The following is a 69,320-nucleotide window of genomic DNA, read 5'->3' as shown; positions in this document are numbered from 1 at the left end:
GGATTATGTCATTTTTGCTTACCCCAATCTCCAGTGGACTTCTATAATAATGGCTGACATATTAGCTTTGTATGTACAGTCAGGTCCATAAATATTGGGACATCGACACAATTCTAATCTTTTTGGCTCTATACACCACCACAATGGAGTTGAAATGAAACGAACAAGATGTGCTTTAACTGCAGACTTTCAGCTTTAATTTGAGGTATTTACATCCAAATCAGGTGAGCGGTGTAGGAATTACAACAGTTTGTATATGTGCCTCCCACTTTTAAGGGACCAAAAGTAATGGGACAATTGGCTGCTCAGCTGTTCCATGGCCAGGTGTGTGTTATTCACTCATTATCCCATTTACAAGGAGCAGATAAAAGGTCCAGAGTTCATTTCAAGTGTGCTATTTGCATTTGGAATCTGTTGCTGTCAACTCTCAATATGAGATCCAAAGAGCTGTCACTATCAGTGAAGCAAGCCATCATTAGGCTGAAAAATCTAAAGAAACCCATCAGAGAGATAGCAGAAGCATTAAGTGTGGCCAAATCAACTGTTTGGAACATTCTTAAAAAGAAAGAACGCACCGGTGAGCTCAGCAACACCAAAAGACCCGGAAGACCACAGAAAACAACTGTGGTGGATGACCGAAGAATACTTTCCCTGGTGAAGAAAAACACCCTTCACAACAGTTGGTCAGATCAAGAACACTCTCCAGGAGGTAGGTGTATGTGTGTCAAAGTCAACAATCAAGAGAAGACTTCACCAGAGTGAATACAGAGGGTTCACTACAAGATGTAAACCATTGGTGAGCCTCAAAAACAGGAAGGCCAGATTAGAGTTTGCCAAACAACATCTAAAAAAGCCTTCACATTTCTGGAACAACATCCTATGGACAGATGAGACAAAGATCAACTTGTACCAGAGTGACGGGAAGAGAAGAGTATGGAGAAGGAAAGGAACTGCTCATGATCCAAAGCATACCACCTCATCAGTGAAGTATGGTGGTGGTAGTGTCATGGCGTGGGCATGTATGGCTGCCAATGGAACTGGTTCTCTTGTATTTATTGATGATGTGACTGCTGACAAAAGCAGCAGGATGAATTCTGAAGTGTTTCGGGCAATATTATCTGCTCATATTCAGCCAAATGCTTCAGAACTCATTGGACGGCGCTTCACAGTGCAGATGGACAATGACCCGAAGCATACTGCGAAAGCAACCAAAGAGTTTTTTAAGGGAAAGAAGTGGAATGTTATGCAATGGCCAAGTCAATCACCTGACCTGAATCCGATTGAGCATGCATTTCACTTGCTGAAGACAAAACTGAAGGGAAAATGCCCCAAGAACAAGCAGGAACTGAAGACAGTTGCAGTAGAGGCCTGGCAGAGCATCACCAGGGATGAAACCCAGCGTCTGGTGATGTCTATGCCTTCCAGACTTCAGGCTGGAATTGATTGCAAAGGATTTGCAACCAAGTATTAAAAAAGTGAAAGTTTGATTTATGATTGTTAATCTGTCCCATTACTTTTGGTCCCTTAAAAGTGGGAGGCACATATACAAACTGTTGTAATTCCTACACCGTTCACCTGATTTGGATGTAAATACCCTCAAATTAAAGCTGAAAGTCTGCAGTTAAAGCACATCTTGTTCATTTCATTTCAACTCCATTGTGGTGGTGTATAGAGCCAAAAAGATTAGAATTGTGTCGATGTCCCAATATTTATGGACCTGACTGTATGTATATGATGCATATAAAGGTTTAATAAAATAAAAAAGGAACATCTCATAGAAATTTAAGCATTCATTTATTTCTAATTGCCAATTAATGGTGGTAACTTGGTGTAATTAGACATAAAAAAGAGACCATGGACTGATATTTATCCTTTTTCTCATCAGTGATTTTGTCGCAGTTTTGTGGGTGTATCTCCAAATTAAAAGCCTTTTACTTCCTTTTGCGAATAGATGTTGCCACTGGGGAGTTGCTATGCTCATTTAAAGTTTTTTTTCTCCTTTACATCAGCCTTGTGCTCGACTCCAAAAGGTTTAACTTGTTTTGCACTGGATGAATGTTTCCTGCTTCCTGTTGTAAAGCAACCTTCCTACTTGTCCTACAGCAATCCAAATTGGCACACAATGTAAAAGATTGAAATTCATGCAGTAATTATTTATTTCATGCCCGAATGTTGCACCACACAGTAAGAGAGAGCAGAGCTGTGAGGAGAGACACTAATCTGACTTGGACAGACCTCACAAGCTTTTATTGGTGTAATCATAGCTCACATGATACACTTTTGTACAAGCTATGATTTTTCTTTTGATTTGTTGTGCCAACAATTTAAATCCACAAGCACTCACCCTGACACCTGAGGCAAATATAGCATATAATAAACCTACCTGACAGAGCCTGCTAGCAGAGCCATCGCAGGTGTTAACACGTCTGCTGTACTGTGTTAAATGCAGCACGCAGCCTGTCGATGTTGTGGTGTGGAGTCACAGTGTAATGAAAAGAGAAAGTGATGGGATGTCACAACAGTGTCTCTTAGATTCCTGTGGATAATGTCACACATTTCCATGGATAACTTTCATATACAAAATGTATTTTGTATAGAGTATTAGGGATGGGGGAAAAAATCAATACAGCGTAGTATCGCGATATTTTCTGTGGCAGTACTGCATCGATACACAGACACCAAGTATCAATCTATTATTATATATGTGTTGGTCAGTTTGTCTGCTCGACAATCCCATTTTGCAGCAATACAATTGAAGTGAGATGAAAAAACAGAGAAATGTATCTTTTTAGATAAAACAGATGTTGACAAAGTTTCCTTTTGGGGACATAATTTGAAATTGGAAAAGAGGAAAATTTGGAAAAAAGGTAATAAATTGCAATATATCGCAGAATATTGCAATATGTTTAAAATTGCAATAATATTGTATTGTGACATAAGTATCGTGATGATATCATATTGTGAGGCCTCTGGTGATTCCAACCCCTATATAATATTTATAATAGTTGATATAATATTCTTCACTGTTCCACAAAGGGAATTCAGTTCTGTTTCTGGAGAATTATACTATATTCTTCCTGCTTCCCAGAGACAAATCATTTGATTCCATTTTCATGTCTGTAAATACAAACTCTTGAGTTTAGCCGAGCTCGGCTCAAATAGTGGATATCTTTGAAAGCAAACTTCTACAAAAACTGATATTCAAGCTTCAATGTATTCATCTTTAAAATAATGGAAATGATGTTGAACACAGAACATAATAAATAAATATCCATAAAATAAAAATATCGATTAAAAACAAAAGTTTAAGGTCTTAGCCTGCAGCTGTGTTCAATAAGACAATACTGTCTGTCGGTCTGTCTGGCTGACCAAGAAATTCCTGTAAATCTCCTGTAAACCCTGTCTGACTGAATTCTGTATGTACTGTACTTACTGCTAAGCCAATGAGCATTATGTATCAAACCCTCAGTATTAGGCAAGGTGTGTTTTCCACTTTAAAGAGGATCTGCTCCTATATTAGGTCACTCTGTTCAACATGTGCCTTGAAACTGTGAAGGAAAAATGGGGAGTATCCACACATTGGATTAAAGACATTTTCTTTTGTCTTGGTAAGTAGGAAAATAATTGCCAAGAACGTAAGAGTATTCCTTTAAAGCACTGTGTGAAAAATAAGTGTTTTCTGTGCTTGTTGACACCCTCAGGTTGTGTGCCCATGAGGTCGTCCATGCTGGTCCTGTTCCTCCTCTTCAGTGCCCAGGCTGTGGCCGCCATCGGAGGAGCAGCACAGCAGCAGTGTCCAGGCAACAACTCCAACTCCATCCCCACGGTGGACCCCAAACTCTTCACCAAGCGCCGCTACCACTCACCCAGGGTGCTCTTCAGTGCTCAGCCACCTGATGCAGAGCTGGCAGAGTCACAGGGTGTCGGCAAAAGGGCCCGCAGGCGTGCTGGGCAGCCTCAGCACCGTGGAGTTTACTCGGTGTGTGAGAGCATCAGCGTCTGGGTGGGCAACAAGACCAAAGCCACGGACATCTCAGGCAACGAGGTGACAGTGCTGCCAGACGTGAATATCAACAATGTCAACAAGAAGCAGTACTTCTTTGAGACGACTTGTCACAGCGCCCGCTCAGGCAGCTCTGGCTGTTTGGGAATTGATGCCAGACACTGGAACTCCTACTGCACCAACTCACACACTTTTGTACGAGCGCTGACTTCGTTTAAGAAACTGGTGGCGTGGAGGCTCATACGCATCAACGTGGCCTGTGTGTGTGTGCTTAGCCGCAAGTCATGGCGGCAGTGAAGACACACACACACACACACACACACACACACACACACACACACACACACATACATACAGTACAAACACAGACATACTCATTACCAAAGTTTTTTCACCCTCTGCACAAAGTAAATTATTGGTCAATTATTATATGTCAAAGTTTCAGGACTGCATGTACTATATATACACCAGACCTGGGTCAAATAGTATCTGTTTGTAGCTGTTGTTTTTACCTGTTTAGGAGTACCAAACATTAAGCTGTTGTTGCTGTGTCACCTAGCAACTGACTGTCGTAGCTGCGGTTTATGACAGGTTCAGCTTGCAGAGGTCTAAAACACACATGAACCGTATTTATCAAACTTCTAAGAATTACTCTTAAAGGGGAACTCGATTTAACACATCAATCTGTTTCCACATACTACTACATATGTGGAAAAAGTTGTATAAAGCCTTTTATGGTTCCAGAGGAAGCTAATAAATTGCCTCAAGTGAGGTCACTTGAGTCAGTTGGGGCTGAAGACTACAAGTTTGAAGAATATGGGGCTGTGCTGTACAAAGAAGTGAGCTTACCAGATCTCTGTAGCTAGCTCCTCATCTCTGCTTGAGCTTAGCGGCTCAAGGATGCATCAGTGTTACATTGTGGGTAATGTAGGCACTAGGTTTTGAAAGGAAAGAAGAATGCATGGAATAAAAAAGACGATATAGCTCTGCATCGATTTTGATTCTATTTTTAAAAAACAAAACTGTCCATCTTGGATCTGACAAGAATTTAAGAAAGCTCTAAAAGTTCATTTAGGGGAATTAAATTTCTTCACTGAGTGTGAATAAGATACATTTATTTAGCGACTTACTCCAGTTTACAGATAAGTCGTAAAGATAAGAGTAAAGTTTAGAAGCGATTGTGTGAAAGCCTATCTCCAGTACCATGTGAAATAAATTGTTTACAAATTAAACGAAAAGAAAATCAAACTGGAGCAGGAAAGACCATCTGATGCTGGTATATATAATGAGAAGAATTTAGTTGCACACTGAAGATGCATGCATGATCCCAACTAAATTAAAGCCAGCTTTATAATTCTTGTTTGCAAAAAATCTAAACAAACTCTTGTTACATCCTATCAAATGTTCTATCCTGTTCTGAATTATATATGTGGCTTTAGAAATAAAAACAAATTTCACCATGAAGACAAATGAAATTTTGTACAATCATAAAACACGCCTCAAAATGTGTGCACTCACCTTTATTTCTGTGCTGCAGTTCTTTTTCTGATTAAATTTGGGGCAGACTAGATGCAGGAAAGGCTTATTGCTGCCCTCCACAGGTCACTTGTAGAACTATTTTTTTCTGTTGAGTTTTATGGAGGTTGTCATGCATATAAGAAGCCTTACAGCCAATTACTGGATTGTAAAAGTTTCACAGTGCAAACTATTTACAGTGAATACCCAAACCCCAGAGTTGATGCAAATCCTTCCCTCAGCATAGTATCTAGATCTTCTCCAAATCCTTTCCTACTTCCCTTGCATTTAAACAGTACAATTTATATCATGCCAATAAATGGCAGATCCTTTCTTGTCCATGCAGATATCCTGAGCAGCTTCAGCATGACAATCCCTTTTCTGCTCTGATCTAATCCACTTTCACTTCCTTAATTCTCTTTTGACACTGTGCATGGTGATTTCTATCACAGTGCAGGCCCTTTGCTTGTCTTTTATGCACTCCTTCACATAGCAATTGTCCTTCCCACATCTCCCACATCTTGTGACTCCTCTACATAATGCAGCAACATGTCCATATTCCTAACAGCAGTTAATTATACGAGACGTACCAGTGTTTGTACCTGTTGTGGAAGTCCCAGATACGTTGGAAAACCAAATGCCATCATGTCTGGGTTTATAGCATCATCTGGAGTCGCACACAGCTTGGTGTCTGGAAGCAAGTCACACTGCTGTAATCTCCAAATACACAAACCGTTAGGGCTCTAGCTCTCTGACTCTTTGTTACACACTCAATGATAACCATCCCACTTCTTGTAATCCTGACTGATCGTACATCTCCGAGTTTCCCCCTACAAACTTTCCCGTCTGACATCATCATCCCAACAAGATATGTCTCCTCTTTTCTCCTTGACTGTCTGGAATCGCTAAAATAAATACTCCATTTTCTTTTTATTTTCAAATCCTCCCGTCCTCATTTCCAATTACACTCTCCGATTTCTGCTCTGACGCCATTTCCGCCATCGCCCCGCCTTCTGGGAAAGTCCAATCCATTATCTCCCCTCTAGCAGCAAGGTGCTAGCTATCGCAGTGCTAGAAAGATAAACCTCTCCTGGCTAGCAAGTCCTTTCCGTTGAGATAAATGTATTCTGTTTGGTGAATGCTTATCCTTATTGTTGTTGTCTGTGGTGCTAAAAAAGATGTTCCCTTTATGAACCAGAGATGAATTCCAGGAGTCCACTCAGAACAAAGTGGACCAATTATTAATAATAATTCAATAATTGTCAATCACTGTTCCGACAGCTAGCTTCGGAGGTAAACAATGTGCATGGGAGAAGTTAGCCTGTGGTTTTTTTTGCTAGAAAGGGTCTAGTTTAACCCAACCATGATCTTATCCTAAACTTAACCCAGTAGTTTGTTGCCTAAACAAGATTCCTGGCAGAAAATGCATTCTGCCCTAAAGTCTAACTTCTACCATGTGCGTAAAGCACTCAATCATTTCATCATATCAGTCTAGTTCCATATGACCTTTAACCTCCTTTCAACCTCTGCAGCAGACGTTATTCAAACCTCAGATACGATGACCTCTAGTGGCAGTTAGGTGACCACTATGAGACACAGGAACTGGGTTTAAGCCACAGACCGTATAAAAGAAGTTTCAACTAAACCACAGGCGCATTTCAAACTTGTGAAGACACAGCAGTGGTGTTTAAGAAACTACATGATTTTGAACAGCAGCTAAGTTAGTGACAGAGTTTTAGCACCACAACTCAATCATGTTGATTATAGTATTCTTCTGCCACCCATTATATATTCCTATAGCGCACCCCACTCACTACAAGTAGACTGACGCAACCCACACATTTTGGAAATACAATTTGACCCAGGTCTGACATAAGCAAACCTTTTGTTGAAATGTTGTTGTTGATTGTTATTTATTAAACACGTATACATGCACTGTGTGTTTTATGAAGTTGATTGTATAGACGGTAAGCCTGTTGTTCTTCAGAGTCTAAGGACTGAGTGACTCCTTGAACCTCCCACGAAAAATAAATGTTTTTTTGTGTTTTTTGGCCTAGATGGAAAAATGAAGAGAAAACCCATATGGCTTCATTTTACTGGAAGTCATTTGGTGTTTTGGCTTTGCTTTGTGTTTTTCTCCTGCTCTTTATTCTACAGGAGATATGAAACAAAAGGAAAAAGACATGAACATAAATAAGACTTCATGTGATTCATCAGCTAACTCTAGCTGATAATACCATGGCTTGCCATTTTCTTTGTTTTGACAGTGACATTTCAGTGTTGTCAGCTCACAACAAATTCTAATTGAGGAATACCGTCAGTATAGTGATTTTTTTTTTAGGCTCAAAGCCCAATTTTTGTATCATCACAGCTGACATTTAAGATGTCTGATGTGAGCTCAGAGAGCTTTGAGGTAAAATGGAAACAGAAACAAAGAGGCTGCTGAGGTTTCAGAAAAACTAGACTTTTAAGAGAAGTATCCTAATTTGAGCTGTAAGCCTATACCTGCCAACTGTTAATTCTATTTCAGAGACAACTTGTTTAGTTTACTATTGACTTATTTACTTCAAAATCAAAAGCACAGCTCAAAAAAAATAAATATAATATATATATATATATATATATACAACACTGCCCTCTAGAGGTCAGAGGGTGGAACATGTCTTCAAATAAAAGTTAGCATTGGATCAGATATTAACAAGATATATTTAATATTCGGTCAGACAGGTTAAGGCGTTAAGCTAGTTAGTTATAAGCTACATTTACAAACTAAAAGCAGCACTGAGGCTTCATCAATTTAATAAAACGTGCAAAAACATGAAGTTGTTGCTCTTACAACATTTACTTTTTACCAAAAATTCTCTATTACTAAACCGTCTAACGTTGGACCATCTCTGTTTTACCATTACAAACCGTGCTTTACGAGATAAACGTAACATATGTAGGCCTAAGGACAGTAAAAGCAAACCGGTTGGCAAAAGGGTTGTCTAGCAGCTAAAAGCTAGTCGGTGATTATGTGTTCTGCGCATGCGTCCTGCTGAGTTCATGTTCAGGCGATGTAGTTGGACAAAACACAACTTTAGATCTTTTACTTAAATTAAAGTAGCAATACAACCACAGTGTAGAGATACTTTGTTACAAGTTAAAATCATGCATTTAAAATGTTACTGAAATAAAAGTACAAATGTATTAGCATCAAAATATAGGCCTATAACAAAAGTAAAAGTACTCAGAATGGCTAATTTCAGAACCATGTAGGCCTGTATTATATTATTGGATTATAATAATTATTGCAATGTGTTAATTTGCCTTAATGTTGCATCTGGCAAAGGTGGAGCTAATTTTAACCATTGTATATACTGCAGGGTAGATTCATCTATAATAACACATCATCATGCATTCGTTGATTATATTTTGTATTAAATATCTTAATACGCAAAGTAACTAGTATGCTGAACTAACTAAACTAAAGCTGTAAAATCAATGTAGTGGACAACACATGTTTAGGACAGATAAAGTTATGAAGGCAGAAAGTAAACAACTATAATTATTGAGTGTGGTTCATGACCTTGGATATAGTTTCACATAATAGGCTTATATTGAAGACGCGAGATATGGTTGAAAGCTCCATAAAAAAAAAAGCTGGATCTGGACGATGAGCTAAGATTGCTATCTCAACCAAAAAATGAAAGTATAAAAAGTAAATGCAAACAGCAGAAAAAGTAATGATAATTGTAGCATTTATGATATAACAATCATAATAATTTCTATGTTTACTATAAAAAAGAATTCAAATTTCAAAATGAAAAGTCATACAAATGTAACTGGTCACATTTGGAGAAGCGACAATAACACCCATGAATCCCGAAAGTCTACAACAAAGCAGCTTCCATCATATAAGCTAGTGTATTCAAACCACAACTAACAGGCTGTATTTGTACCTCTCAGTCTGTCCACTAGGTGGAAACATTGGTGTGACCAAATATTTAGTCCCAAAATAATTCAGCGTGTCTGTCTAGCCCTGGTAACTTCTAAGGTTTCCATTCTGCAGTCTCTAGGTGATACTAGTTTGTAGATGTTGACACTGGCAAGACTCTGAATTGTATTTTATAAATTACTTACAGGCCCTGTATTTCATAGTCTCATTCAAAGTCTACCACAATGATTTTCAACCTGTTTAATTTAATCATTTATAATCAACTGATTAGCATGGCCTGTCTTCATAAAGGTATACAACTCCATAATTATTTTTGGTATCACCAGATTGTCTGTCTCGTCACCTCGGATGTCTCTTGGATCATAAGGATGACCGCAGCATATGGAGATCAGGTTATGTTATTGCACCAGATTTACATATCAAGTACAATAGAGGAGGGTGAGGAGAGGGAGGGCTGTGGAGGGATAATGGGATTTTGACTCCATTATACCCCGAGGATATGGTTTCAGTTTGGGTGTACTTCCACCGTGATAATTACAGCTCTGAATTCATGACAGGATAGGATGACCAAACTGATATTAGGTTAACATTGATGCAGTTCAGTGATCTTATTAATGTTGGAAACTATTAATCACTATCTATCTATCTATCTATCTATCTATCTATCTATCTATCTATCTATCTATCTATCTATCCTGACTCTTGCTGGAGTTGTCATCTGATAAATAAAGAGGCGGTAGGCAGTGATGTGATCTCATGATCCATCCGGACTGATTCTCACTGATACTCTGGCAGAAGAACAGGGGGTCGCTGTTTCCCTCCCACACCAGTGAAGCAAACAAAGGCAGCACAAACATGAGAAGCTCGACTATCAGAGCGGGTGAACCCGAGCTGACCCCCCCTCTGGCCTGCAGAGAAAACACAGATACCAAGTGGCCTGATACCAAGTACAGTTTGCATATCAACACAGAAACCAAACAGGTCGCAACACTGACGTCATGTCTTTGGGAGTTTACAGTCACCAAATGAAAGCTAACACTTTTATTTATTTTTAGACTCAGTATATTTAAGTGTAATAATATTCTAATAGATTTTAATGCACTGTATTTAACCTTCTTTTAGTCCTACCATAAACAAATTAAATTTTTTTTTTTTTTTTAAATCTTGTGCACAAAGATCCAAAACAAGATTCCCATTTCAATTTAATTATAATTTGTTTGCATATCCTGTGAAAACAAATTATATAAGTATTTTTTTTTCTTACAGGATGTATCTACAGCCATGCTAGTAGCTCCATGAGGCTCTAATAGGCACAGTGGCACTTTCAGCTAAATGCTAACATCAGCATGCTAACATGCATGTTGGCATTTTGAATGTTATATGTTATGTTCACTATCTTACTGTAATTTAACATGAGGCTGATAGGAATGTTTTGCAGGTATTTAGTCATAAACCATACACATCTAAATGTTCATGAAATGTTGACTTGATGGTGGCGCTATAGAGGAAGAGAGGATCACCAAAGTTTTTAAAGTTTACAATTTATCCTGAGGGGAGCATGAATGTCTGAACCAAACTAAATCAATCCAATATTTGTTGAAACATTTCACTCAAAAACCACGTAGGTCTCGCCCCTATAGCCTATCTCAGAAAACTTTTCACCCCTTACAGCACCACCAACCCCCCTCAGATCTGCCCAAACAGGCATGTTGGCTGTGCCCCTCTTGTGGAAAAAAAAAAAAAAGGCCGGGGACAAGACATTTTCTGTAGTGGCTCCTCAGCTCTGGAATAGCAACATGCAGGCTGAGTCTGTTGATGCTTTTAAGCTGCACCTTAACACCCACTTGTATTCTCTGCCTTTTGTGTTTAAAGGTCCCATGGCATGACAATTTCACTTTGTGAGGTTTTTTAACGTTAATATGAGTTCCCCCAGTCTGCCTATGGTCCCCCAGTGGCTAGAAATGGCGATAGGTGTAAACCGAGCCCTGGGTATCCTGCTCTGCCTTTGAGAAAATGAAAGCTCAGATGGGCCAATCTGGAATCTCCCCCTTATGAGGTCATAAGGAGGAAGGTTACCTCCCCTTTCTCTGCTTTGCCCGCCCAGAGAATTTGGCCCGCCCATGAGAGAGAAACATCATGGCTTTCAAACGAGCAAAGTGGCAGTTTGTCAAGGCCACACCCCCACTCTCCACCTTGCCCCCCCCTCTCTCCTCCTCACTAGCTACAGACACAGAAATGGCACATACTAAGGGAGGCTCATTGTGGGACTGGCTCTAGTGGCTGTAATTCTGCACCAAGGCTGAATTTCTGGAAAGAGACTTCAGATACAGTATTAGGGGACCACTAAGGTCTATATAAAAGCATCCAAAAAGCACCATGTCATGGGACCTTTAACTTGTTTTTCTGTTTTTATCTGAAGCAACAGCAATTCCAGGTAACAGGAAACAGCAACAAGTTACTGGAATTGCATGCTTTGCTGTGTTTTAGGTGCATATACTTTACACGTTTCCATAATAAACACTGATTTCAGTGGCCATGTGTAGATTTACAGGATTAAAAGCCTTGATAAACTATTGTCCAACTTCTAGTATAAAGGTCATGGAGGTATGAGAAGTGAAAATGTCATTAGCCTCCCACAGGCTGCTGTCAAGATTTTTAAAGTGTAAGAAATGTATGTCCAGTGGTTCTCAGAGACCCTTGGGGTCTGGATGTCCTCCGCACATAGAACAGTTTACATTTAATACATTTTTACTCAGAGCACAAAAATAGAGACTGCACCAGTTTCACATCTCCCACGCACATAGATTGTTATATCATTTGGCATTTACTCCTATCTACACACACATTTATTGGACAAAATCAGATTTAACAAGAACTAAACTAAACCCCAAGCAGTGATATTACACACTGAAATGAACCTGTTCTTTATGTTGTTGGGGGACCTCCCGGAGTCTCAGGGGTCCCCGATCGTCCCTGAACCCCACCTTGGGTACCACTAGGCTACACACAGAGCCGCGGATGGGCGGCGCAAGCCAGCGTGCGAGCCAGTGCAGCATTGTGCGCATGTTCTCATGCTTGGATGTGTAACTGTGCAGCTCATCATCATTGCATGGTTGATGTCCAACTGGAAGACGCGAATATTTGCAGAATAACAGCGTTCAGAGATCGGAAATATCGATAAATCAGGTGACATCATGAGCAAAGTGCAGGGAGGGATGAAATGCGTGAAATATCTGCTTTTCATGTTCAACTTCATCTTTTGGGTAAGTCCGCTTCACCAACGGCTCGTATGGAAACGACGTTGCTATTTTAAAATCACCGTAATGTTTAAAAAGCCTGCTCCTCTTTTTTTTTTCATTAGATGAACCGATATATGTGCAATTATTTATGTTAAACGGTTACGGTTACGGTACCTGTTAGTTTCATTGTAGTGTTTACATGTTTAACAGTCTTTTCGTTTCACACTGGAGAACTGGGGGAGTTGACCGTGCAGGTTGTTTCTATCCACCTGCTCGGTGCAAACTCCTTTCTGACTCTGTACTGTTTCCTAAATCCTCAAACCAATCAATATATGTTACTAATCACCTTCTTTCCGATTAAAGCCATTATAAATACCTCATTACAGCTCTTAACGCGCCCTCTATCTAATAATTAATAAGTAAATCAAATGAGAGTCTGTAGCCACTAACCCTTTTAACACGCCTATGATTTATGTAGTATGTAATGTAGGCCTACTGTGGTCATACTGCAGCTCTGATGCCACTTTTCCAACACACCCACTGTTCAGATCCTCTCTCATGATTTGGCATTGTACTGTGACTTTTTTTGCAGCAGGTCTGGGAGTTTTTAACAGACAGAGTTAATCTGTTTTGGGAACATCATGGAGGGTTTTGTTTTGGTCTGTTATACTGTATGTTACATTAGATCTGCTCAGATAAGGTTACCTGTGGCTCCGACTACTGTGGAGTCACTTTCGATTTTCTGTGCAGCGACTTCTCATCTGACATTATGTCAGGTCCTCTTACTATCTGTGTAGATGATGGGAATGGATATTTGGTTAACATGGTTTTGGCTTTGGCTTGTAACCCCTTAAAACAAAGTTACTGCCCAAGGGTTGTGAACAGACTAACGAGTGAAAGAAAGATTCCTCCTTTTCCTTTTATTTTGAAAAAGTAGACAGACAGGCTTAGGACGCTGCAGATCCTGCAACCCATTGGTGGGTCCTGACTCCCAGGTTGAAAACCACTAGAGAAAAACATCAGTGTCAAATTCATTTGTTGATGCTCTCACTTCAGATTGCAGGATCTGTATACATGTATTCTGTTAAAATGACTCCAGTTGTCTACAGTTTAGTTTGTAAGTAAGTAAGTAACACTTTAGTTATATAGCACTTTAAAAAAAACACAGTTACAAAGTGCTACACACACACACACACTTCAGACATATGAAGAAATACACACAGTTACAAAGTGCTACACACACACACACACACACACACGCAATATATATGAAGAAATAAATAATGATGATATAATGATATATTTTAATGATATAATTTTAAATACAGCATAAAGGGGGTGTAGCCCTTTACACGAAGGCTAGTGTATAAAGGTGGGTTTTTAAGAGGCTTAAAACATTCCAGAGATTCAGCAGACCTGACAGACTGAGGGAGAAAACTCAAAGGTTTGGAGGAAAAATGGCAAAAGGCACGATCATGGGTTGGGTGATGGGTTGATATACATACATTAAAATATATAACCAGTAAATAAAAAGGGCATACAACATATGCGCATCATAGTTTCCTAAAACCAAAGATGATGGCTTCAAATAGTTAGTTGTGTCCTAAAAAAAGAGTCCAAAACCCAAAGAAATTAAATATAACTAGGTATCTGGTTCGATCTCCGGCTCCTCCAGAGAGTGTCGATGTGTCCTTGGGCAAGACACTGAACCCCTAAGCACTCCTGGTGAGCAGGTTGGCACCTTGCTTGACAGCCTCTGCCATCAGTGTATGAATGTGTGTGTGAATGGGCGAATGTTGGCATGTGTTGTAAAGCACTTTGAGTGGTCGGTAGACTAGAAAAGCACTTCATAAATGCAGTCCACTTTGCATTCAGCACATCTTCGCATTTGACGAGCTGGAAGGAGGTAATGTTATGGCATTTTTGCTTGAAAAAATGACTCAATTAACTGATTATCACAGAGGTTGCAGATTAATTTTATCGATCAATCGACTAATTAGATGCTGTTACAGATGGATGGATGCTCGTGTTTATTGCTAATTGATACAGTATATATGGATCTGAACAGCTCTGCATTGACTCATCTGTGCTCTGTAAGACAATCACTTGTGTCATCCGAACAGACAGCAACCTCTTTGTTTAGGAGTTTGGGGACTGAGAGCAGAGCTGTTGTGGTCGGAGCCAAAAGGGGCATACAGTACGCTGTCATTTTGGGGTGCCGAGCCAAACTAGCAGCCAATGCCAGTGTGAGTTACATCACCCAGGCACTGTGAGGCTGGCACAGCCTGTGGCTGAAATGCACCATGGGAGATGGACTATTGATGCTGTGATGGTGCCGTTAAGATTAAAATTTTTGATGGTCCGTATGACAGCATGAGCTGCTGTCTTCCTTTTCCAATCATTTGTACTCTTGCATCTGTTTCTTCATTTGCCGTTTTCCTCCCAGAATTTTTTTTTTTATAGAGTTCACGAAAAGTTTTAAGGTTGAGGGGATTTTTTCACCTTTAAGATTAGTAAGAGAAATATGAGTTGCAATTTAGTTTTCAACCTGTTAATTATTAGAACAAATAATGAATTAAATGTTAGACATAAAACTTGTGACAGTAATATATACCAATACACTGATACACATTTAGTATTAAAACCTTCCATCTGTATATATTTGAATATAACATTGTCAGTTTAAACCAAATAATGCTATTTGGGTGTATGTAGAAGGTCAGAAGGATTAACTTTCTCAGGGTGACACCTGGTTTCAATCGATTGATTTATTTCTGGTGAAGGGAGCGATGATGTCCTCTCAATGTTGTGCAAACTTATCAGGCACATCACACCTGATATTCTATCTTTAAATCTAGGCTGTATTTCAACATAATGATCAGTACAAACAACATTATTGCAAAAATGTCACAGAGTATTTTTTTTCTATTGGCTACACCTGCAGCCTGTGAACTGTTTGAGAGTCTAAACAGGTCTAAAACTTTTAGTCACTTAGGGGTGCATTAACATCTCTGGCAGCAGTTTGTTTGGAACAAATGGAATAAGAAAGTGATAATCAGTAGCCATAGCCACTCTGCTAAAGAGACAAAGTCGAGGGTGCCACATGCAGAATATTAATCAACAGAAGAGCCAAAGAGAAAAACATGATGGGCCTCAATGTTTAACTGTGAAGTGATTTTTGGACAACACTGAGAACTTATCACCAAAGACATCACCTAAATCCTGAAAATTGAGGGGAAATTGGGAACCTTATTTCAAGAAGGTGCAAACATTATGCCTTAATATCCTGTAAAAGTGTGAAATTATGACATGAATATGAATTATATATTGTATCGTTCCTCAGCTGTCGGGCCTGTTGGTGCTGGCTGTGGGACTTTGGCTCAGGTTTGACCCAGAAACAGTGGAGCTCCTGACGGGTGATAGTGCCCCCGACACCTTCTTCATAGGTACGTCCTACAATCACACCTCATGTCAATCAATATTTATCTTATTGTGATAAACTGTTGGATTATTTTGATTCAGTAAAGTAATTTTTAATAACTTAGTGGTCCCAGTTCTGTGTTTATCCACCACTCAACAATGCAATGATGCAGATATGGGCTGCAGATATTTTTTATACACGTAATAATATTAAAGGGCAACTATGCAGTTTCTTTAGCTGCCTGTGAGCGGAAAAACCACCCTTGTAAGTTTCGGCCGGCGAGCCGCCGGCCTCAGCGTCAGGAAGTATTGTGTGATATCAGGTCTCGCGATGTAACGAATTGCTTCATAGCACTGCACACATACGCCCATACAACCGGCTAGCTATAAGAACAAGGTAGCGATGGAGTTTTTCACACTCATGTCATGGCTGAGCCGGCAAAAAAGAAGCAGAAAGCTATGAAAGCATTGTCGGAGGAACAGAGAAAGAGGAAACGGCAGACTGACCGAGCGAGAACTCAGACACAAGTAAACATAGGAGCTGCCAAATATCTATACCGAAGCTGTAGGGGGAGCTCTGTAGAGAAACCTGCCAGCAAAAAGCGAGAAAACAGCAAAGAAATGGCCAAAACTGCATAGCATAAGGAAGGAAAAGTCAATTGGGTTTTAGCAGCCATGAAGCAGCTCAAATTTGAATATTTCCATTGAAGAATTAAAATTTCCTCTCAGTGCCAGAAAGTAGAGTTTGACATTTTGATTGACTGTGAAAGATGCTTTAAGATATAATTTTCCTGGAAATTTAAGACACATTTTCAGTATAAAATAAATCTAATTTAGGTGTGAAAATGGCCCCAAATCAATCTTCTCATCAGAGAAGAGTACTAGATAGATTTCATGCTTGATGACATGCGCTGTAATAATCATTTAACAAATGATTGTTAGCTTCCCGGGGGCTTTCAGGGGGCGCAGGTAACCCATTACTGATTGGTAATGAACACTTAGCAAGCACATTTTACCTTCAATGCATTGTGATGTTTCATCACTTCCTCCGCACGATGATAACTCTTTCCTAAGTGGTTTTAATTATTATTAGGCATGTTTATTTTCAATCCTCGGATGGGCCACTTTGCTCTGGCGCTTGACATATGGTGCCGAGGGGAAGTGAAAGAGGACACGTCAAACCGTTATTGACATGCACCATTAGTGGTAGTGCTCCGGTTTATGGGTTATGGAGAGAATTGCTCATGTTTACAAACACTGATTAGATTTCCCTTTCACCGGAATAATAGAAATGAATCGATCAGAGATTCTTAAACAGTGACAAACAGACCAGAGCCTAACTGATTAATGAACAGCTCTGTCTCTGTGCTGAAATATTAGTAATAATAATAGATAATACTAAAAACTACTGTAGAACATACAGTAGAGTGGACAAATACCCTTCAGTGTGTAGTAGTGGTGCAGTACTCCATACAATAGACCCTCTCTCGCTCTCTCTCTCTCTCTCTCTCTGTCTCTCTCTCTCGCTCTCTCTCTGTGTGTCTCTCTCTCTCTCTCTCTGTCCCTCTCTCTCGCTCTCTCTCTGTCTCTCTCTCTCTCTCTCTCTCTCTCTCTCTCTCTCTCTCTCTCTCTCTCTCTCTCTCTCTCTCTCTCGCTCTCTCTCTCTCTCTCTCTCTCTCTCTCTCTCTCTCTGCGTGGGAGCAGATGATTAGAATGAAGCCTATTCTTGTTACTGCCGTTTAGACTATGACCTAAAATGGTGACTTCACTTCATCAGCTCTCTGCTGTGCCTTCATGGGACTTCATGGCTGCGCCCCTCAGGACACAGGGAGCAGGTTGGGTGGGGCAGGTGACAGGTGATAAGGAGTCTATCCTGAAGACTCCTTTAGTGGCAGTCACAACGCTGTACCATGCAGTAGCTGCAGTAACAATGTTTCATACAGTAGCTTGCGGAAATGTGAGGGGGGAAGGCACAGAGGGATCAAAGGCAAATAATATAGCCTAAAAAACATAAAACACAATATAAACTGTCATACAAGATATTATTCTTTATTATATTACTGAGCTAAAACCTGCTTGTGTTCTCACAGTTTTTCATCTGTTTATGCAAACTACTGTTAGTAATCTTTGGTTTTCATTTGACATGCAAATATCACAGAGTTCACCCAACTTGTTTTTTCAATGTGTACATTTATTCAAGCACCTTACTGTACTTCATTGTAATTTACAACACATTCCAGCGGCAAATTGTGTACTTTTTACTCCAGATAGTGTTGCTCAACAATCCTAACTGTTGATACTGTTAGGATTTTACATATAAAAGATATGATCATCTTACAACACATGCTGCATCTTTTTATACATTTATAGTAAAGTATAAAATGTCCATGTTGACCAGCTACAACATTAAAATTCAGCTTACTCATTATCGCACTAGTAATAATAATCCAGTATGATATAATGTATAATAAAACACTGAAAGGGGACAATCTGCAACAGGCACTTTAGTGTGAGTACATAAGTTTTACCGGTAATGGAATATTTTACTTTGTTGTGTTGCTACAACCGACTGCAGCAGATTACTTAATGCAAAGTTGTCAATGCATTTACACTAACGTTCAAAAGTTTAGAATCACCTTATATTACAGTATGTTATATTGATGCTTTTCTTCTTTCCTTCAATAGAAAAAAAAACAAACCAAATATATGATTTACATTTGAAATAGTTTTGGCCCCATAAGAAGAAGAATAAATGATTAAAACTTCTATTTAGTCGATGCCCCCACAGTGTTGCATTACAGGGGAGAACATTGTTGGAACCATTTTTTCGATTTGGAATTTGTTTTCCAGTCCAGAAAAGCGTGATGTTCAGCTGATATTCTCTGATCCCATTACAACAGTGCTTACCCTCGACTGACCTTCTATTTCTATTGTAAAGTTGTAAGAAGAGTAGCTTTGCTAAAGAGACACACCTGGTAATTCCAGCTTGTTATACGCTGCATTATTGTGCCTTAACACTGACACAGGAACCTGTTCCAATTTGAATCTGCACACATTTTGATGCTAAGCTTACAGTTTCTTTGACCAATGGCTGCTGATATCTCCTATTCCTATTTATGTTTTTTTTTATCCTTACAGCGATATCAGCTGGTGCCATAAACACATCGCGAAAGGCTGCGACAAAATATCAGTAGAAAACTGCACTTTAAAATGTAGCTGTCATTCTTTTTTATATTCAATTCAATGTTCAATTTGTTAAATAAAAGAATGTTGGAAATGATTGTATTTTAGAAGAATATTGAAAGCAACAGAAATGCAGAACTGAGTACACTTTAATATTTGTTTATTCATTGCAAGTAATATCGTTATCGCGACATTCAACAACATTATCACATATCGCATATTTTCCTTGTATCGTGCAGCCCTAAAACAAACCCTTTATACAAATCTTTTCATGAAGAGGACTTTCTACAGCCCGTTCTAAAATCTAGAGTAGTCCTCTCCGCCACCTGACTGTACCCAGTCGAGCTTTTGTGGCAGGTGATTCCAAACCTTTAAACAGAGATGTGTATATATCTGAAAGATCGTGCAGAGGATCGATGGTCTTACAGAAGGAGCCTTAGCAACGAAATAAATATCATCATGAGCAGAATGGTGGAGCGTTGCTGCCTACATTCACCTCCAGCAAAGAGATGGAACAGAGCGATACCATAACAAGTTAAAGTGGAAGCATTCCCTATGGGTGAATCACTTTCCATTCGGTCACCTTTGTTGCTCTGTGCGCCAGCATTTAAACAGCCATTATGTGCATTCAGATACAGACAGAAGATACGGACAGAAAGAACATATTTATCGCCTCCAGCTGCCAGCAGAAACAAGGACAAAGTGTTCTGTTAGATATCAACAGTTTCGCTAAGAGGAAGTGCTAAACACATCACCGGCCAATTCCGCCATGATCACTTCTGTGTAGAGACTTTGTATATACAGTAGAAGCTGTCTTGGCTCATTATATTTTCCATTGCTAAACCTCCGCTTTGAAGCAGTGTATCCCTTGTTTCCAGCCCCCTTCAGCTATTCACCTCATCATTACCACCCCTTTTGTTCAACAGCAGGAAAACAACAGCTTGCAACCCCCTCCCCATGTGGATTAATTAAATTGCTGCAGTGGTTGCTGTCTATGTCACCCATTAGACCCTTAGCGTGGACCTCTGGGACGGGTCCGGTGTATAGTTACAGTGTGAAGGGCTCAGTAGTGAGGGCTGGGAGCAGGGGAGCAGACTGGGGAGGTGACGACATCCAGGCTCGTAGGGAGCTGGGATGGTTGGGGGATGTAGTCTAATTCTGCAGCAATCAAACACCCGAAAATTAGATTTGCCTTTTTACCGAGCACATGGCATCTGTTGTACTGCTTTGCCCTGCGGCACCATGAATGCAAGTCTGAGTAATTGGAAATAACACCAATGTATCAAAAGATTAAACCCAAAGTCTTGTTTCTCAACAGACTCTATAGCTCCATCAGATTTCATTCAAATTCAAATTGTGATACTGCACAGAGTCTGCCTGCGCCTCAGAGAGATAGATGAGTAGGATATTCAGCTATTTGCATCTTGCCTAGAGCAGGACAGAGTCCAGCGTCTTGTTTTGTTCAGCACACTGAGAGGGATGGACAGACGGTATTTATTTTCAGATGATTTAGTTTTTGGACTGTCTCAACAAGCAGAGAGCCAAAAAATAAAATGTACCGTTTTGTGTCATAGATTCATTTTTTGTGTTTCCAACTTCTTTCATCTTTAAAATTCACAAGTGGTCGGACTGAAGGAGTGGGCTGATAATCATAGTGAATTGTAGGCGGCTATTCAGAGCTTTTAGGCTACTCGAAGAGCTTCCACCTACACTTTTCTGATGGTCCACAAACACAACAACAATCCTTTTATAAATTCTGCTTCAACAAAGACATTAAAGCCATGGGTCATGCTGCCATCCTCAGTTAAAGCTGTGAACTGCAGTCTTGTAACAGAACACACTGATTAGATTCTAGTCCTTGAGTCTATTTAGGCTATAAATTCCTCTATCGTGAACATTATAGGATTGGGGGATTGTTCCTTTCCTGATTTATCCGTACAGAGAAAAACATGTTAAAGTACCAATCTATCTGCTCTTTCTCTCCTCAGCTGTGTACATCCTTCTCGGTGCAGGAGGGTTGATGATGATCGTCGGGTTTTTTGGTTGTTTTGGAGCTGTACGTGAGTCTCAGTGTCTTCTTGCATCGGTGAGTTCAAGAGCTCAAAAGTGCCGCCTCTCCTGTTATCATTCCTGCACTACAGTGTTAAAGCCATAAAGATATACTGAATGTGAAACAATCCCTCTAAATTTTTTGATGGTGACGCTTTATTTTTAATAGGTCTCTAATTTCTAAGTTACCTGGAAAGATCTATGTGTAATTTAGTACTACTTATATGGGAAATAGAGTTTGATTGGTGAACTAATTAGTATCAATTCATTCCAATTCATTTGGAGGGTAACTGAGATTCTTTTAGCAATTAAAAAAATGAAACGCTAATACAAGCACGCAATTGTTGTACAATTTTTATAATACAAATATTGAGAATACAGTTTAGAATCATTTATTAATAATGGATGAATATTTACTTTTTTTTATTTAACTTTAAAAGTAGTACCAGTTTCCAGGAAATTTCCTAGGAAATTATTAGGAAATGACTGACCCGTAAAATGAAGTGCTACCAACTCTGCTTGTATGAAAGAAAGCCCTCAATAGAATGCAGTAATCAGCCTCTCTTCTGTTCTGCAGTTCTTTGCTTGCCTTCTGATAATCTTTGGAGCAGAGGTTTCCGCTGGTGTGTTTGGATTCATGAACAAGGAACAGGTACAACACTTGAGCAATTCAAGTTTTAGATCATGATGTAACAAAAACAAAAATCCCATAACTGATTTTTTTCAAAAAATTTTCTCAATGCACAGATTGTTGAGGAAGTCCAAAAGTTTTACAGCAGCTCCTACAGCGCTGACCTCTCCAATCCGAATGGCACCGCAATCGCATTAATTTACCACAAAACTGTGAGTAAAACTTGCCCTCTTTCATAATGGTCACAATTAACGCCGCCAGCATCACAGTTGTGTTCTTTTTTTTACTTTTCACATTCACAGCTGAACTGTTGTGGAGGTTCCGCATCAGACACGTCTAACACACTTTGTGAAGAGGCTGACACGAACACCCAGGTAAACCCTCATGCCTGCTATAACACGTTATAACCACATGGTGGCAGTATAGCACTGATTTAAGATTACAGGATTTGCTGCAATTTAGTATAAGTATGGCATTGGATCAGTAGGGATTATGTGCAGCACCTGTAATTACAATATGTAAGAATGTAATGTAATAACAATGCTTTATTGCTCTTTTTAGGACTGTCTCACTGCAATAACAGACTTCTTCAATGAAAAGCTCCATATTATTGGATACGTTGGGATTGGGATCGCAGGAGTAATGGTGAGGATTAACAAAACCTTGAATTTAAACTTCATTAACCCAAAATCGTAATTACAGTTCACAGTCATTTCAACAATTTGCTGGTTATACTGGGTTGTGCTACTTTACATGAAGCTCCATACATGTTGTAACATGTTTTAACAACATAAATGTGTCTGCTCTCAGATCATAGGAATGATCTTCAGTATGGTTCTGTGTTGTGCCATCAGGAACAACAGGGAGGTTATATAGATGGTGAGTTGACCCCACACACACACACACACACACACACACACACACACACACACACACACAGACACACACACACAGACACACACACAGCCAGCCCACGACACACTCTCTGATCCCTTCATTCAATGTCATATCTCATAGAGTGATCTGGTGGGGGAGTTCACTGAATATCACAAAGAGAGAGTACAATACATCCCAGTTGTCTGCGGGCCAAATTCCACACAATACGCTGGATCGTTATCTTCACACCTTCTCCTCAACTCCACCAGCACTGAAAATGTATTTCTCTGTTCTTTTCCGTAACACATGCTCTGCATTTTGGCACAACTCTGTGACATTCCTCAGTTTTAACATATTTTTGTTACACAGTGCTGCACTGTAGCTACAACACAGTACATGAAGCCTTCTTTGACACAGGAATGTTGTGGCTGCTGTAAATATGGACAGCTGTTTCATGCACCTACTCTTAAAGGTCCAGTGTGTAACGTGTTTAGTTGTTCATTATCAAAATCTGTGTTGCCCGTTCACAAACTTCATGAATATTTACCACCACCATCAATTCCAAGTATTCCTATTGGCTTGAAATTTTACATTTGCATTCGCATGAACTGGAGTAGACGCTCCATATTCATGCGCCATCTTGAAATACGTTATAGCCGGTAAGGGACATACAGGACATACTGCTCCGCCTTTCGCGTTTTCGCTGTCACATGATAAACTCACAGGTGCTGCTAATGCTGCTAATGGGTATCGTAGCTTCACGGCCCCGGCAAGTTTTGAAGAAGGAAACATGGAGGACCACACGTATTCAAAATCCAAATGTCAGGAACAGGAGTCTTCTTCTTCGCCCAGAAAAAAAAAAGGATATTGAAAAGAGCAAGAGAACGGCTTTTTGAAGCGTGAAGGCTACTGTAGCTGTAATACGTACTTTGAACTGCGTGGTGCGAGAGACTTGATTGCGATATATGATCTCAACGCTAGATGGGAGAAATCCCTACACATTGGACCTTTAACATTATTTATCGTGCCCTTTTTACCAGTTTTATGTAACCAATACTACTTTGTGTGCTTAACTATTTTGAGGACTAGCCTACCTTTACATTTCCATTATGTGCCTATTTAGTCACACAAATAAGCCTCTAGCTATCGCACTATTTACCTATGACCTATTTATCTTGTGATTTGATTATGTACATAGCTCCCTGCCAAGTATTTCTACTTTAAAGCACAATAGAGAAAGTGTAATGATGTCACCCCAAAGGGTTAGGTAAGGTCTGATGATAAACTGCCACTCTGTGAATCTCCAAATTCGTCTAAAAGGTCAATAACACCACATCTTGAGCTCTTCTGGAGCATGTGTTAACTGTAACAGTGAGAGTGAGATAGCTTGCATTTTGTGTGAATTCTTTTGGATGTAAATTTTGTTGGTGTGCCAATAAGATGTGAATTATAGGAATAATATAGTTTATGCCATACTGTTAACTGTAATAAAAATATTGGGCACTTTCATTGATGTTTGGTTATTTCCCGCCTTTGAGGTGTCTGAACAAGTTTGCTTCTTGTAAGGTGTCTGTGGTAGAAGCAGAGCAGTTGTGTCTCATGTGTAAATTTTGTAGTCGGTGAGTTTCCTGAAACTCACCAGAGCTCTGCGACAGGAAATGGCAGCAGTTCAGAATAGCAGCACAATGCTAAACCAGTAATGTTGGTGGTAAATGCGCAGTAACCTATAGACCATACTGTCAGAAGGGGCCCAGGACCCTTAAAACAATATCACATTGGCTTGACAAAAATCACCTCTGCAAGAGGCCTGCTTACATTTGTTAAACGGTAATTTTATTTTTTGCATGAATCTTCAAATGTACAATAGAAGAAACAGTTATTTTAATAACTGACACACCGCTTTCAGTGTCTCCACTGGGCCAACCAAAGCTAAGTAGTTATTTTGCCTATTCCCTTCATACAACAGATAATACTGGTTTCCCTACATTTGCATGGCCCTTGTTAAGCCAGTCAGTCAAATCAATCCATATACACAGAATGAGTACATTGCAAATGTTTAATGGTATGTACAAAAAGCCTTTACAAACACAACATATGGTAACAGTCATCCTTCTCTCGCTCAGTCACAGTATTAATGCTTTTTTTGGCTAAGAGTGTTTACTCAGAGAGAAATGTCTGCTCTGTCAAGGCATAAACCAAAGAAATTCTTTTGAGGTTCAGGTATGCATATGTAATGCATGTCTAAACTGAGGTTATGTGGACAAACATACATAGTGTGCATGAATGCATCTCAAGTTTCTTGCAGGTATTAAGATACAAACACTGCAGTTCACAGACTACTAACAACTATAGGACTAACATCAAATATATAACAGGACACTGTTATGGTTTGGCAGACCATATGGTCCCATGTCAGTAGGATGGTTCACGGTCAGTGGAATACAATGTTATTCAACCTGATAATGTGAAATGATCCCTTTGCAATGAATTGTTATATTGGGCCCCATGTGTCCCCCATTTTAAACCTTTGTTATAACTTGGAAGGAATTGTAACATGAGACAGAAACGGAAAAGACAAAACATACAAAGTACTGCAAAGCTGCTGCATTCAGCAATTCAAAATAAAACTAGCATATGCATACAAACATATGGAAAGTGATAGCATTGAAGAAAACATAAAAATAGGTCTGGTTCTTTGATGAGTGAGCACCCCTCCCTCACAGAGGGAAACAAAAGAGGACTGTCAAGGACAAAGAAAGAATAACACTGCAACTCTGAGTCCCCCAGCCCAGTAAGGCTAACCGCTTCAAGTGCAAACATTGGCTATAGCCTACTGAATAAGTCACAAAAGTGTTTGGAGTGCAACACAGCTGTCAGACCACACAGAAGTCTTCATAAGCCTTTATGACTTAGTCGGACAAGACTTGTGTGATTTTCTTTTGCTGTAAACTGATGGTATGTAGCTGCCAGTTGTTCCACCATTTACGCTCAGATGGTCCTATGCATAGCCTGCCAGCAAGTTGATATGCTCTCATGCCAAAAGGAGGTTTAGAGGAGAGTTGTCCAGGATGTATTCGCCAATGCCAGCAAAGTACATAACCTGTGCAATGCCGAACAGAGGAGCAATGACCAGAGCTCGACAGCCAGCACCTTTCAGGAAGGCAGAGGGTCCCTCCTTCTGCATTATTTTACTGTGGAGAACCAGAGGGATGGGTTTATGTATACACACAAAAAAAAAAAAAGAAAGGTAGTTATGCAACAATGAATGACTCAACTGTCTTACCTTACACAATCCACAACTCCATTGTAAGCCTCCTCACTGGACCCTTTGTTCAGTGACTGCAGTCTAGTCTTCACCACTGGAAAAAAGAGAAAAAAACAAACAAAAAAACATTCAAATACATTCCAGTGCTGCAACTAATAAACAGGGCAGATCACAGCTCATAACGGCTTCTAAGAACTCACCATCACAGGGGTTAACCGCCACAGCGGCAGTAGAACCTGCCACACAGCCAGAGAGGAAAGCCCAATAGAAGGGTGACGACTCCTCAGGACTGGGTTTGCCAAGGCGGTTCAGGTTGGCAAACAACGGGAAGTAGACAATAGAAAAGGGAACATCCCTAAAAGAAATAAAACGAAATGTTTTAGACGCAAACCCGGATACACAGTATCTGGTCAAACAAGTTAACATGGTTCCTCCTCGGGAATAAGAGCTTTACCTAATCAGTGTTGCTCCCAACCCTCTGTAGAGCCCTTGGATGCCCTGCGTACGGAGGAGGTCCTTTGCTATCTGTGTGGCAGACACAGCTCGTGGTGCTGAGGCCACCGTTCCAGAGTTGTAGGAGCGGCTGAGCATGGTGTTAGTGGCCACAAGCTTGGTGGGAGACATCATGACAGGTTTTTGCTGCTGGGCCGCTTTGGACAAAAGACGAAACGTGTTAATATACACACACACGATGGCAGCAATTTGAGTGAAATGCACACCCAGATAATATTCAATGTCAACATTGTATTCTCACCAAGTCTGCCTGCGTCCTGTAGCTGTATCTTGAGCATTTCCATGGGGGTGGTGATAACAACCTGGCACATGCCTGCCCCACAACCTGCCAGCATCTCTTTGAACACCGTCTGGCCCTTTCTGTTAACAGATAAGAGAAATATAAAGCAACACAAATATAAAGCAACACAATGATGATACTTTACTTCCTTAAGATGATGTTTTGATGATTTTGCTTACCCGTCCTTGGAGAGGTGATGTCTGAAGAAGTCATTAGCAGCCAGCTTGATCGCCTTCTCAGGGGTGACCAGGGTCAAATTTACAGCAGCACCTAAGGGAAAACAAAACAGTTAGCACAGAAATCACAATCCAGTTTTAATTTAGTACATACACAAAAACATTCCCTGCCATTACCATTACAACATTAGCATGTTAAGAAGCAGTGTATAGCTAAGTTCCAAAAGACAGGACAAATGCTCAATTTGGAGTAACTTCAGTCATAATGGTGAAGGGGGAGTTATGTCAAAGGAAATTACATTAAAAATATTTTTCTTCAAAAAAGGTAAATGAGGAACAAGCAAGACAAGAAATGAGGAGGGTGATGAATATCAACAGAAAGATGCACACCAAGTCTAGGAAGTACAGGGAGTCGGTTTATGATAAATTAAAAAAGGGCCCACTTTACATAGAGAACATTTAAAGAAAGGAAATCTGTGTTTCTATTGAAAGGCTACAACTCAGTAGGCAGGTTAATGACAACAGACGAGAAATCAATAGATGTTAGTGAAAGGACAGACCCAATCCTTGTTTATGTACCGTGTGTGCAGACTTTAGACAAACTTAAAAACTGATCTGTGAGCTGTGAGATCTAAAATAAACTTTAGTTCGCCACAAATTCATTTTCAAGATCAACCCAAGTCTGCAAGGTCACACTTTATACGGTCTATAAAAAGAGGATGTACAAGTTGACAGGACAGTGAAGGGACAGCCAAGTAGTTATTAACAAGAAGTCAAAATACAGAACAAATAGATGGCAAAACAAACACTTGTGCCTATAGTTTTAAATAGAGCAATATTGTAAGAACCATTATATGATTTGCCTCCAGCGTGGCTGCGCCTTATCGGCTAGCCTTCAATATCCCAGGGGGACCCAAGTCTGTAATATGAAAAACACAGATGCAAACAAACAGCATTCCTCACACAGGCAGAGACCCAGACTGAAAAGTCTCCTTTTCCTTATATTTAACTATGTCCACAAGATTTTACTTTATCTTTCAACATTAAATGAATTAACTCATGATTAAACAGTGTGTTCTGTTACTGACTGCATGAATGTTATTAATAAAAAAAAATTAAAAGAAACACCAGCTTAAAGCTGAAAAAACACTTTGCATGAGAGCAGCTTTGGCCACGTCCACTTTTATAACGTATTCAATTATTCTAACTCATAACTATATTCAAGTACGTCAAGCAACCCATACAACCAAAATACACTGTATCTGAACTGTCAGCAGTTGTAATCATGTAATCAATTTTCAACATCTGCATAGAAAGATCTTACTCTCCTACATTTAATCCTCTCCTACATGTTCGAGCCTACTGGTTCTTTATATACACACACACACACACACGTGTGCATAAATCTTACCTCTGTACATGCCAAAGTACCCCTCTGATCGAACTGTCTTGATAAGGCAGTCCATCCTACAGAACAACAACAAAAATAATATTATTGGTCTTAAACATTAAAAAAAAAAAAAAAGTAGCCAATTGAAGACATTTTACAGAAGCTTAATTATTTAAAGAAAAATCAAGGACAGTTATTTAACACGATGACAGTTTAACAAGAGTCAGAGAACAGTGACTGCTCTAAGCATTTGGACTGACTCAATGAAGAGGAATGAGACATGAATAGTCATCAGGGTGCATCAAATCAGGATTTTCCTCTAAATCTGTAGATTAATCACGATGCCCTGCGTGTCATTGTGGGATTAGCAAGACTAGTACTGGATTATACGTAGACGTAGTAGTTATAAAGCCAAGAGATTAGGCAAACAGAGTGTTGTCGTGTAAGACAATAACCAAAAATACTTACATGTTCTTGTAGACCTGCTGACCTTGTCTCTGATTCTGCAACCTGGTCTTTGCCAAGTCAATGGGGAAGACACAAGTAACCCCAACAATGCCAGCAATACCTCCATTAATGAGCTTGGCTGGAAGGCTGAAAGGAGACAACAAAAAGAATGTCAACACTTAGTGGACATTCATCTATAAAACTGTAAAACTGAACATAAAATGAGGTATTTAGGACTAGGATAAAAATGAATGGTCAGTTTCTGAAACATAGGTGATTATTCAAAACAAAAAAATCATTTGGATTAATCAATAATGAAAATTGTTTTAAATCATTAAGAAGCAAGCCATTGTCTCAATTATTCATTTGTGTTGTCCCTTACAATTTATTATGGCCCATGGTAACATCTTTGAATGTCTGGTTTGGTCCAACCAACAATCTTTTGCAGTTATTCAGTTTACAACAATATAAAATGCCAAAGTGAGAAGCTGAAAGTAGGTAATGTTTGGCACTTGCTTGAGAAAAAAAAAAAAAAAATGATAATTGTAAAAGTCTGTCAATTGACTTATTGGTGCCAATAATGGAAATTATTGGCACATTACATAAATGTAATACATCAAATATAGTACATGGAGAAAAAGAAAATGTATGAGACTTACCTGATCTGCTGCTGAGACATGACTTTGAAATAAGTTCACAGAGAGGTGTAAAATGTAGTGATGTAGATCCAAAGTGTTCTTCAGTCAAATCAATGAATAGAGTCCTAGACAGAGACAACGGGAGGCGTTACTTCAGATATACAAGCAGGTTCCTGAGAACTCACTGTGTACAAAGTTTATCTCACCCAGAGCAGAGGCTTTAGCTTAACTAGGTACCTCAGAGTCACGGGACCGTGACGTAGCAGCTCCACTACTTGTAATACCAGTAGTAGAGTACAACCCGTGAGCGTGTCAGTGTCAAATACCGGAACATCATACATGGGCATTAAAAGCTTCCATTCATCTTGATACTGATCTAACTAACATAACATTACAGCTGAATTACTAAGTAACGTTAACATACAGGCAGTGCCGCGAATTAAGATCAGCTTTGTTAAAACTGAGTTGTAGACGGCCATTGCAAATCAATGGAAAAAAAGCTTCCATTGACGTTCCCTTAAAGAAGTGCAAATGTGACTCTTTCCATAAAAGGGTTCTGCATTAATACGTCAAGTATACTGCAGAAACGTAGTTTGATATGTAACGTCAGCAATAAAGCGCAAAAACAATTTATATACAGCTTTTTCTTTTAACGGCTTAAGAGCGGGTGCTTTCAAATTCGTTGACGGGCTAACGTGGCAGCTAACTGGTTGGTTAAAATACCGATTCTGAAAAAGAAAGTTACCGTCTCTAAAAGCGAAAAAGCTGGCTATCGCGAACAACTTAATGACTTTAAAAATGCATACTAAATATTTAAAACCTTTTGCTTACCAAGATATTGTCTTGTAGCCTAGTAGTTATTCTGTAGGAGTGTTTCAAGTCGTAATCTATGATTCCGTGTGCTCCGCCGGGCTGATATAGCTATGAGAAGAGAGAGTGGAAATTTCCATTGAGTTTTAAGCAGGGGGCGGACTCACACCGCTTAGCTAATGTGCATACACGCAGCTGATTGGCTACTTTTGACCTTTCTCTTGTTTCATCGGAAGGTAGACACATCAATCCGCTGATCCACCAATCACAAAGCTATAAAGATGGTGAAGGTAGGAAGATGAAAGAAACTATTGTTGAGGGAGCGAGTACATTTTCCCTAGGACGGTGAAGGCATGTCCCGCCCTACTCTGTCTGCTTCTCATTAGCTTTTCCTGACAATCCCTATCCAATCCCACACTAAACTCAACCAACGAAAGCAACGAATACTAGCCAATCAGAGGGAGAGTAGGGCGGGTTATGCCTTCGCCGTCCTAGGAAAAGAAATTAGCGTTCGGTGAACACTTTTAAAACGTCCCTAAAAGTATCCTATATGGATACAAACATTTAAATACGTTTTTGGAAAATAATCATAAGTCGGGCACCGTTTCCTTAAATGATTTTAGGGTTAAAATGATCCCATTATGAGTCATAATGGGATCGAGTTAAAATCATCATGGCATTAAGAACATTCTGGTAAACTTGCTTGCTACATCAATGGGATGACATCACCCTAATATACTATGGGGGTGGAAAGTTACTGAACCCACTACTGTATTAAAGTACAACTTTGAAGTACTTTACATGAGTACTTGCATTATGCTATTTTGTACTTTGTGTGTATAAGAAGTTGCATGTGAACCTGAAGAATTTGCGAACTCATGTTTTATTTGCTCATGCAGATGTAATCTAATTTGCTTTTGCGATTTGATTCTGCCGATGGCAGGCTAGATAAGAAGCAGGTTTTGCTGAAAAAGGGAAGTACAGCCAGTGACTTCACCTTAGGTAAATAAACGTATATGTATATATATATATATATATATATATATATATATATATATATATATATATATATATATATATATATATATATATATATACCTATTGTCTAGGTTAAACCAGCAACAAAAGGTAGCCTATTGAATTGCTTAGAGGGACTTTCCAGGGTTTTATCAGACCATCTGGTAAGTTCTACTATAGGTTTCAATTGCAGGTGCTCACAATAGTCTTGGGTGCATAAAATTACATGGTGGATACCAAAGGCGAGACGGCTCTTGTTAGATTTGAAACGGGTTTATCATGCTGGTTTTAAGGGTGGAGACACATTCCAAGGCATTGGAATTCTTCACTTGCATGACTCAAACTGAGAAGTTGTGTCCTACCTACAGATTCTGTAAGTCAAGTATGTTGACCTATAGCTTTTCCATAGGCAGCATTCTCATACTTGCATAACTATTCTATTGTATTTTATTCTCTTGTTTTATTAAATTATTTACATTTATACTTGGTTTATTTTAAATCTGTATATTTTTTTTATTTAAATGGAGCCTAATAGAATCAGATAATCAGGGAGCATATTAACATTGATGCGAAAACACAGACAGATAGTCTGTGTTTTGTAAATGGTTTTGGACAATTTTGGAGATTGGGATCTCAATTAAAGCTTAATATAAGCTGCATGACATACAACTATTCAGTTCACTTGAAAAACTTACAAGAATGATAATGAAGAACATTTACAATACAGGTGTGTATGCTCTGCACTGGTTTGTTTTTTTCTTTTTCATTATCAAAACATGCTGGAACTACTATGTGTTACAATGCATGTCCTCAACAGTATCTCTCTCGATCTTCTCTTGTGCATGTGAAATCTAGAAATTAAACAAAACTCAAACAAACTAAATTATAAAAGCTATCAGTAGTCAATTAGTCATAATGTAAATTTCTACCAGTACTAGACACAGTTATAAGGTCCAGCCAGTTATTAAGCCATCCTAGTAGCTCTGTTAGGCAATACTTAGGCACAGTGGTTGGCAGCTAAATGCTAACACATCTTAGTTTAGCATGTTAGCATCCTATAACTTGCAAAATGGCAGTGAACATGAGCTACAGCTGCAGGGAATGTCATTAGTTTTGCAGGCTTTAATCATCGACTTAAGTATTGGACAAGTTTTTACCTGATGGTGGTGCTAGTGGAAACATTAAGGTATCACCAAATTACAATCCATCCTGAAGCAACCATGAATGTGTGAACCACATTTCATAGCAATCCATAAAGTTAGTTGTGGAGACATTTCACTCAATTTCACATGTAAAGCTCATGGTGGCACTATAGGAAAGGTAAGGTGGTCACAAAGCCATTAGGATTCATCGCCTGGGAAACATGAATGTCTACACAAACATTTGAGGCGCTACAGGAAAAGTCATAGGATTACCAAAGTCATTAAGACACATCGCTTGGGCACCGTGAATATCTGTAACAAAGTCCATGTCAACAATCCATCTGATAGTTGTCCATACATAAAAAAAAAGGAACTAAAGGAAAAGTTGGGGTATCATGAAAGGACCATAAATGACTGTACTAAATTTATTCTTAATCCATCCAGTCGTTGTTGTGACATATTTCAGTCTGGACTAAAGTGGTGGACAGACCAACAAACCCAAAGATCGACAATGACTTTCCTAGAGCATGGTCAAAAAATTCTCAAATTTTTTCTAGTTGAATAAACACAATACAAACAAAACTGTATGGTTTGTCTGAATGAAAGAGTGATCGGTATTTGCGCCACATTTCTGGTTCTCTTGGAGTGCTGATGGAAGCAAATTCCATTTTCATCCACTGCTTTTTCCATTAGGGTATTAGGGTTTTTCAATACACCACTACACAGGGAATTTCAGCAGTGGAATTCAAACCATTGTGCCATACCAGTCTGATGATTTTAGAGTTATATCAGGTCAACTGTCCCTATAAAGTATTCAGCACAGTTAACCCTGCAGTTATGTGGGTTTATGAGTAAAGCCATGCTAGATTATATACTTTTATTGTACTCAGGGAATTCATTAGATGAAAAACATGGCACTCCTTTGCAGTTAAAAAAATTAACCACATTTGAAGACATAATGTATGGGTCAAAGGATAAGGAGCAGTATCGACACTGATAGACAAAGACAAACAATGGACTACAGATCCCGGAATGGCCATTTTGTCAGCAGACTGTTTGCAAGGTTAAACAGAGTGTCGGCTTGTCAGAAGTTGTACACACTTCCTTGAGGTCATGGTGGCCTCACATTTTTCAAACTGGTTTTCCAGCCATACTTTCCACCCAAACAGTCAGCTGGAGCTCAACTAGTTTGTTCCATTTCTGCTCCAAAAACACACCTCCCCTTCGAGGTTGCTTCAATGTTCATCATTTTATGAATAATGTCAGGCATCAGTGGCACAAAGGTATAACTTGAAGTAATGCAGATGGTAATCACCACTCCTGTTGAAAGTGAGACTGTCTCTTTCTGTGAGGGGAAAAGTATCCTTTGTATTATCTTTTTAAATCTGATGTTTCTCTGGCCTTTAGCCATCAGCTTTCTATTCTATTTTATATTTTGTTAAATGCTTCAAAATGTGAGAAGCTGTCAGAGCTGCAGAACCAACAAATAAGACTAATAAGGCTCAGTTACATACACTAACCGCCTGATTCGAACAAAATAGTTTTCTCATTTACTTTACACTGAGACACCTAAATATAGAAATTGTAACTGACAGAAAAATGCTGCAATATACAGAAGTGGCAGAATATAAAATAAGGTGATGACAGAGCCATGTCACAGAGATTCACATGATAGACTTTAATCATACATCCTCCCACTCTGAACTGCTGTGCTATTAATAAGCTCCAGCTGTCTTCCCAAATTCCCTTTGAGAGTGGGAAACTCTGCATACAAGCTCTACTTGGGTTGAGACAAAATTAGACAAAACAGAAAGTCACATGGTAATTTTGGTGTTTGGTGATTCCTCTGCGGACATTGTGCCTGATCTTTGTGGTTCAACATGCTCACTGATAATCCATTTAATAAGTCTACAATCATGTGCCTTCCAGGATGACTGCTGAGACAAAGATAGTATCCTGAGTGAGGTGACATTGTGCGTCATGGCCTTGTGTTTGTTATGTATACAGAAAGCACAGTATGGGTCAGCACAGGATGTGATTAAGTCAAGCACAGCTTATCAGAGAGGTATTTAGAGACTTCAGCTTTAATTGAATTGCATTCAGAGTATCCCTTTCAGAGTAAACATAATAAGTCTGGGAGTCACACACACGAGTACATGAGGATGAATAATGACACAAACAAAAGTATGCACTAGGATCAACCCCCCACCATTGTAAATGGAGAAGCCAGCTGCAGCACAGACACGTTGGGCAACAAAGGCACAATAAAACAGGGTGGTACAATACCAGTACAGACAGTGTAGATGTGTCACCGTATCCATCGCATGCTAAATGATTACGTTTGTCTCTTCTTAAAACATTCATGAATCATGCAGTTTCAGCTTGGTCATTTTAACAGAAAAAGAAAGAGACAAGCTGATAACAACAGATGAATCAGAAAGGGATCATGTAGTTGCTCTGGCCAGGGTACGGGTAAATACGTCTCACTGGTTTGGTACACCTAGCTCCGTCCACGCTGGCCCTGTGTGCACACTCATCGCTGTCAGTCCTGCAGGCACCGCAGTGGCAGCTGAGAGCCACTGGGTAGGTAAAGACGGGGTTAGCGTCGATAGGACAGCCGGGCAGTATGGCTGTGCGGTATTCCACATTGTCATAGGTACAGCCTCTCTGGATAAGGAAGCGTGGGCCGAGTCTATACCTCATGTTGCTGTCCTGCTCACCATACACAAACACATGAGAACACAAAACTTTATTTAAGGTGCTTGATTTTAACTGAAAATGGGAGAAAATGTGCCCAAAATGGTTACATTTTATGGGACTTTAGTTGATGTTACCCACAGCTGTTAACTTTTCAATAAACATGTTTCATGTTGTACTCATGTGAGGGATTATAGCCGAAAAGTTGTATGTAGACACATGGACTTTGAAAAGGTTTGCTGTATTTCTTTGTAAAAAAATAAATTAAAGCATCTCTTTTACAATTTTAACCTTGCCACAAAATGTTGGTCAGACCAGTAATGTTCAACAATATAACCACATTTTAAACTTTCTGTTAAGGATGTCAAAATATATTTTAAACGCAAAGACTCCAAATTAGTTTAGTTGTAAATGATTATAAAAGGAACATATTTACTCAGAAATAGTTTTTCTAAAAGATCACCTGTTATATGTTTTACTCCATCCTTTCCTTCATGATTTTGCCAATTTAATACATTCTAAAATGTAATAACAAGTGCATTATTAAATGTTATAAATACATTTGAGTTTAATCTGTCTTTGTTGTATTTTATAAATGTTATTTTATTGTGTTTGTGCATTTTATTTCATTTATCTCTGTCCTTTCTATTTTATATTTCCTTACAAACGATTTGGGTTCCAATTTTACAGTGGCCGACAGGGGCAAACGCCCTGCAACTTAAGAAAACACACGCAAGTAGACAAAACACAAGCAAATTAAGAAAACAACTTCATTAATTTGACAACACATGTGCAGCATTCAGCAAACGCGCTGCAAATACACACAACACAACCAAATACATAAACGCGTTGCAAATAAAAAACGATGCAAAAAGAAAAGCACACAAACCCCGAAAACAAATTTAACAAAAAAACGCAGCATCCAGATTACACAACGGAAGTTCTCCAGACCTCTAGAGGGAGCAGCTAGTGGAACAGCTTGATTTATGACCCCACGGGGAGAGAGCGCTCTGCCTTTTTATTAGAGTCGGGTATGGCTGCAGCCTGGAGAACTCCCGTCTCATGCCTCACGTCCATAGACTGTATATTAAATATATATATATAAAATAACGCGTTAATTTCGATTAATTAATCTGAATAAATAACGCGTTAAAAAAAATAACGCAGATTAATCCATTCCATATTGACGTTTGACCCGGAGCCGTTCTAGCCACCACTGGACTGTAAAACGAAGGAGGGAGACGAGAATGTTCTGCCTGGATCAATAACTGGAACATTTACTTGTAAAAATCTTCTTCCTGCCAACCCTGGCTACCGAAATCTGGTGCCACTGATATGTCTGCGCTTCTCTCTGATGCTCTGAAACACAAACCCCACTGCACATGACGCTAGTTAACACTATACTCGACAGCAGCTAACATTAGCCTACCGCTAGATAGCCGTCGGAGAAACAACACAGACGGTGCGTTCGATGAAACTGGTAAACTACAGCCTCGTGGTGCATTTGATGTTATTGTAAATGTCCTTTTCCCATCTGGTGGTTGTTTTTGCCAACCGTAAATTGTTTGGCCACCGTACAATTTAGAGGGTTAAACACTTTGGTTATGATAAAATGGAAATATGTTTTGACTGGCGAAAGAACTAAAAGTTGAGCCAATCGGAATTGAGAATTTTCATTAGTCATTGTAAAAAAACTTTCACATCATTTTTTCCACCTGAAGAAATGAATGACAATGTAGGACATACTGTACATACATACCCTTGAGTAGCAAAATCCCATGCAGATGGTTGTGTTGATCGCCACACAGAAATTACACTCTGACCTCTCCACATACAGGGTGAAGTCAGTGGGTAAACACATGGGAACAGCTGGGCTGAACCAAAGAAAAAGGAGACAGCAGGTGAACACTGCGGTCTCCATGTTAAGCAATCTTATTTTTGCCCAATCAATTTGGGACCTGCATGGGAAGGAAAGATAAAGAGTAAAATTGACAACCAGATAACAGAGAGTATGAACTGTTTAGTATCTTAATATTATTTGTTCCTCTGTGCATGTGTGAGTCACCTGCTCGAGAGATGCGGGCACCTGCAGGCCTGATGATGCTGTGAGTCTAAACATCCCTGCTATTTATGGTGACATTTTATAGTCCACCCGTTTCCAAGGTAGCAGTTATCTTCTATCTGTGACCAACAGGAAGAAGTAAACTTTTAGTCCATTATGTGGATGACATGAATTAATGATTTCCTTCATGAACACAGTTCATCCAATAACCAAGGAAATTAAGGCAAAGGATTCTGCACCAGCTGAAAGCCTTTGTGCAACTCTGTATCTGAAACAGTGTCCACTAGATGTCACTAAAAGCTTCATTTCAGCTTGGAAGAATGCATATTTTGTAAAGAGCCACTCTAATTAATTTGAAACCGAGTTTAACTTCTTTTTCCAAAACAAACCTAATCTATGCATAATTAAGTTATTTTTAGTATGATTGTTTTGACCACGTTAAACAGCACTGGGCTATCCCATGATTAAATTCGCCACGTAAAGTCAGTTGTATGGGTAGTTGACTAATAGCGCACCCGAATCCGTCTGCCTTGCTCCCCGCCGCTAAGAGACTTTGTTGGAATGAGAGCGAACAACAGCCACAGTTAACGTTTGCCCCAATCAGTGACTACAGCAACCCGAAACCAGGCTATGTCATTAGAATGATACAATTGTATTGTATTTCTTTCACAACAAAATGTAAAACTTTAATACATTAAAGCTATAGTGCGTAGTTTCTGTCTCCTCCATGAGGAATTTTAAGTAATGACAACAATACTGTGGGCGCGTTCACATGATACAAGCCTTCCGTGATCGCGCACAGCGCCCACCCCTCCACCACACAGCTGCTAGTAGCTAAGGAGGACGCGGAGGATTAAAAAGACATGGACTCTTCAGAAGAGGTAATTAGCTTCACTCAAATTTCTGCGCACAAAAGTCGCCTTATGACACAATCTTCTGAACATAGTCATACTGAGGAATACAGAGAGCGTTGTGTGAAGCTGAAAGCCTTAACTAGCTTTGTATCAATTCAACGTTCACAATATCAAAATGTTACACACTAAAGCTTGAACTTGTCCTTGAACAGATGCATTTTCATCGGTAATGGTGGTTGTTTAATTAAGACAACTCCAACGATCCCACGCTACTTCACAACGTCATCACAAAGTCGGAGTGTTCGGATTGAGAGACCCCTTTGAAGACCCCTAGCGGCAGAAAATGACATATCGTACATTTAACTGAAGAAAAAGTGTTTGTTGCTCCTACAAAGCACTTCCTGATACATTAGGTCATATTTGTGAAGCGTGTGGTGGTTTTTAATGTCATTGTTGTATTTGTTTTTGATCTCCGCTTTATTTATAGTTTAATAGGATTCCTACAAACACATTTTTTCTTGGGATTCCTGTACGGTGTCATAAATGTCATAAATACATCGGACAGACTGGTTTTCTTCTTTTTCGTTTCAATCCCAGTACTTCTCAGTGAATTTAAGGCCTCATCTTTATAACCGTGGCTGGTCATAGGTTGTCATTTAAGAGTAAATCTATCGGTGAATAAGAATCATGTTCACAAAGAACATTACAAAACAGTGAGGGAGTGGAAGTTAAGTATTTGTCCATTCTCCCCAGCTCACCTTTACAAACACTAAGATTTGACTGGAACTGATGTTCTCATCAAGAGTAACTTGTATCAAATCAACCTTACAATTTCCATTAATTAGATCACTAATACCACAATCACACTTGCCAACAGCTTACACCTACTTTTTCTTTCTTATCTGTAATATTTTTTCACTGTAGTTGTCACTTTTTTTAAAAGGTCAAAATGTTTAACCTGCTTCCTGAAATTCCTCAGATAAGCCATAACTACTGAGTAACCTGGAGTGGTATAAAGACTCTCTACAGATGTGTCACTATGTCACTTCACTTCACAAGGATTGGAGACATCTTAAAAACAGAACAACTCTTTATTTTGCCATCAGAACAAACCACAGGATCATCACCTTAAAAAAAAAAGTAAAATAAATGTATTTACTTACTTTTACAATCACTTAAATTATGGCGGACTTCAGTATTAAGTGTCCTTGATGGATTATTAACTAAAGTGAACTAATCTTTACAGCCTGCCTGAAAAAAATCAGAGTGGACCAGACTCCTGACAAATGCCAAATGCCAAAAAGATGTGCAGCAGTAGTATCTCGTTCTCGTTCTAGTTGATAGTTGGATTATCAAAGTCAAAAACAGCAGAGGACTAAAACCCACTCTTTGGATTTTTCTATTCTGCTGAAGGTTTGAAGGGAAACTTTTAATATGTGAGTGCAGCTGATTTAAATATGTCTCACAGTTGACTGAAATGCACTGAAAAGTATTTTTGTGGCTGTCTTTAATGTGAGTTTTGGTTTTTGGTTCATGTACAACTGGACTTGAGCACAATTTCAGGATAAACTAGAGGGAAGACCATTAAACGTTAGCAAGATTGCATAATATAGAAATCCTTCTGAATCTCAGCATTCTTAACGCCAGTTCTGAGAGAAGTGTTGGTAAAAGGAAGCTCCTTCTGCTGAACTAACCATGGTTGCTACAGGTGGCCCAGTAGCCACTTTCTCTGTGTGGGATTATGTGGTGTTTGCTGGAACAATTTTGGTGTCAGCTGGCGTCGGCCTTTTCCAGGCCATCCGAGGCCGCAAGGAGACCAGCAGCGCTGAGTTCTTGCTGGGTGGACGGCAAATGACAGCTGTGCCAGTTGCAATGTCGCTCACAGCCAGCTTTATGTCTGGCATCACCGTCATCGGCACACCAACTGAGGCCTACCGGTTTGGAGCTGCTTTCTGGCTCTTTGGCTTCTCCTATGCCATCATGTCTGCCATCACTGCTGAGGTCTTTGTCCCGCTTTTCTACAGACTGGGGATCACCAGCGCCTATGAGGTACGGTAATGTCACAGACTGTAAATTATTGTAATAGTGCAAAGGCTGGCTGACAGGGGCAGCAATAACTTAAAATGTATATCAAATGTAAGATCAATAAGGCAAGCATGTTTTTTGGTAGGTAACAGAAGTAAAAGACTTTTAAAAGTTAATGTGGCTAATGATTTATCCTCTAGTCAGGAACATGTCTGGTTTAAAATGATCAAGGGTTAATGGCTGTCAACAGCTGTACAGAATCCAACTGCTATGAAAGTATTTCCTCCAAAACAAAATGAGAAAGTGAGCGGACATTAGAGTTGAAAAACAAAAACAATGAAACAAACCTTATTTTGTCAATGTGGATGTGTAAACTGTCTAAACCAGTGTGTGTGAACTAAACCAACGGTTTAATGAAGTCTGGCGGGTTTTTCTTTCATTTCTAGTACCTGGAGATGCGCTTCAGCAAGCCTATTCGGATAATTGGAACATCTATGTACATCGTTCAGACGGTAACTAAAACATGCTTTTATTAGAAATAAAAAGGAATATTCAATGGCCTTTTGTATTTAGATAATTAAAAACAAAAGTACAAAATGGAAAAAAGAATGGAACAAGCATCCATAATTACCATGGTTTCTTTTTGACTTTATGTAAAACTGATTCTTGATACCAACTCCAAGATTAATATGCTAATCACATGCTTATTGTGTTCACCTAATCAACTAATGGTGGCATTTTCTCCCAGGCCCTGTACACTGGTTTGGTCATCTATGCTCCAGCTCTTGCACTAAATCAAAGTAAGTCTATACATGGGCTGTTTGCAACAATTATGAATAAAAGGTACTTTGTATGACGCTATAATCTTTCCAGAGGTGCCTGCGTAATTGTGTGAATTGCGTAATACTGATGCTTTTGTTTTAAATTAAAGGGAAAATTCATTGCTAGTGTCAAGTTACACAATATGGATAAATGCACCATTTCAGAGAGGTCATAGAGACTTTGCTTCGAAGTTACTTATACTGGCACATGTCATGTCTCAATAGGGTTATTTTGAGAGCATTAAATTAGCTTTTTTGTGATTTCTCAGTCACAGGGCTTGATCTATGGGGAGTGCTGGTGGCTACAGGAGCAGTGTGCATCCTCTACTGCACTTTGGTTGGTATTGAGAATTTCAAAAAGTATTATGTATTGTATTGGATATATTATAGTAAGTATACAACAGGTAAAGAACGTATACAAACTGAAATCCTCAAGTGCAAGTATGTTATGTATTTCAAACATAAAAGCTGTTAAATAAAAGCTGTCTGGTTCATTGTGGTATTGCACTCCGGTATGATCGTCCACCTTTTTTTGTGGTTTGTGGTTAATACAACTGTCTGATCTGCATGTGAAAGATATTCTCTGCATGACAATATATAATTGTACCCATTTTAAACATCACAGTAAACTTCATCTAGCACTACATTTGGAAAGAGTAAGTTTTGGAAATGATAAGCTGACTCTACCATGGATTTTGTTTCAGGGCGGTCTGAAAGCGGTAATCTGGACAGACGTGATGCAGATGGTGACCATGCTAGCAGGTTTTGTGGCTGTTATAGCTAGGGGAGCTGTACTGCAGGGAGGGCTGACGAAAATTTGGGAAGATGCCGGCAAAGGAGGCCGACTAGAGGCATTTGAGTAAGTACATAAGCAGTGTTGTTAGTTCATTTAAATTATACCACATGGGTGGGGCTTCCTGAATTAGAGCAATTAGTTTGCAATCACAGATATATAATTGTTTTCTGTGACTCCTAATTGCTCTTGTATACAAGGAAGGAAGCTTCACTGCACACAACTATCAAGAATATTGATTATGTCTGCTCATTGCCTCAAAAGTGTCATCTCACATTCCCAGATGTTTGTACTGTTGATGTCCCCAAACATTTCAACACTTTCCCATGTTGTTGACTTTCATCCCAGTTTTGACCCAGATCCTCTGAAGCGTCATACTTTCTGGACTATCATAGTCGGTGGCAGCATCATGTGGGTGTCCATCTACTCAATCAACCAGTCCCAGGTGCAACGCTACATCTCCTGCAAAACCTTGCGACATGCCAAGATGTGAGCGTTCCTGCAGTGCAATGCAAACAGTATAATATTAGCTGGGAGCCATGGTTTCGTGCACTGACAATTCTTCTTTTGTCTCTCAGGTCTTTGTATGTAAACATGGTTGGCTTATGGGTAACCGTGAGTCTGGCCATGTTTTCTGGCCTCACCATGTACTCCATTTACAAGAACTGTGATCCATTTACAAATGGTGATATAAGCTCCCAGGACCAGGTTACTGCAGCAGCTGCAATTGTCTCTTTACTCATTATCATGCTGTTTGTTGTGTAACAAAGCATTATTATTAACAGTTAAAATGGCTGTGTATTTGCACACCAGCTGCTGCCCTACCTTGTGATGGATATTCTGGCAGACTACCCTGGAATCCCTGGCTTGTTTGTGGCTGCTGCATACAGTGGTACCCTTAGGTGAGGCCTGCGACAAACAAGGACAAATGTAATATTTTAAATCCGAGTTAAAAATGCTGCATTGATACAAAAATGATATTGTAGATAAGATACATTGGAAAGTAAAGAATGAGCTGGCAATACTGTACCTGGTTTATGTTGCTTCTTGAAAAAAGTAGTCAATTTCATTGTTCCACTGACAATGTTTTTACATTTCTAGTCATTTTATTCATACATGATGCAAGCAATAACTATCTGCATGCTACCTGAGACTTATCGTATCTCTCATCTAATCTGCCATTCATATGCATCAGTTTTGCTGTTCTGTCCAGTGACTAAAAGCTTACTGTTTGAATATTTTTTCAGCACAGTGTCTTCCAGCATTAATGCCCTTGTTGCTGTCACTGTGGAAGACTTTATTCTTCCCGTATGCAAAAACCTCACAGAGAAACAGGTCACCTGGATGAACATGGGCCTGAGTAAGTTGTGTAAAAAACCTTTATCTTATCTTGTTATTCTTAGCCGGTAGTTTAAAGTGTTTCCAGACCCCCTATACGAGTTACTACATGATCAGACATGCGTTAACAATTAATAGATGGCCTGATTGCTGTATACAAAGAAAACAGCAATATTAATCATTATTTGAGAAGAGTTTCTGTTACAAGCAGACTTCACAGGCGCACTGTATAAACAGTGGTTAACGCTATAGTTATTTACAGCGTTTCTTGAGGTAAAGTTGCTGTGAAAACCCAGCACAGGCAGCAACATGTAGGTTTTATGAACTTCTTTTGGGAGAGTAGAGAAAGGGAGAGGCTCCGTTATGTAATTAAACAAGATCATAATGTTCTTGCTCATAACAGTGCAGTCATAGGGGTTATATAGAGCTCTCCCTTTGTAATGACACAGCCTATAACACAATTTAATACCTTGTTTCACAGTAAAGGTATGAAGAAAAAACAGTGAGGACGATATGGGGCAGAAAACGAATGGATGGATGGATTAACCACATAAAAATGATTCTGTTCATTGAAGTTTTGCTATACTACTTGCCCATTATGGGACGATGATCTTCCTAGCTACTGTAGCCAACAGTAGTGACAGTGTTACACAGTGTGCTACTGGTCTGATGATGCTGACTTTGATATAAACGCTACAAAAACTGCCTATCAAAGGCAAGAGAGAGATTTATATATATTTTTAAAACCGAATTCATTGCTGAAAACGTTTCAAGACCTGCAGATAACCTGGAAAAGCAAGAACAAATGTCTTTTTAAAATACATTAAGCCCAGAAAGCATTTTTTTTCCTTTTCAGACCTGTTACATCTATAACAAAATTTTGATGAAGACATTTAAATATGTATGAAAACTTGCAATGTTGAACGCTTGGATATGCACTTTGAAAGCTGTGATAAGATCCTTTCTTTTATTTCAATAACGTTGATTTTAACATCTCCCAGGTGTATTCTTTGGTGCCCTGTGTATTGGAATGGCTGGAGTTGCTTCATTGATGGGAAGCATTTTGCAGGTAAACACCATGCACTAACACTACCGCAGCCATTTGTTGCTCCACTGTACCACCAAGAGCCGAATGTAAAGAACTACAAGACTCCTGACAGTTCTCTGTTTTCAGGCAGCTCTGTCCATATTTGGCATGATCAGTGGACCTCTTCTTGGTCTTTACCTTTTAGGCATGCTATTCCGCACAACAAATTCCATAGTGAGTATTTTCTTTTTTTTACTGGAACATTCACATGCACAGCTGCACCCTCTGACAACACAGGGACGTGATACATTAGATTAGATTAGATTCAACTTCATTATCATTTAACAGAGTACAGGTACAGAGCCAATGAAATGCAGTTGGCATCCAACCACAAGTGCAAAATAAGCATTAAATACCAAAGTGCAGGTTGAGTATATAACCCTCTATAGTAGAGGGTTATGTACAGAGAGTATAAATAGACATTCTATATAAATAATCACATGTATGTATATATATATATATATATATATACACATGTGAATATACACACACGTACATGTAATATACATATGTATATTGCACAGGTTTATGGGCAGGTTATGGAATAAAACAATACATTGTGTAAAGTGTTTTGAGTGAAAACAAGTAAGATAGTCAGGTAAATAAACACTAAATTGCAAAAACTGGAGAGACGTCGAGCCTTGCGTTGTGCACGCGCCACCATCTACATCCACAAAGCACTTGATTGCAGTCGTATTTATTTTGCAGGGAGGACTTTCGGGAATGATCATTGGTCTTGTGTTGACTCTGTGGGTGGGGATTGGAGGCCAGATTTATCCAGCAACAGCTGAAAAGACAAATCCTCTTCATGTCAGCACTGCGGGCTGCAACAACACTATGGGCCAAAACTACACGACGACAGCTCCGTGGACCAGTCCTCTGACCTCACAGCCTGAGTGAGTCATAATAACACATGAAACAAGGGTCCATCTACTGTCACTCAAGCACATGATATGGTCACACTAAATAGGAATATTAGCATTTTAATGTAGCAAATGAGAACAAAGTACAAAACTGATTCAGGGCTAGAAAAGAATAGATTTATAATAATAGATTTTGCTGTCATCAAGGTAAGACTGCTCACAGAGGGAATGCTCCCATAGGAATCCATAAACTTAATTAAACTTGATCAAATATGCTGCACCCACTGCTTTTCTGGACTACATTTCAGAAATAGATTTTTGTATAGGCTTTAAATGCATTTCAAAATAAATTATGAAATACAATCAAATTGCACAGCGATAGAGTGAAAATCCAAATACATAGCAAGAAGATTCAAATACACTTTAGATGTATATGTATATCTACAACAATTCGTTGATTAATCGATTGACAGAAAATAAATTTGCAATTATTTTGATTATCGATAAATTGTTATGGCTATTTAAAAAAAGTAAAAAAAACGTTCCAGTTTCTAAAATGGGATGATTTGTTAATTTTCTCTGCTTTATATCAGTAATCTAAATATATTTGGGTTTTGGATTGTTGGTTGGACAAACACAAATGCTTAGTTGAGAAAATAATTGGCAGATTAATCAATTATAAAGATAATCGTTAGTTGCAACAATACTTTATACAGTATAAAAGAAAGAAGTGGCAGGAGCACTTCTGGAATCCCTTTAACCACCAGTGCTCATGGAAGGGAATGCAATTCACAAAAAGAATTATGACCAAAAAAGTCATAAAAAATCAAGTCAAGGCACTCAATGTTGGTTACAAAAAGTGATAAAAAGGCCTTTAATAAATAGGGCAACACATTAAAAATACACCAATGCGTGTCGACTTTATACAGTATATCAAGCATGTTTAGTAGGCTATATTTATCTATTTATTTACTTATTTACTTTTGTAAATGTAACCTTTGTAATGTCACTTTTAATGAAATGTATTGTCTGTTTTGTCCATTTTGCTGTCTTGGCTATGTACTACTGTCTCTCTTGTATTCTTGGTGAAACCAAAGAAAGATTTTCATATCTGTGGACAACAAAGTTGTTCGTATTCGTATCAGAGAGAAGTGGCGATCATGTGGTTGTAACAGGTGGAGAATAACAGGAGGATGATGACTAAAACGATGTCTTTGTGTGTCAGTGTGAGGCCACCTCTGGCAGACTCCTGGTACTCTCTGTCCTACGTCTATTTATCTCTCTTGGGGACACTGACCACAATGGTGTCTGGCCTGCTGGTGAGCATGATCACAGGTGAGACATTATTTCCTAACCTCTACTTGTACCACTGCTGAGACACATCAATGCATGGTCTAAATATGTATTATTATTATTATTATTATTATTATTATTATTATTATCTAAAGCTACCATAAAACAGTTATGGGAATATGTATCTATTTTTTAAGGTGGATGCAAGCAAGAAAAAATGAACCCTGATCTGTTTGTGAAGATGAGTGATCTGTTCTGCTTCAGCTGCAGTAGTAAATCAGAGGTAGGAGACTGATCCTTTTGTTAAATAATTGGTAACAAAGTAATGATACATTACATTATATATATATATATATATATATATATATATATATATATATATATATATATAAGGGCTGTCAATCGATTAAAAAATGTAATCTAATTAATTACATACTCTGTGATTAATTAATCAAAATTAATCGCATACATAATTAACGGTGCCTGAACCGATACTTTTTAAGAAAGTAAAAAAAGAAAAGAAAAAAAAGGGTACTAAACAACAGTTGGTGACATTAAAGAATGGCTCGTTTATTACTAAGGCCATATGGTCAAAATTAAATGATTTAATAATAATGTATAACAATAACAATAACTAATTTCACTAGTAAATTGCTGTTGAACGACAAAAACAACCAGATGGGAAAAGGACATTTACAATAACTTCAAATGCACCACGAGTCTGTAGTTTACCAGTTTCATCGAACTCTGTGTCTCCGACGGCAGCTGCAGATTGTTACATCCCGGTGTTGAATCCTCTACAGTAAAACACAGTCAAACTTTACACCGTTTAGCGTTAGCTGTCAGCATTTTAACCGTGTTTAATCCAGCTACTAGCTAGCGGAGGGCTAACGTTAGCTGCTGTCGAGTATAGTGTTAACTAGCGTCATGTGCAGCGGGGTTTGTGTTTCCTGTAACGTCTGTTTCAGAGCAGCAGAGAGAAGCGCAGACATATCAGTGGCACCAGATTTTCGTCTGTATGCAAACGTCAATATGGAATGGATTAATCTGTGTTAATTTTTTTTAACGCGTTATTTTTTTCTCAGATTAATCGAAATTAACGTGTTATTTTGACAGCCCTTATATATATGTATATATATATGTTATATATATATATATATATGTTATATATATATATATATATATATATATATATATATATATATATATATATATATAGTATATATATATATATATATATATATATATATATATATATATATATATATATATATAATATATATATATATATGTTATATATATCATATGTTATTGATAGTTTATTCTCAACCCACTACAGGCATCAGAAGTCCCAGAAAAGGATGCAACAGACTTTTATATGGAAGCTGACAACCCAACATTCACAGACTTTGACGTGATGAGTAAAGACGCTGAAAAAGCCACCAAACTGTAATGATGCTGTAACGATACATTTTTTTCTATACAATTCTTTTTTCTTTTTTTTTTAACAAATAATTGTAACTATTACCGGTATGTGCCTATCTATGTTGATATGAATAATGTGTTTCAAACATGTTGCTTAAATTAAAATGCAAAATACTTCAGACTTTACATTAAGAAAGAACTTAACTAGTGATAAAGCCTGTCATAACTAAAATTGAACTGGATATAACTCAAATTACAAAGCTTGCATATGTATGATGCTACCCTACTGAGGTGCTTGAACAACAGAAAAGACAAAAACAAGAATACCTTAAGAACATTTTGTGGCATGACAATCCTTTAAACCAGGACCTTTCAGCTTATTGCATTCATCAGAGCAAAAAGGAAGGCTTTTAAACTAACACAAGGTCACCACATCTTTCCCCCACTCTGATTGAGCTGCTCCCAGTTCCTGTTTAGCAGCGATGTGGTAACATTACTTTTATTGCCCTTTGTACAGCTGTTCTCCCTGATAGTGGCTGATAGCTCTATATTCTCTACCTAGACATTGTACTTTATTTCATACTGACACAGACAGGCACACTGGAATACGGTTTGATATTTTACAATATGTATGATGGCATTACTGTATTGAAGGAACAATGGCCATGTGTTTCTAATTATTTGTTTAGTGCTTGGTTATTTTTTTATATGGAAATTGTGCACTCTTTATGAACTACCTGTATTAATTAGTCACAAATTCTACTTGTTAATAAACATTTTGTACAAAAGTCCAACCCTTTTGACTGAAAACACACGTACACAAGCATACAAATTGAGCACAGAGAACTCCAGTGAGTGTAAGACCTTTGTATGTATGTGAAAGAAAATACAGTGAAGCCAAGTAGCTAATGCAACACAGATTCTCTTCTACTCAGCGCTGCAAAATCTATTTGAACTGAGCAAGGGAGAGACAGAGAGAGAGAGAGAGAGATAGTAAAAAATAAACTTAACTGGTTAAACTGGTCTAGGTGATAACCGTGTCCTTTGTCCCCTTGACAACATACAATAGAGGAAGTTTACAAAGAAGTGGCCAGCCCACTTTCACCTGCCACTATGTCAGCAAATCAACACTAGCTGTTCCAGGTTTATAGGAAGTGGAGCCAGCCATGACATGGAGGCAGACTCACTGCTAGTGAAGTGAACCGAGTTCCTGTTTTCACTAATAAGAACAAAACAAGGTGAGCCTGCTCCGTCATAAGGTTTGGACTTAGTCAAGCTTTCACGAGTGAGAGAGATTAGAAATGTTTCCATCTACGTAACTACAACAGATCAGAGTTGGTAGGTAATTATGTGGTTTCTTAGTGCGTACACAGTCATGCTTAGTATGCCTGAAGTCATTTCCTGCAGATCTGTTAACGTAATGCGTATGACCTACTTATTGCACAGACTGAGTGTTATACAGATTTTACAGTGTTTATTTTAGGTGTTTTTCAGCCCATGTCTTGTTTCCCAGTACAGAACTTAATGGCCATGGATACCATCTTTGCTACCCTGGTTTGTTACCTTCTGGTCCTTTTTGCTGTGGCACAAACAGAAAATAATGTGACTATCACATCTACTGTAACAACCGCAGGCTTAAACCTGACACACACAACTACGATGGTAACTTCATCCAACTCTACTGTGCGTGTGACTGTTATCTCAAACTTAACTGAGAACACGACTCCATTTACCAGCACGACCCGGGACAATGAAACAGTCACCAAAACAGTAGCTACAACTGAGAGCACAAGTCCTCTCCAGACTTCTCAGTCAACAACTGTCATGACTCCTCTAACAAATAGTACATCACTGACGACCACATCACCTGGCACTGCAACGTTTACTGCACTGACAAAGCCGACCATACAGACCACAATAGGTTACATAAGTACACCTGATACTACAGTAAATACAACGGCAAATCCATCTCACACTGTCAACACAACATCAGATTCAATGTACAGAACCACACAAGGTAAGCAGCAGGCGTCAGCTTTATTAATGATTGAATTGCTCATTACAAGTTGATATTTAACTCAACGTGAATGACTTGTTTTCCTGTTACTAGGTTTGGGACTTAACATTTCAGATTTTAATCTGACTGTTCTCTTCAGCGTTGTACTTGGAGTGTTTGCTCTGGCATTGGTTGTGTTCATGTTTCACAGATGCAAACATAAATTCCAATACTTGCATCAACCTCTGAACAACACTGATGACACGGGTAAGATCTTCCCCTTCATCATACAATCAATACATGCAATTATCATTAGCAGTTAAATGTACCGGTACCTATTTTATTTTCAGCAGATGCATTTGCGGCAGAGGATGACACGCTCGTAATTTCTGGAGGACTTTATGATGGCCATCCAATATACGACAACGTACCAACAGCCCCAGCAGACCAATCACAATTCCGTCTCCAGTTCCTCCATTAAGAAGAGAGTTCCTACAGTTTGAGATGTCACCATTGGTACTTGACAGGATGAACAAAACCAATTTTCTTCATCCACCGATTTCAACAATTTCAAGACTGTATTTCACCCTTCATGAGAGGCTAACGGCAGAGAGGAAGGAAACATTAGGATGGGCAGAAAATTCAAACACGGACAATGCTGATCGATATGAACATTACTTTTAATTATCTCACTGTCAATACTAGGATACATAAATATATTAAGCTATTAATTCATTAACAACTACACCATTTCCCAACAATATAAACTTAAAGAAGAACAATGAGATTTCATGTGAACACCAGTAAAAATAAATTATTCAAAACAACAGCGCTACAACAAACAAACATTAAAAGCGTAGAGGGTGACTCTGCAGTCACTTAACGTTTACCTCTAAACAACAAACTACTAAACTAATTAAAGCCAGAATACCTAAATGTTTCTGTTAACAATACTGTTTAACTGATCCTAAACAATGCTATGCATATTAAGAAATACATTGGCCTGTGAATATTATTACTACGGTCTAGTTGATCCCTAACGATGCTGTATATGCATGTAAACAAAGTTGGAATATGAACTTCTGAACTTGTCTAATATTGTTATGGTTACTATTTATCTAACCTGTAACAACCCTATTCATGCAAAGATCTTCTCATTGGTCGTCTTCTTTTTTTTGTCACAGCCAGTAACAGCCGTCCAACCAGCATCTCTCATCCTTTTCATTGCAGCTAACTTCAAGGAATTCCCTGGGGATTTATGAATGGCTGGGCTCTGGATCTGAAAAGTTGTTGATTCATTTGTTTTTATTTTTATAAAACTTACCAGAGATTATTTCGTGTTTATTCATGTATACATAAATACAGTACATTTTCAAATAGCACGTACCCTTCTAAAGATGTTGAGTTTGCCGCGTGGAGCGGGAAGATTGGGTGCGGGTGCACTTGCAAAGGTCTGCCAAGAAGAGAAACAGGACACCAAATCAGCTCTTCTACAATATATTCACAGTATCAATGATACTGTATTCTTCTGACAAATAAACCATTAAATAACCAATGAAATACAACTCACCAAGAGATCGTTTTGATCAGAGCTGTCAGACTTGGGGTCAAGGTCTATGGGGCTGTCCCCCCAGCGTGCTGCCTTGTCAGCAGATGGAGGTGTCCTTATTCTGTAGGACTGTAAAGGAATACAAAAAGTAAATGTCAGCAAAAGTCATTACTATTTTTATTAATTTTGGAAAACGTCAGAATGCCGTATATATTACTTTGATCTTGGTTGTTCCGCCAACCCTGTTTGTAATATGTCTTAGGGTTTTCAGGTCTTCATTGTGAATTTCCTATGATGAAAAGTCAATGTCAGTCTGAGTGTTATGATTATGATTGCTACAATAGAAGACATAATCACATAGACTTAACTTTTATGTCATACATCACAGCCAGTCAACATTTACTTTATAAATACATTAAACTGTTGTCCACCTTGTTCTTTGGTGTTGTTCCACACGATTTTCTGATGGATTCAGTGTCAGATTCCTTAAGCTAAGAAGACATCAAATGTTATCATAGTTTAATGTATCTCTTGGCAATGGGAACATTATTCAGTAACAGCCTATAGTGACTCGTTTACACTACAATAATTCACTGCTGACATACAGTGCATAATGAAAAGGACTTCTCATACATGCTTATGAACATACAAATACAAAGCCTTTGCATGCACGTGCATCAAAAAACCTTTCATTCTTTTTCCCCCCCACACAATTTAGATGAATAATGAACAGTATGTCTGTATGAAAAGGGTGAATACTGTTGAATGGTAATAAGTTCCCTGTTGGAAAGATGGTCTGAACGGGGTGAGTTAAAATCACAATGTCTATAGTATTTTTACACAGCCTGTCTTGACCATGAAAATGCATTACAATTCCAGTAATAATACATAAGAATGCAAAATAAGATTAGATGATACGAAAAACAATTAAGAATGACCTTTTTCGCAACCTTTAAAAAATGTTTTGTAGATTAAACTTACAGCCTTCTTCATAACGGCAGGACTTTCAGTATCTTTGCTGTAGGAGGGAGTTTTCCTGGCCTTGGAGAAGTCAAACACGTGTCTCCTCGAAGAGCTCTCTTTTGGAGTCTCGTCACCTCTCCCTTGTTTACAGTTTGAGGCAGGTGACTAGAATTTTAAAAGATTTATTCTTGGTTAAGTACACGTGATGACAAACCACGTAATTAGCGGTAGCATATTTAATGATGTACAGACGTTGTACCTGCTTGTTCCTTGCTTCTGACAGCTGAGTGGTTTTTATTGATGACATTTCTTTCTTTAAGTCTGTCAGCTTCTTCTGCATGTTTTCCTAATGGCAATGAAACGTGTTTCTCAAAGAATGAACTGTCACTCAAAAGGTAAAGTACAACCTGTTTCTGCCTGAATTAAAACTGAACTGATTCAAACAACATACCTTCTCTGTTATTTCTGTCTTCAGCTGTTGCTTCAGATGATCAATATCTGTCTTGTGCTTCATGAGATCCAACTCCTGATTTAAATAATTTAGTTATGTATATCATTTATTCATTTTTAATATCTAATTCTGTTTTATATGTTAATAACTGTTAATTTATGATTGTTCAGCATCATACCAGTGATTTCCTATGGGCAACAGCCTCCATCTCTTTCTTCTTGTTCTCGTCAAGCTCTGCAATCTTTTCTTCAACCATTCGGTCATACTGGCTCTATTAATAAAAAGTAAAGTTCCTTCCAATGCAACATATGTTTGGATTGACAGTCAGCTGTAAAAGAGCATTTCATACAGCAAAAAGTACTTTATAATGACCTTACCTTATGTTTTTCCATCAGTGCAACCATGTCGGCTATCTTGTGTTGACACTTGAGTTCCGTGTCGTCCATTTTCTTGATGGCCTCTGCTGTTGTTAATCGGAGCTTTTGTACCTGTAAAACGAAGTGTTTTTATTCTCAATTTCTAATGGTGAGAAGCTACAAACTGTGGTAAATAACACAAAATGATATAAGTAACCTCATTTTCAAGCTCTGCTGTAAAGGTTGATTTGGACTCAAGCTCCTTAAGCAATTTCTGCTGGTCTTCTTCCTTGAGTCTTTTAAGGTTCTGTGACTCCTCATGAAGACTGTTGATCTAAAGACAAAACCAACCATCGGCATCACACAGATGTATATTTATTATTTTACATGTTTTATCAACATTAAGAAATGGAAGATGAAAAAAAAACATCACCATACCACAGTTTCAAGTTGACTGGATTTTGCATTCTCCTTTGCTATTTGTTTCTTAAGCATTTTATTCTGAAAATATACAATTTAACTGTTAGCTCCATAAAAAACACTTCTATTCCATGTACTGTAACTCTACAGTTAATACTCATCATGAACCTCTTTCTGGTATTCCTCCTGGGCTTTAAGTTTAATTTCACATTTTTTCCGAAGATTGCAAAGCTAAAAAACAAACATTTTCTTATTTCCAGAAAACGATCAATAATAATGACATTTTACATTTTCTGTATTTCAATCACCTTTGTTTCCATAGCTTTGATATGCTTTTCTTTTTCTGAAATTTCCTCCTGCAGATGGTCACACTATACACAAAAGTCACAAAGAAATAATATTGTAATACTTTTAGAACAGACCTCTTCAAGAAGCCTTGTGTTTTAGTTGGCATACTTACATTTTCTTGCATTTTCTTCTGCAGAGTTTCCTGATATTTCCCTTGGCTTTTGGTTTTAATGGAGTTTACTTCCTCTCTATTTAATGAAAATATAAAAATCTTAATCTTGACACACTGACACAACGTCAAACCACTTTAGGTTCTAAAGTGCAAACTCACCGTAAACATTGTTTTTCTTCTTCCAGTCTTTGAATTTCTCTAGTGAGATTCTCAGCCTTCTCCTCACTCACCTGATCAATCAGAACAGCTTTCAGCATTTGTCATTCATATGATAGTCAGTAATAAATCTGACACCTAATGCAAACAGCTAATGTACACATGACAGCCATCGATCACATTTGATTGGCTTATTCAGACCTTTATGGTTGCCTCCATGGCTTTCACATTAGAAGATCCACTCTCAAACTGCTGTTGAATGGCTGTCTTCTCAGAGTGCAGCTCATTAAAGTCAGATAATAACTCTTTGTACTTTAATCTTAAAAATGACATGAATTAAACATTGGACATTAAGATTACAACACTTTTATGTAATATTTTATATGTGAATATTATGGAATAGCTCAGAGGGACCCACTTATGCTGTATGATGTCTTTCCTCAGTTGCTCCATCTGAGAGGTGTGTTCTTTATTTTTGTTTATTTCAGTAAACAATTGTCCCTCTAACTCCATCACTTTGATCTGAGGGTATATAAAAAACATTGTATTATGAAGCTACGTATTGTGTATAATACACTGTATCACTGAATATTTTTTCATTATAAAAACAATTTCCCAAAAAAGACCACCACAGTGGGTAAGAGATGATGAGTGCAGCAAGCAAGAACAAAAAAAACATGTAAAAACCTCTGTCACTGCAGACTTCTCCTTTAAATCGTCTTGTGCCTTTTCAGCAGCTTCACAAGCCTTCTTTAGTAGATCATTTTCAGCAAAGGAAATCTCTGCTTCATTCTGTATCAACAATTTATTTTATTTTTTTATACTGGGCTTACATTTCTAGGTATCTGTATTAGACTATGGAAAAACATGTTGCCCGTTAACGTTAACTTACCCGTTAAAGCGTAATAAACTGTACTTTACGTTATCGTTAGATAACGTTAATATAGCTAACGTTACGTTAAACAGTATTTATGTGGTCATTTCAGGATGGAGAGAGACCGGGGTTTTAACTTCAAACTGCTGGTACCTCCCAGGGTCAATAACGGACAGGTATCGGCTGTTCGACCTCATGAAAACGAAAACTGTGGTGATTTCATGAATACAATGCTGTAGGTAATGTATATAACGTTAGCCAATAGTTAACCGCCAGTACATTTTAATGAATAAAATCAAGGCAAAACACTCTGATGCTAGCGTTTCCTTATGAGATGAAGTATCTATTTGTATCACCTTAAACAGCTGGACTTCTTCCGTTTTCCTTGAAAGCTCAGCTGTGAGTTCCTCCACTCTGGCTTCAGTGACTTCACTCTTACCCTTCATGGACTCAACAGATTTAGATATCTTGTCCTACGAACAATAGAATAGCCTACTCTGAGTGTCTTCAAAGTACTCTTCTGTAGTGTTCAGACTACAATGAATGGTGGAGAAACCCCCAAAAAAATACACTTCTAAAAAATTTTAAATACACCCTACCAGTTCATCTTCAAGGATTTTGATCTGCTCATCTTTTTTTACACTCTGCTCAATGCTCTCTCCTGTTAAGGACATTTTTTTTTCAGTTTGAAAGAACATCAAATAAAGATATCGACGTACTTCACTCAGTGAGGCTTACTTAAAAGTGTGTTTATCATTTCAAATTCCTTGTTGCTTGCCATGAGTTTATCCTCAAGTTCCCCAGCCCTTGATAATGGGTTATAACAAGAAAAAAACAGCATGAAAAAAAACCCAATGTTTGGTAAATGGAAAATGCTTTAAATTTTAAGGAGCTAATTATACCTCTGTATCTCTGAGGCTAGGGAATTCTGTAGCTCCTGAGAGGTTGTCTGAATTTGCTCCAACTTATCTGCTTGTTGATTTGTAACTCTGCTGAGCTCCTGCAAACTTAAGTCTTTGTTTTGAATCATCTCTGCATATTCTTCTTTACTTTGTTCCAGTAATGCAGCAGCAGCTTCCCATTTTTTCTGAGGGATAGAAAACATTTTAAATCAAAGCAGACAATGCACGACACAGATCCCAGATTCACTGAAAATGACAAGAATCTCAACACACTCACCTCAGTTTCTTTACAGCGCTGCTCTGCAGTGTGCAGTTTTTGGAGAAGGGATTCTTGTTCACTTTTTGAGCTTTTGAGAAGTTCATATTGTTCCTCTGTAAAGTAAGTAAATATTTAATCATCACCAAATCAGCTTTGGTATCCTTCTTAAGTGTACCTTCAAATAACAAAGTGTACTAATACTACAGTAAGGCCTAATTTTCCACTTTTAGTCTCATTTTCATAAGCAGTTAGACCAAAATACTGAGAAACTTCACACATACGAAATGAGAGCAATTATAACATTATTAATACAAGTTCAGGTATTCAATTGTTTGTTAAAGTCGCAGTCAAAGCTGCTGTAACATACAAGCCAAAACCTACAGAACCTAGTCTAAAGCTGCCTACACATGATAGGCGGCAAAACCGCTTAGCGCCGGCCGTTCCATTGATTTCCTATGGGGAGAGTGGTGCCGCCCAGCTATGCGCTGCACTACCCCTGGTGTCGAGCACCGCTCGGATTTGCCGCGTTGCTCTCAAAGTTTAAATTATTTCAACTTTGGCCTAGTTGCCGCTGACCTTTCCAAAGCACAACCAATGACATAACAGCATGTCGTTACCTAGCAATGGGAAATAGCTTCTTTGCCACACTTGATGACGTTTACCTGCTACCTGCTCTCTGCTCTGCCTAGCGATGCGCAGAGAGCAAATCACTTATGTGTAGGCAGCTATAGGCTCACACTGTTACCTTCATTCAATAATATTGCCTACCAGATGAGAGTTCGACTATCACGGTAACTTCTTTTTTTTTTTTTACTTAACCTAATAAACAACAAACATTTGCATTCTCTTTATTAAAACTGTTATGAATAATATTCTGGGAATGTACAAAACAAAGTTTATCAAAACTTATCTTTCGCAAAATTCTGAATCTAAAAATATATCGCTATGAGCACCTTATCTTGAAATCTAATCATGATCTTACTTGTTGCCTCTTGAAGTTGTTTGCAGTGCTTCTGGGTTTCATTGAGGTCAAGCAGGAGTTTTTGTAATTCATTTTCCTTATCCTTCATTTTAGTTTGAAGCTCTGCAACCTGTGAATGTGAGCATCAATCCTTAAGATGTTTGTTTCAAAAGTTCCCAAATGAACTGATCTAAAGAGAATTACGGTTTTACTAACCTCTTTCTCTTTCATGTTATATTCTTGATCATATTTTCCTTTTAGATCTTCAAATTGCAGCACGTCCTCTTTGACTGGAAAAAGATAAAATGTTTAATTTTTCTTGCTAGTGGACATGTTCTCTTGCTTGTTAACATACTAATAATTCATCCTTTGTCATTTGAAGTTTTATAATAAGAATAATTAAATATCTTATGATTTGGAGTTAATGTAGTGAAAAGGCTACAGCAAAAAACAAAACAACAAAAAACCTTTCTGCATCTCTTGTTGATCAGCTTCTGCACGAACACGAAGGCTTTCAAATGCTGCAATCAGTTTCTACAGGAAAAACGTTACATGTAAAACATACATGTAAACACTTTATGTCCTACTGTTTTACTGACTTCTTTCCAACAAAGTATAATTAATTAAAAGAAAAAAAGCATTTCATTATGATACTGATTTGGAGGTGTTTTACCTGAATACTCCCACTATTTTCCATAAAGAGGTGATGTGTTTCTTCTCTTTCAGATTCAACTAGAAAATGTAAAGACTTGTTATAAAATATGCAGCAATGTGAGGCAGAAAAATGTGAAGCACTTTTTACTTACATAAATGCATTTTCTCAGCTGACCGCTGAAAAGTGTCTTTGAGTATATTACACAAGTTCCTTGTTGCATTGTTTCTGTAAAACATTTTATACATTTAAAATTAGATTGTCATGTTTATTTGGCTTTTACAGAGCATGTCTAGTGTGTCTTATTTCCAAACAAAACCCATACTTGTTCCTCAAATCCTCATTTTCACTGATCTGTTCTTCCAGCTTCACACTGAGACTTTCATTTCCAAACTGTAAAGACACACAGACAATACATACCACTATAGACATTAAACGGTGTTGGAGTACACTGTTCATCTATTATCAAGAATATGTTTGTTTATAGTGAGATAGAAAGACATAAATAAAAACTTGTCACTGAGGCACACACCTGCAATTCTTGAATGGCTTTGCGCTGAGTTTCAATTGTTCTTTTGTTTTCTTGGAGTCTCCTATCCTTTTGCACAGTGTCACAGTCAACTTTGACCTTCCAGCACTTAATTTTCTCAACTTCTTCAAACAGCTTGGAATAAAGCTGTCCAGGTTTGCAATTATTCTGGGGAATATTCACAATGATGGGAAGTAAGTTGACATACTTTTGAATAAACACATCACAAAGGCCAAATTTATCCTATGCATGCTTCAAATGTTTGTACAATGAAAATAATACCTCGCCTTTTTCCATTGGTGGCACGACTTTCATCTTGGTATCTTGGTATCTTGGTAAGTCTTTAGAGGAGAGAAAATGTATTTATTTCTAAATTTATTACAATGTTTATGATACTTGCCAACTTTTTGTGCTGAAACTTTAGCCTGTGTTGTTATAAAATAAATACCTTGTCTGGTTGGTTTAGTTGGTGCAACCATACTTGTATTGGGGAAAGGCATGCTCTGCTCTTTTTCAAAGCCTTTACTGTAACCCTAGGGGGTAAACAGCAGTTATGCTTAGTCGTCATGTGAATTAATGATTGCTACCTCTGTTGCTTCCTTTCATTAATGGTTGGCGTATTATTGTGCTGACAGACAGTGTCAGCGCTGAGCTAGCATCAGAGTGTTTTGCCTTGATTTTATTCATTAAAATGTACTGGTGGTTAACTATTGGCTAGCTTTAAATACATTACCTGCAGCATTGTATTCATGAAATCACCACAGTTCTCAACGTTTTCCTGAGGTCGAACAGCCGATACCTGTCCGTTATTGACCCTGGGAGGTACCAGCAGTTTGAAGTTAAAACCCCGGTCTCTCTCCATCCTGAAATGACCACATAAATACTGTTTAACGTAACGTTAGCTATATTAATGTTATCTAACGATAACGTAAAGTACAGTTTATTACGCTTTAACGGTTAAGTTAACGTTAACGGGCAATTTAGATTTTTGTCAGACTAACGTAGCTAGCTAGCTAGCTAGCAAGGGTAGGAGATAACGTTATTCAATTTGACATAGCTAGCTAATACGTAGCTACTTGTTACCTTAACCCGTTACGTTAACTAAGCTAGCTAGCTAATGTTAATTAGCGTGTTACTAGAACTTCAGTTTAGCTAGCTATCAAGTTAACCGGCGTCACTTGACGTTAGCTTATGTAGCTAGCTAGCTAACGTTAGTTCGCTATAACCTAGCTAGCTCACATTACTAACGTAGCTAAATTAACCTAACCATTTTAGTCATATTTCGTACTAGCTAGCTAATTCATACGAACCAATAACAAATTAGATGCCAGGCAAACCATTTAACGTTGTCAGGATATTATTTTGGCAAACAACGGCCAGGTAGTTACCTACCTATCGTTGGGAATGCTAAGGATTAACTTTAGTTAACGGTCAACGGTTTTATTTTGAAGACCGTATGGGGCGCGTGCAAGAATCATCCTGTTATGTTTATGTGACGCTAAATATGGTTTCACACCACCTCGAGGCATCTGCCCGACAAACGCCTATAGCGTTTCCCGAAAAAGCAAGCGTTTTTAAAAGCGGTTCCTGCCGCCCGGCGGTCACAGCGAACTCTAGGAACTTCAAATTATATATTCATAGTTTTTAAATTGAAAGGCCTATGTAGCCTACATGTTTATCGTAACAAACCAAGATATTATTTACGTGGGATGGCCTGTAAACGTTGAATTTCTGACATGTATTAGCTAGTTGGCTACATGGTCATTTTCAAGCCCCAACTGCCCACAGATGGTTGTGGGACTAACGAAGGCATATTCTGTTTGTTAGACGTATAAGTCGTATTATCAATGACTATAATAATGGATATGGAATAATGGACCCATGCTTATTAACCCCAAATATGTTGTTTAACAATTGTTAAACAGCATATGTTTTTAATTTTACATGTCTTAAAACATGTATGCCTCTGCCAGACCAAGCCCAAAATAAATCTGTGAGGCTCAGAGGATCATAATCATGAATTAGAATATATGCAACTGGAAATTAATCAATGAAACCTTGAGTAAAATGTAAAAAAAGAAGGAGAAGAGGTCATTAGATGGCCTCATTAAACCCACTGGACTTTCGTGGTTGGTCCCAACATTTCCTGATTTTGTTGCATAATAAAAACTTTTAAATAACAAAATAGCAGGGGACTTTTCTTGTGAAGTTATAGGAAATAAAACAGTTTCACAGCCACACCTTTGACCACTCCGGCTCACCTGCTTACTCCATGGAGATAGGTCTGGCAATGTGAAACTAATAAATAACAAAATGAGAAATAAGAGCAGGAATGTCTGTAGTAACACAGTAGTACATTTGGGAAATTTTATGAAACAAAAAATAAGGTTATTGTATACTGGTGGCGTGGCTGCCTTTTCCAGGCAACTGTGCTGCACAGAGCAGGGATATAAGAGCAGGCAGCACCGGAACACAAACAGCGACACAATTTGGCACATTTGACCCAGGACACATGCCCGTTGTCACCACATTAAGAATGTAGACATATATGGCCTAGACCACCTCCGAATGTGGTCTGAGTGATCATATCTCAATGCGTCCTCACTCTTGAGAATGTTTTTACTTGTACTTAGAGCTGTCCATTGTCATCCGATCACTCAGATCCCGGGTAAAAAGGGGCTACTACAGTAACATCCAAAATTGTCACGTTGTGTTTAAAAATGGAATAGGAAGGTGTTTTTTGTCGACTTTGTTATTATTGGAACTTTTATTATTTATAGGACAGGGATACACTCATCTGTAGTCTACATTTTTTTAAATTAATTTATGCGGCATTAGAAAGACTTGATTTGTGCTGAAAGCTGCTTCCTTATTCATAAGTACACTTTTGCCACCAAGTGAAGCTTTGACTCACTTATAATGGGTGAATGTCATTCTGTTTAATAAGAAGTGCAGTATTTGTATTTGTATCTTTGAAACTATTAATACATTATCAGTTTTGCAGTTCAACCAGTGAAAAATAATCTCAGAGATTAATATTGTCTAGCCAATATTCTATTAAGCCCACTTTGTTTTTGCTGTTATACAATAGCAAGAGCATGATTTGATAACATTTGATAATGCTGTGGAGGCATGTGTCTTATAATACAACAAGTGTCACAAATGACTGTACAGTAAATCTAATAATGCACTTATCCACATAGTGTATACTTAAAGGTAAATGACAAGTGGATCTCTAAACATTTTTCTGATCTCAGATTAATGAGAAACACAGACAACTTTTGTATTCTTGTCAAATGACTTTTATTTGATTTTCTGACGTGTCCGTAACTTGCAGTCAGTAGCACATTTTTCTATCATGTGAATACATAAAGTTATGCAACAATGTTAAATGCCCTCAGAGTTGGACCAAGCAAAACATGTTTAAAAGAGAAATAGAGAATTAGTAAGAATATATTTGTGGAATATATAAAGTGACAGTGGCACTAAGGATGTTTTCAAACCTTTCAAAACTGCACAGACAGCAGGCCTTGTAAACAGAAAAAAAGTCTTTATAAATGTATTTGAATGATGGATGTGGTGAATACTATAATTATGCACTTTAACAGAGAATTGCCATCCCTTTTAAAATATAGAGCATTAGAAAAATAACTAATTATCTGATGGTCCATTTTAAAAGGTAAAATACAAAAAATGGTGTGCTGCAAAAAATATAGTGATACCATCTGAGATTAAAGAAATACCATCATCTCCCAACAATTTAAGTGACATAAGGCTAAGCAAACTTGAATAGTCTATCAAACACATATAACAGTCCCTAAAAGACTATTAGAGGTATTTTATGTGGCTTGTTCATTAGAGTTTAAAGGCCTTTAGGTGTGTAAATATGTAGTGATCTTAAACAAACACGCTTAAATTGACCAAAAATGTAACATGACATGGTACAGAATATCAGACAGTGTCTTCTGTGTTTCCAGCCTCTGCCATCTCCTTAGCAGCATTGTCCCTGTTGGACTTTTGTTCTCTACCTCCCACCCTGGACATCCTCGCCTCCTCTTTTTTCTCTTTGGCCAGCAGTCGATAGTTGAGTCCCATCCCTACAAACAGGATGAAACTGGAGATAATGAGGAGGATCCCGCAGCCCTGGTACGTGTACTTGTAATCGTGATAGATGTCTTTGAACTTCCCTGTGAAGAGAAAAAGAATTACATTGCTTAGTTTTTACTCACTGTTTACATTAAGCTGTGTTAAACGACACAGAAATAAAATACTGTAATATTGGTGACGGGTAACATACAGTATCGAAGGCAGTGTACTCACCAAGCAAAGGGGGTCCTAACAATACAGGACCACACTCCACGATAGTGACCAGCCCAACAGCACTGGAGAAGCGCTGGACTCCCACCAGGTCCATCAAGGTCTCAAACAGCACTGAGCTCAGCCAGCCAAAAGCAAACCCAAAGAAGATGGCATAAATCACAAAGCCTTTGTAGTCTACTGATATTGGTGCTAGAACATGGCAAACACCGTTGTACAGCACAGACGCAGCAAAGAAGTACTGTATTCTGGGCCGGACCCACTTAGTGTTAGCCACAATGCCCATTGAGGGCCGGGCAACCATGTCCACAATAGCCAGCACAGACAGTAAGAAAGCTGCCTTCTCTTTAGGGATGTCTTTACTCTTCGCAAAATTACTGAGGAACACAAGTGGTGCAAAGAGACCAAAAAACATGATAATATTGCCCACGATATATAGTACAAAGCCACGGTGTTTGAACAAAGAGAGGTCAATGAAGCTGTTGATGGTCTGTGTTACAGTCCTCCTCCCTGTAGCCTTCTCTGCAGGTTTTGGTTTTGGTCCTATAGGTCGCATGAGGGAACCGGCAACACAGCAATTAAAGAGCAGGCCACCCAGGATCAAGAAACTTCCTCTCCAGCCAAACTTCTCAAAAAGCCAGGTGTTTATAGGAGCCATGGTGCAGAGAACGACAGGGCTGCCAGCCATGGCAATTCCATTAGCAATAGGCCGCCTTTTGTAGAAGTACTTTCCAATCATAGTGAGGGCAGGGTTGAGGTTGAAGGCCAATCCTAAACCTGAAAGAATCAATAAAAAAAAAAAAATTAAGTGTATCTGACATCTTAATATAGGAGTTGAAAAAGAAGGACCTGAGCATTAAAGGTGCTCTAAGTGATGGTGAAAGTATTTTCAAACAAAACGAAGACTAGCTCGCTCCTCCCTCCTCCTCATCGCACTAACCCCCCCCAATCCTTCTTGTCCGTTATTGGCTGAACGCTGGAACACGGTTTGTGTATGTTTGCATGGTCCAGGTTGGACCACTTTGTTTTTGTTGGCGTGTGTGGACCCTAGGCTTTTTTTACAGTGTGTTTAGGGGACCGGCAGCTCGCGGATAGTGAGGAGATGTTTGCTGTATGTGACAAAACATGTTGTAGCCTAAAACACGCGTGACATCGCTTAGAGTACCTTTAAGCAGTGTTTGGAGTATTTCTTGGTGTTTTATTTTTGAAGAACACTAGATGGCAACAGTGCACAGTAAAAAAAAAAAAAAAAAAGTGACTCATGACCAAAGTTTAAAATATAGAAAGTTAAAATTAGGTACCTCCCACCACACCAATACAAAAGTACAGTGCCTGAACAGAATTGCAGAAAGAGGAAGCAATGAGGCCCATTCCAGACAGGCATCCCCCCGCCATCATAACAGGACGACTCCCATATTTATTAACCAGGATGCTGCTGATGGGACCTGAAGAGCAGAAAAAAACAATGCACAAACACAGATGTCAGAAGCTGAAAGATAGTGATTTCTATCAAATCATCAATGCACAGGTCTAAATGTAACCACCAGAGGGCTCCAGTACCACAGTTGTGGCTCAGCAAACTCAACAACTTCTGCAATCTTTTTTGTCAGTGCTGCACTGCAGTAGATGTGTTCTCATGCCATTAATAAGGAGATGTGTCAGAAAAACAATGAAAGCCGTAATGAAATAAGCATTTACTTGGTTCAGAGATTCATAAAAATTGACAGAGGAATAATTTGTTGGTGGATTATTCTTAAATGGGCTCTAAAAACATTTGAAATGATTATTGGAAGTACCTCAGTTCAGACAAGTGGGTGGATGTTGGGGGGTGAAGGGACTGGTGTGTGTATGGGGTTAAAATGACAACTGGTATTTTCTTAAGTACATTTTTTTTACATTAGTATATTTTGGCACCTGGTACATTAGTTCCAAAGATAGAGTGACAGAATGAGGTAACAGTAAATCAACTTATTAATATGCATGCACCTTGGATTCAACATCAATTCAAGAAAATCAGTATGACTTGTAAACAAATGACTAAAATGCGCCGATGGTTCAGGTCCCAAAACACCATCTCCATCTATGGCTTATAACAACCAGCCTAAATGAGTATGAGGACCCACATGGAAGACACTTCTGCCTTCCTGCCAAATCCCTGCACTACCCAATGAACCTAAATAGAAACTGACAGTTTTTGTTTAGAGGTTGTCCAGACTCATTTGCCGGCACGGTGCAAGACAAAGGGTTTTTAAATTGTAATGCAGGCAGTCTCCACACTGACAATGAGTTCTTTCCTTCCACCTTGCAGGGAGAGTTGCTTAGGATAAAAAGGTTGGCGACAAACCAATGTAGAATATTATGAATGTAATGAATCAAAAATGGAAGGAATACAGAGGTACGCAACAATAGGTTGTTAATGAACTTCTCCTGCTGATGTGCCCAGAATGTTTAACATACGGTAACAGACTCAGCTGTCATCTACTCACTGTGGTGACAAACATTTCCTAGCTTACTTAAAATTACCATGCATAGCTTGCTTTCCTCTGTGTATATTTACATCCCAACTTTTGCATTAATTAATAATGTTGAACCTAAATATGCATATTGAGTCCACTGTGACTCATAACTTGTTAGAACAGGTGCATATCTTACTTTTACATCCAAAAAAAGGTGTAAATACTGTTCAAAATATGAAACAACACGCTGTAAAGTGAAAGATAAATGAAAAACAATCAACTGTTCTCACAGTATAACTCCGTGACCTTTAACCAATGCAGGGATGTGTTGTATTGATTTCTTTGGCGTACCTCTTTTGTAACTCGGTCACCTTTGACATGTAATACTGTTGGAAGTTAATAGCAGACATCTGGCAACTTGCTTGTAAATAGATCATGTAGCAACAATATAATACACAAAAATAAGTTTTGTGTTATCTTCAACACTATGCACGAAATGTAATGGATACAATGCTAGCCTAGCTATAACATGCTATGTCCACTTTTATTGTATTTCCTGCAGATCTTGTAAATAAATTTTACACTCAGACCCAGAATAGAAAATTTGATGTAAAGTAGTTTCATGCAGTGTAATACTTTCCACATCAAATTAGTCTGACACAGTAAAGCAACTTTCCCAAAACTTCCCTGAGATTAAAAAAAGATGCCTAAGTCATCATTTCTCCAGTTTATCACACGTTTGAGTAAAGAGAACTGCAGTGTTTCGATTTCAGAGCAGACAGTCTTAAGGGAGGAGGAGCGCACCTTTGAACTCTGTTCTCTCTGTGTTGAATATCGCGCACATGAATGGAGCCTTATCATCACCTGACTGGCTGACCTGTGTGACATCACCCAGCGCCTCATTCATCTCATCAGTGCAGGAACACAACCAAACCCCAGGGGCTCTCCCGCTCTCGAAGCACAAGGGGAAAATGATAAGTCGGTATACACGGAAACACATTCATGTGCTCCAGAGACAGACAATGTTGCGCACTTTTATAAACACTGAAATAGAGGAGTTACAGTATTGTTTTATCTCAGTATGAAATCTATGATTCAAGCTGCACTATAATTCTGAGAATCTGGGGCCTCGTTGTGGACAGACGGAGGCTGAAAGGCTACAAATCAAATCTGTATTTGAGAGCAATGGATTGGCTTTCACACCAGGAATAAATCTTTTATGTTTGTGCAAAAAGCCAGCAACTGATTCCATCTATACATCTTCTTGATGTGACAAATGTCAAATGTTAACAAACCCATGTTTGGCAGGTTGTATTTTGGGTCGTAGCTCACCTCCGCCGTACATGCATGCTAACATGATGGAAGAGATCCAGGACACCTGGCTGCTGGTCACATCGAAGATCACCTCAATCTCTTTAAAGAAGACAGTGATGGACTTGGGAAACGCATAGGAGAAGCCAATCGAGATGAAGGCCCCAACTACCACCATCCATCCCCAGCCACCCTCAGGTGGTGTGTAGCCTTGAGGACCACCGACAGCGGGCGCCATTTTCACTCACCAAACTCCTCTTCAATTTCAACACGTTTTACAGATACAAGGACCTGTTCAGAAGAAAACAAAAACAAGCAAAGAGCATAACTTTAGTTACTTAAACTTGATGTTTTGTCCTCAGCTTTGAAACATTTCACATCAACAGCTCTGAACATTTTCATATCCACTCTGCAAATGGAAAACGTCAGCAACAGTTTAACTGAATGAATCTGTTACATTCCATTCCGTGAAAACTCTGAACAAAGCCTCTCTCATCTGTTTTAACTGATATCATAAATTGGTATCATAAATTGTTACACTGTTTTGCACCCTAAAGATGTATCTGCGTGAACCTACCTTGAACCAATCCTCCTTTCCTCTGGTGCCTCTTTCTAATCCATCTACTATTATGTCACTGAAATGACTGGAGCGACTGTTATAAAAAATGTATATTCATGTGTGTCTTATTAAACCTTTAGAACATTGTTGAATGGAACCCTGCTTCATGTCACTTTGTTCTCGGAGAGCTCGTAACTGCTTTCAGAGTCAACTCACAGAGGTCAAGCTTGTACTGTAGATCAGAGATCTTCAACAGGGGGTCCGGGACCCCTAGGGGGTCCTCAGAGTCACTGCAGGGGGGCCTCCAAATTATTGTCAATTTTTGAAAGTTTTTCTTTCTCAAAAATGAAAATGTCTAAACATAATTCCCACATATTATTAGCAAATATAAATCCCCATTGACGATAGGCTTACTGGCCTCTAGGTAAGGTAGTCACTAAGATAGCCACCCACAGATACAATTCATCCTAAAGATTCACTGTGCCTCATAAAAGATGATTTATTAAAATGATGCCGACAATTAATATTTTAATAGTTTAGTATTCTATGCACTAAAAGGTATGTATAAAGGCTTTAGGCCGCACTACACATTATTGTAGGCCTAGTTTAATATTCAACTTAATTTTATACAATATGTTCAGTAGTAGGGGGTCCCTGTCCATCTCTCTTTCAATTAAGGGGTCCTTGGCTTAAAAAAAGTTGAAGAGCCCTGCTGTAGATGATAGGATACGAACCACAAAACAACCATGATCAGATTGTTTCATAACACTGATGAAGAAAATGATCGCGTCACACATAAGGAGCCCTGCAAATAACAATAAATGTCAATAAAAAGAGGAATTATAGAGACTAAACACATACTACATTTGAATCAATTTCGCGACAATTTTAATTATCTTTAATGTTATAGCTAAATTCACAAAGACATATTATACAGGTTTCAAAATCCAGTTGGTTTACCATTTACTTTTCCATTTTCGTACTCTGTATCATTAACAGCACACTTTGGTTGATTGTTAATATTGTTGCTACAGTTTATTGGGGATATAACAGGAGCTCTAATTGACTATGATTGTTCTGTGATGGTAGAAATCAATCCCAGCTGTGATTGGTGGTTCGAATGCAATTAATTTTTGCTCATTTCAAAGTTCAATGAATCCTCACTTTAGTTTCTCTTTTGAAACCTGGGCTGTCAAGGTGATTGACTAATTTATGTATTTATTTAGGTATCAGATAATTGTATTGTATTTTTTTTCCAAAGAATTGCCTTCCAGCTCTTGTATTCCTACAAGGGTATACATGTTGAGTTTTAATGACCATGAATGTGGACAGATGACGCACGCACACCAGTCCAACTGTTGCTGAAGGTTTTCATTTGCAAATTTGATACAAAGCTGTTCAGAGCGGCTGATGTCAAATGTTTCAAAGCTGAGGAGGAAGGAGTAAGTTCGTCCAACAGACAGGAATGAATACAAAGAATAAGAAAATTGCTTCTGCAGAAGTGTAACTTTTCACCCTTTAATTTTCCTTAAACTATCGACACATTCTTATTTTTTCAACCCCAAGTAAGTGCTTGTCACATCGTCTTTAAAATATTTGGCCTTCTACGCAGAAGATATTTATGCTGATTGTTTTGATCTTTGTTTTTTTCATCTGTCTCATCCCGTCTGACCAGTGTATCATATTCAGTACTAACTGACCATTCTTACTTGTTTCACTGTAAAAATCCCCCCCTCAACATGTACAAAAAACAGTTGGCTACATGCTCTGTATACTGACTTATAAGTACCTCTGAGTCCCTCAGCTTTGCTGATACCGCATGCATATTTGGAAAGAGATCAAATTTGTCTAAAAATATTTCAGCAACTCGATAAAAGAGTTTAAGATTAAGGATGGTGTTTTTGGCCTTGCTTTGCTTCTCTACGTGTATTCACTGAGCTCCCACCTACTGATCTCCCACAGTCTCACTTTAGAGGTGATGAATATGAGTCTCCATCTGCAGAGTCAAACAACTTCCTGTATTGTTCACACAGGGGAGACTATCCAGAGAAAACATCGATCAGACCATGAACACTGGTTGCATTCACACTGTTCAATAGCTCAGGGCTATGCTCAGGAGTGGGTGATGATATAGTGTTTTTCAGCCAAGGAGGACTTGATTTGGTTGATGAATTGGTTCAGTGCTCTGAAAACTTATTGGATAAGCCAGTTGTGTGCAGCGAGTAGTGAATATTTAATGTGTTAAAGAACTTTTGTTATTGAGCTGGGATTTTGGCTGCTGCTATGCAGCTGTAAATGTGCCTCCTGCATTATTCTACAGATGCAATAGGTAATGCAGGTGAAATAAGAACTTGTGGGTT

The 69,320-nt window shown here is 38.5% G+C and overlaps 7 protein-coding genes and 2 long non-coding RNA genes across 14 annotated transcripts in view; 4 read left to right on the top strand and 5 right to left on the bottom strand.

The window, feature by feature from the left end:
• ngfb (nerve growth factor b (beta polypeptide)) overlaps window positions 1–4,341 on the top strand; it is a 4,812-nt gene extending 471 nt beyond the window's left edge. Inside the window, exon 2 of the mRNA XM_078247500.1 lies at window positions 3,702–4,341. Coding sequence (XP_078103626.1) covers window positions 3,713–4,300 — 588 coding nt within the window. The 5' untranslated portion in view covers window positions 3,702–3,712 and the 3' untranslated portion in view covers window positions 4,301–4,341. The remainder of the gene's footprint in view (window positions 1–3,701) is intronic.
• An 8,157-nt stretch (window positions 4,342–12,498) lies between these two features.
• Window positions 12,499–24,362, top strand: tspan2a (tetraspanin 2a). Its single transcript, XM_078249053.1, has 9 exons — window positions 12,499–12,718; window positions 16,038–16,140; window positions 21,286–21,383; window positions 21,924–21,998; window positions 22,094–22,189; window positions 22,280–22,351; window positions 22,539–22,622; window positions 22,788–22,856; window positions 22,995–24,362. The coding sequence occupies exons 1-8, from the start codon at window positions 12,650–12,652 to the stop codon at window positions 22,851–22,853; spliced, it is 663 nt and encodes a 220-aa protein (XP_078105179.1). The 5' UTR covers window positions 12,499–12,649; the 3' UTR covers window positions 22,854–22,856; window positions 22,995–24,362.
• A 533-nt stretch (window positions 24,363–24,895) lies between these two features.
• Window positions 24,896–30,502, bottom strand: slc25a55a (solute carrier family 25 member 55a). Of its 2 annotated transcripts, XM_078249051.1 has the most exons (10): window positions 30,394–30,502; window positions 29,584–29,687; window positions 28,946–29,071; window positions 28,499–28,554; window positions 27,091–27,181; window positions 26,873–26,991; window positions 26,573–26,768; window positions 26,319–26,473; window positions 26,137–26,212; window positions 24,896–26,044 (listed from the first exon to the last, which is right to left on the bottom strand). In XM_078249051.1, the coding sequence occupies exons 2-10, from the start codon at window positions 29,601–29,603 to the stop codon at window positions 25,885–25,887; spliced, it is 999 nt and encodes a 332-aa protein (XP_078105177.1). In that variant the 5' UTR covers window positions 29,604–29,687; window positions 30,394–30,502; the 3' UTR covers window positions 24,896–25,884. The 2 variants fall into 2 exon arrangements, with proteins under 2 accessions (XP_078105177.1, XP_078105178.1); XM_078249052.1 differs by lacking the exons at window positions 28,499–28,554; window positions 28,946–29,071; window positions 29,584–29,687; window positions 30,394–30,502 and adding an exon at window positions 27,936–28,132.
• A 4,095-nt stretch (window positions 30,503–34,597) lies between these two features.
• Window positions 34,598–37,399, bottom strand: tshba (thyroid stimulating hormone subunit beta a). Of its 2 annotated transcripts, XM_078249048.1 has the most exons (3): window positions 37,294–37,399; window positions 36,988–37,186; window positions 34,598–35,243 (listed from the first exon to the last, which is right to left on the bottom strand). In XM_078249048.1, the coding sequence occupies exons 2-3, from the start codon at window positions 37,147–37,149 to the stop codon at window positions 34,965–34,967; spliced, it is 441 nt and encodes a 146-aa protein (XP_078105174.1). In that variant the 5' UTR covers window positions 37,150–37,186; window positions 37,294–37,399; the 3' UTR covers window positions 34,598–34,964. The 2 variants fall into 2 exon arrangements, with proteins under 2 accessions (XP_078105174.1, XP_078105175.1); XM_078249049.1 differs by lacking the exon at window positions 37,294–37,399 and having other exon boundaries at window positions 36,988–37,265.
• A 2,300-nt stretch (window positions 37,400–39,699) lies between these two features.
• slc5a8l (solute carrier family 5 member 8, like) lies at window positions 39,700–48,571 on the top strand. Its single transcript, XM_078249047.1, has 15 exons — window positions 39,700–40,193; window positions 40,616–40,681; window positions 40,918–40,969; window positions 41,260–41,327; window positions 41,695–41,849; window positions 42,132–42,272; window positions 42,362–42,491; window positions 42,597–42,685; window positions 43,031–43,143; window positions 44,123–44,190; window positions 44,296–44,382; window positions 44,917–45,104; window positions 46,297–46,406; window positions 46,562–46,647; window positions 47,704–48,571. The coding sequence occupies exons 1-15, from the start codon at window positions 39,840–39,842 to the stop codon at window positions 47,815–47,817; spliced, it is 1,821 nt and encodes a 606-aa protein (XP_078105173.1). The 5' UTR covers window positions 39,700–39,839; the 3' UTR covers window positions 47,818–48,571.
• On the bottom strand, window positions 41,788–48,927 carry LOC144517150 (uncharacterized). The gene is made up of 3 exons (XR_013501902.1): window positions 48,801–48,927; window positions 42,609–42,692; window positions 41,788–42,282 (listed from the first exon to the last, which is right to left on the bottom strand). It is a non-coding gene; the product is annotated as an uncharacterized LOC144517150 (long non-coding RNA).
• LOC144517148 (uncharacterized) lies at window positions 48,912–51,769 on the top strand. Of its 4 annotated transcripts, none has more exons than XR_013501900.1 (4): window positions 48,912–49,027; window positions 49,303–49,806; window positions 49,900–50,052; window positions 50,136–51,769. It is a non-coding gene; the product is annotated as an uncharacterized LOC144517148 (long non-coding RNA). The 4 variants fall into 4 exon arrangements; XR_013501898.1 differs by having other exon boundaries at window positions 48,913–49,027; window positions 49,308–49,806; XR_013501899.1 differs by lacking the exon at window positions 48,912–49,027 and adding an exon at window positions 49,034–49,127 and having other exon boundaries at window positions 49,308–49,806.
• sycp1 (synaptonemal complex protein 1) lies at window positions 50,269–59,179 on the bottom strand. Its single transcript, XM_078249046.1, has 34 exons — window positions 59,051–59,179; window positions 58,766–58,850; window positions 58,600–58,658; window positions 58,321–58,485; window positions 58,114–58,181; window positions 57,943–58,016; window positions 57,810–57,868; window positions 57,604–57,670; window positions 57,353–57,426; window positions 57,158–57,266; window positions 56,194–56,288; window positions 55,917–56,101; window positions 55,753–55,820; window positions 55,614–55,675; window positions 55,371–55,487; window positions 54,828–54,932; window positions 54,559–54,662; window positions 54,342–54,459; window positions 54,144–54,214; window positions 53,985–54,060; window positions 53,833–53,895; window positions 53,693–53,755; window positions 53,543–53,605; window positions 53,322–53,438; window positions 53,126–53,236; window positions 52,927–53,019; window positions 52,749–52,823; window positions 52,557–52,643; window positions 52,316–52,462; window positions 51,766–51,825; window positions 51,552–51,623; window positions 51,356–51,463; window positions 51,173–51,238; window positions 50,269–51,064 (listed from the first exon to the last, which is right to left on the bottom strand). Exons 1-34 carry the CDS (start codon window positions 59,177–59,179, stop codon window positions 50,924–50,926), a joined length of 3,156 nt encoding a protein of 1,051 aa, XP_078105172.1. The 3' UTR covers window positions 50,269–50,923.
• Window positions 59,180–62,268: 3,089 nt separating this feature from the next.
• Window positions 62,269–66,674, bottom strand: LOC144516291 (monocarboxylate transporter 1-like). Its single transcript, XM_078247499.1, has 4 exons — window positions 66,423–66,674; window positions 63,936–64,079; window positions 62,638–63,411; window positions 62,269–62,504 (listed from the first exon to the last, which is right to left on the bottom strand). Exons 1-4 carry the CDS (start codon window positions 66,637–66,639, stop codon window positions 62,269–62,271), a joined length of 1,371 nt encoding a protein of 456 aa, XP_078103625.1. The 5' UTR covers window positions 66,640–66,674.
• Window positions 66,675–69,320: the final 2,646 nt, after the last annotated feature.

This window comes from Sander vitreus, chromosome 4, assembly GCF_031162955.1.
Source record: "Sander vitreus isolate 19-12246 chromosome 4, sanVit1, whole genome shotgun sequence".
NCBI classification, from domain to species: Eukaryota; Metazoa; Chordata; class Actinopteri; order Perciformes; family Percidae; genus Sander; species Sander vitreus.
The sequence above is the reverse complement of the archived record's forward strand: the minus strand, read 5'-3'. Positions and strand labels throughout refer to the sequence as shown.

What these genes read in the sequence shown, in the direction of transcription:
- tspan2a (XM_078249053.1), top strand. Translation starts at nt 12,650, where the DNA reads ATGAGCAAAGTGCAGGGAGGGATGAAATGCGTGAAATATCTGCTTTTC. An exon ending in TGTTCAACTTCATCTTTTGG is followed by an intron (nt 12,719 to 16,037) that starts GTAAGTCCGCTT and finishes ATCGTTCCTCAG; the next exon opens with CTGTCGGGCCTGTTGGTGCT. An exon ending in GATTCATGAACAAGGAACAG is followed by an intron (nt 21,999 to 22,093) that starts GTACAACACTTG and finishes CTCAATGCACAG; the next exon opens with ATTGTTGAGGAAGTCCAAAA.
- slc5a8l (XM_078249047.1), top strand. Translation starts at nt 39,840, where the DNA reads ATGGTTGCTACAGGTGGCCCAGTAGCCACTTTCTCTGTGTGGGATTAT. An exon ending in ACCTTGCGACATGCCAAGAT is followed by an intron (nt 42,273 to 42,361) that starts GTGAGCGTTCCT and finishes TTTGTCTCTCAG; the next exon opens with GTCTTTGTATGTAAACATGG. An exon ending in CTGGATGAACATGGGCCTGA is followed by an intron (nt 43,144 to 44,122) that starts GTAAGTTGTGTA and finishes AACATCTCCCAG; the next exon opens with GTGTATTCTTTGGTGCCCTG.
- tshba (XM_078249048.1), bottom strand. Translation starts at nt 37,149, where the DNA reads ATGGAGACCGCAGTGTTCACCTGCTGTCTCCTTTTTCTTTGGTTCAGC. An exon ending in TGGGATTTTGCTACTCAAGG is followed by an intron (nt 35,244 to 36,987) that starts GTATGTATGTAC and finishes TATGGTGAGCAG; the next exon opens with GACAGCAACATGAGGTATAG.
- sycp1 (XM_078249046.1), bottom strand. Translation starts at nt 59,179, where the DNA reads ATGGAGAGAGACCGGGGTTTTAACTTCAAACTGCTGGTACCTCCCAGG. An exon ending in AGAAGTCTGCAGTGACAGAG is followed by an intron (nt 54,663 to 54,827) that starts GTTTTTACATGT and finishes ATATACCCTCAG; the next exon opens with ATCAAAGTGATGGAGTTAGA. An exon ending in CTGATCAAAACGATCTCTTG is followed by an intron (nt 51,239 to 51,355) that starts GTGAGTTGTATT and finishes TCTTCTTGGCAG; the next exon opens with ACCTTTGCAAGTGCACCCGC.
- LOC144516291 (XM_078247499.1), bottom strand. Translation starts at nt 66,639, where the DNA reads ATGGCGCCCGCTGTCGGTGGTCCTCAAGGCTACACACCACCTGAGGGT. An exon ending in AGCATGCATGTACGGCGGAG is followed by an intron (nt 64,080 to 66,422) that starts GTGAGCTACGAC and finishes TCTGCTCTTCAG; the next exon opens with GTCCCATCAGCAGCATCCTG. An exon ending in TTGTATTGGTGTGGTGGGAG is followed by an intron (nt 63,412 to 63,935) that starts GTACCTAATTTT and finishes TGATTCTTTCAG; the next exon opens with GTTTAGGATTGGCCTTCAAC.
- slc25a55a (XM_078249051.1), bottom strand. Translation starts at nt 29,603, where the DNA reads ATGTCTCAGCAGCAGATCAG. An exon ending in CATCACCTCTCCAAGGACGG is followed by an intron (nt 26,992 to 27,090) that starts GTAAGCAAAATC and finishes ATCTGTTAACAG; the next exon opens with AAAGGGCCAGACGGTGTTCA. An exon ending in GGCGGTTAACCCCTGTGATG is followed by an intron (nt 26,213 to 26,318) that starts GTGAGTTCTTAG and finishes TCTTTTTTCCAG; the next exon opens with TGGTGAAGACTAGACTGCAG.